This window comes from Salvelinus namaycush, chromosome 8, assembly GCF_016432855.1.
Source record: "Salvelinus namaycush isolate Seneca chromosome 8, SaNama_1.0, whole genome shotgun sequence".
NCBI lineage: Eukaryota > Metazoa > Chordata > Actinopteri > Salmoniformes > Salmonidae > Salvelinus > Salvelinus namaycush.
In genome coordinates, this window is record NC_052314.1 from 64,984,480 (window position 1) to 65,056,568 (window position 72,089).

Sequence of the window (72,089 nt, forward strand, 5' to 3'; positions counted from 1 at the left end):
ATAACCAGCCAGGACATGTTACTGTATAACCAGCCAGGATATGTTACTGTTTAACCAGCCAGTACATGTTACTGTATAACCAGCCAGGACATGTTGCTGTATAACCAGCCAGGACATGTTACTGTATAACCAGCCAGGACATGTTACCGTATAACCAGCCAGGACATGTTACCGTATACCAGTCAGGACATGTTACCGTATAACCAGCCAGGACTTGTTACTGTATAACCAGCCAGGACATGTTACTGTATAACCAGCCAGGACATGTTACTGTATAACCAGCCAGGACATGTTACTGTATAACCAGCCAGGACATGTTACTGTATAACCAGCCATGACATGTTACTGTATAACCAGCCAGGACATGTTACTGTATAACCAGCCAGAACATGTTACTGTATAACCAGCCAGGACATGTTACTGTATAACCAGCCAGGACATGTCACTGTATAACCAGCCAGGACATGTTACTGTTTAACCAGCCAGGACATGTTACTGTATAACCAGCCAGGACATGTTACTGTATAACCAGCCAGGACATGTTACTGTATAACCAGACAGGACACGTTTCTGTATAACCAGCCAGGACATGTTACTGTATAACCAGCCAGGACATGTTTCTTTATAACCAGCTAGGACATGTTACTGTATAACCAGCCAGGACATGTTACTGTATAACCAGACAGGACATGTTTCTGTATAACCAGCCAGGACATGTTACTGTATAACCAGCCAGGACATGTTACTCTATAACCAGACAGGACATGTTTCTGTATAACCAGCTAGGACATGTTACTGTATAACCAGCCAGGACATGTTACTGTATAGCCAGCCAGGACATGTTACTGTATAACCAGCCAGGACATTTACATTTTACATTTAAGTCATTTAGCAGACGCTCTTATCCAGAGCGACTTACAAATTACATGTTACTGTAACCAGCCAGGACATGTTACTGTATAACCAGCCAGGACATGTTACCGTATAACCAGCCAGGACATGTTACCGTATAACCAGTCAGGACATGTTACCGTATAACCAGCCAGGACTTGTTACTGTATAACCAGCCAGGACATGTTACCGTATAACCAGCCAGGACATGTTACCGTATAACCAGTCAGGACATGTTACCGTATAACAAGCCAGGACATGTTACTGTATAACCAGCCATGACATGTTACTGTATAACCAGCCAGGACATGTTACTGTATAACCAGCCAGGACATGTTACTGTATAACCAGCCAGGACATGTTACTGTATAACCAGCTAGGACATGTTACTGTATAACCAGCCAGGACATATTACTGTATAACCAGCCAGGACATGTTACTGTATATCCAGTCAGGACATGTTACTGTATAACCAGCCAGGACATGTTACTGTATAACCAGCCAGGATATGTTACTGTTTAACCAGCCAGGACATGTTACTGTATAACCAGCCAGGACATTTTACTGTATAACCAGCCAGGATATGTTACTGTATAACCAGCCAGGACATGTTACTGTATAACCAGCCAGGACATGTTACTGTATAACCAGTCAGGACATGTTACCGTATAACCAGCCAGGACTTGTTACTGTATAACCAGCCAGGACATGTTACTGTATAACCAGCCAGGATATGTTGCTGTATAACCAGCCATGACATGTTACTGTATAACCAGCCAGGACATGTTACTGTATAACCAGCCAGGACATGTTACTGTATAACCAGCCAGGACATGTTACTGTATAACCAGCCAGGACATGTTACTGTATAACCAGCCAGGACATGTTACTGTATAACCAGCCAGGACATGTTACTGTATAACCAGCCAGGACATGTTACTGTATAACCAGCCAGGACATGTTACTGTATAACCAGCCAGGATATGTTGCTGTATAACCAGCCATGACATGTTACTGTATAACCAGCCAGGACATGTTACTGTATAACCAGCCAGGACATGTTACTGTATAACCAGCCAGGACATGTTACTGTATAACCAGCCAGGACATGTTACTGTATAACCAGCCAGGACATGTTACTGTTTAACCAGCCAGGACATGTTACTGAATAACCAGCCAGGACATGTTACTGTATGTTACGCACGCCTCTGAGAAGAGGGAAAGCAACTCCCTGCTACAACTCAACTCTCTGTGAAGTGCAAGAGGTATGGACTGTAGGTGCGAGAAAGGACGACAAAGGCAGAATTTACCGTTTACTAGGATTTATTTCCTACACGGTAATATGGGGAAAAGGGGCTGGACAAAACCAAAGCAAAGAAAGTAAATATCAAAGTTCCCCCTCTCCTATCTAACTTGCCTACCCACTTACTTACCTAACTTAGCACCACCTGGTGCCCTAACCAAAATACAGGGGGTGGTCCGCACAGGTCTTACCTAGTGTGCCTAGACAGTAAATATACTACGGGTATATGTATGCCCTTGGGCCTCTTGCCTAAGCACTCCCAAAGTGCCTTCCCCTTCCCCCCTGGGAACAAATGAAACAGAATAATTATTAACAATTTCACAAACACTCACAAACACAGGACATAGCAAAGCTGCTACCAACAACAACTAATATAGTACATACCAACACTTTCTGATACACAACCAACACTATACAAAATATTCAATTCTATCTCTGATCTCTTCTCCTTCTCTCTCTAATGATCTCTCCAAAACATTCAATCTCCCTCTAATCTTTCTCCAAAATATTCAATTCTATCTCTGATCTCCAAATCTCTACTCTCTTCTTCCTGAGCAGAACACTGGCTTTTATCTTCAGGTGGCAATGGTGATTAGAGTCAGCTGCTTCTTGACGAGGGGGCGGGGTCAGCTCCAATCATCAATTAGCCTGGGGTCGACCAATCAGCTGGTTGGGGAGTACTTCAGGAAGCCATCTCCTGAAACACACACACTCAAATACAAAACAGAACACAGAAACTGGGGAACGTAACACTGTATAACCAGCCAGGACATGTTACTGTATAACCAGCCAGGTCATGTTACTGTATAACCAGCCAGATCATGTTACTGTATAACCAGCCAGGTCATGTTACTGTATAACCAGCCAGGACATGTTACTGTAAAACCAGCCAGGACATGTTACTGTAAAACCAGCCAGGACATGTTACTGTATAACCAGCCAGAACATGTAACTGTATAACCAGCCAGGACATGTTACTGTATAACCAGCCAGGATATGTTACTGTTTAACCAGCCAGTACATGTTACTGTATAACCAGCCAGGACATGTTACTGTATAACCAGCCAGGACATGTTACTGTATAACCAGCCAGGACATGTTACCGTATAACCAGCCAGGACATGTTACCGTATACCAGTCAGGACATGTTACCGTATAACCAGCCAGGACTTGTTACTGTATAACCAGCCAGGACATGTTACTGTATAACCAGCCAGGACATGTTACTGTATAACCAGCCAGGACATGTTACTGTATAACCAGCCAGGACATGTTACTGTATAACCAGCCATGACATGTTACTGTATAACCAGCCAGGACATGTTACTGTATAACCAGCCAGAACATGTTACTGTATAACCAGCCAGGACATGTTACTGTATAACCAGCCAGGACATGTCACTGTATAACCAGCCAGGACATGTTACTGTTTAACCAGCCAGGACATGTTACTGTATAACCAGCCAGGACATGTTACTGTATAACCAGCCAGGACATGTTACTGTATAACCAGACAGGACACGTTTCTGTATAACCAGCCAGGACATGTTACTGTATAACCAGCCAGGACATGTTTCTTTATAACCAGCTAGGACATGTTACTGTATAACCAGCCAGGACATGTTACTGTATAACCAGACAGGACATGTTTCTGTATAACCAGCCAGGACATGTTACTGTATAACCAGCCAGGACATGTTACTCTATAACCAGACAGGACATGTTTCTGTATAACCAGCTAGGACATGTTACTGTATAACCAGCCAGGACATGTTACTGTATAGCCAGCCAGGACATGTTACTGTATAACCAGCCAGGACATTTACATTTTACATTTAAGTCATTTAGCAGACGCTCTTATCCAGAGCGACTTACAAATTACATGTTACTGTAACCAGCCAGGACATGTTACTGTATAACCAGCCAGGACATGTTACCGTATAACCAGCCAGGACATGTTACCGTATAACCAGTCAGGACATGTTACCGTATAACCAGCCAGGACTTGTTACTGTATAACCAGCCAGGACATGTTACCGTATAACCAGCCAGGACATGTTACCGTATAACCAGTCAGGACATGTTACCGTATAACAAGCCAGGACATGTTACTGTATAACCAGCCATGACATGTTACTGTATAACCAGCCAGGACATGTTACTGTATAACCAGCCAGGACATGTTACTGTATAACCAGCCAGGACATGTTACTGTATAACCAGCTAGGACATGTTACTGTATAACCAGCCAGGACATATTACTGTATAACCAGCCAGGACATGTTACTGTATATCCAGTCAGGACATGTTACTGTATAACCAGCCAGGACATGTTACTGTATAACCAGCCAGGATATGTTACTGTTTAACCAGCCAGGACATGTTACTGTATAACCAGCCAGGACATTTTACTGTATAACCAGCCAGGATATGTTACTGTATAACCAGCCAGGACATGTTACTGTATAACCAGCCAGGACATGTTACTGTATAACCAGTCAGGACATGTTACCGTATAACCAGCCAGGACTTGTTACTGTATAACCAGCCAGGACATGTTACTGTATAACCAGCCAGGATATGTTGCTGTATAACCAGCCATGACATGTTACTGTATAACCAGCCAGGACATGTTACTGTATAACCAGCCAGGACATGTTACTGTATAACCAGCCAGGACATGTTACTGTATAACCAGCCAGGACATGTTACTGTATAACCAGCCAGGACATGTTACTGTATAACCAGCCAGGACATGTTACTGTATAACCAGCCAGGACATGTTACTGTATAACCAGCCAGGACATGTTACTGTATAACCAGCCAGGATATGTTGCTGTATAACCAGCCATGACATGTTACTGTATAACCAGCCAGGACATGTTACTGTATAACCAGCCAGGACATGTTACTGTATAACCAGCCAGGACATGTTACTGTATAACCAGCCAGGACATGTTACTGTATAACCAGCCAGGACATGTTACTGTTTAACCAGCCAGGACATGTTACTGAATAACCAGCCAGGACATGTTACTGTATGTTACGCACGCCTCTGAGAAGAGGGAAAGCAACTCCCTGCTACAACTCAACTCTCTGTGAAGTGCAAGAGGTATGGACTGTAGGTGCGAGAAAGGACGACAAAGGCAGAATTTACCGTTTACTAGGATTTATTTCCTACACGGTAATATGGGGAAAAGGGGCTGGACAAAACCAAAGCAAAGAAAGTAAATATCAAAGTTCCCCCTCTCCTATCTAACTTGCCTACCCACTTACTTACCTAACTTAGCACCACCTGGTGCCCTAACCAAAATACAGGGGGTGGTCCGCACAGGTCTTACCTAGTGTGCCTAGACAGTAAATATACTACGGGTATATGTATGCCCTTGGGCCTCTTGCCTAAGCACTCCCAAAGTGCCTTCCCCTTCCCCCCTGGGAACAAATGAAACAGAATAATTATTAACAATTTCACAAACACTCACAAACACAGGACATAGCAAAGCTGCTACCAACAACAACTAATATAGTACATACCAACACTTTCTGATACACAACCAACACTATACAAAATATTCAATTCTATCTCTGATCTCTTCTCCTTCTCTCTCTAATGATCTCTCCAAAACATTCAATCTCCCTCTAATCTTTCTCCAAAATATTCAATTCTATCTCTGATCTCCAAATCTCTACTCTCTTCTTCCTGAGCAGAACACTGGCTTTTATCTTCAGGTGGCAATGGTGATTAGAGTCAGCTGCTTCTTGACGAGGGGGCGGGGTCAGCTCCAATCATCAATTAGCCTGGGGTCGACCAATCAGCTGGTTGGGGAGTACTTCAGGAAGCCATCTCCTGAAACACACACACTCAAATACAAAACAGAACACAGAAACTGGGGAACGTAACACTGTATAATCAGCCAGGACATGTTACTGTATAACCAGCCAGGACATGTTACTGTATAACCAGCCAGGACATGTTACTGTATAACCAGCCATGACATGTTACTGTATAACCAGCCATGACATGTTACTGTATAACCAGCCAGGACATGTTACTGTATAACCAGCCAGGACATGTTACTGTATAACCAGACAGGACATGTTACTGTATAACCAGCCAGGACATGTAACTGTATAACTAGCCAGGACATGTTACTGTATAACCAGCCAGGACATGTAACTGTATAACCAGCCAGGACATGTTACTGTATAACCAGCCAGGACATGTTACTGTATAACCAGCCAGGACATGTAACTTTATAACCAGCCAGGACATGTTACTGTATAACCAGCCAGGACATGTTACTGTATAACCAGCCAGGACATGTTACTGTATAACCAGCTTGGACATGTTACTGTATAACCAGCCAGGACATGTTACTGTATAACCAGCCAGGACATGTTACTGTATAACCAGCCAGGACATGTAACTGTATAACCAGCCAGGACATGTTACTGTATAACCAGCCAGGACATGTTACTGTATATCCAGTCAGGACATGTTACTGTATAACCAGCCAGGACATGTTACTGTATAACCAGCCAGGACATGTTACTGTATAACCAGCCAGGACATGTTGCTGTTTAACCAGCCAGGACATGTAACTGTATAACCAGCCAGGACATGTTACTGTATAACCAGCCAGGACATGTTACTGTATAACCAGCCAGGACATGTTGCTGTTTAACCAGCCATGACATGTTTCTGTTCCACAAATCTCCATCTACAACATGGTCAAATGCAATCAGCTTCGGACTCAGACACTCTGTACTGGGGGCCCTTCCCTGGGTGCACAATGAGTTTTTACCCCTAGCACTACACAAGGGATTCTAATCATCAAAGCTTGATGATGAATTGGTTATTTGAATCAGCTGTGTAGTGTAGGTTAAAAACCAAAACGTTCAACAAGGGGGGCCCCAGGACTGAGTTTGGGAAACCCTGCTTTAAGACACTGTAGCTATAGTCAACAAACATTGTTAAAAATGTTGGAGGGCATCTATACAAAGCCAGATATGACCATTAAGGTTTGACAGAGGTGAGATGGAAGAGAGGATTGTGGATATCTACATCAGTGCAGAGATCCTGAGAGGCGTTGAGATCAGCACCACGACACATCTGCAGAATGGCCAGCTACATGACAGTTACAACACCCTTACTGAAGAGAGAGGCTAGCTACAGACAAGCTAAGACAACCTGATTGAAGAGAGAGGCTAGCTACAGACCAGTTACAACAACCTGACTGAAGAGAGAGACCAGCTACAGACAAGCTAAGACAACCTGATTGAAGAGAGAGACCAGCTACAGACCAGTTATAACAACCTGACTGAAGAGAGAGGCTAGCTACAGACCAGTTACAACAAGTAGACTAAAGACAGACAACATCTACAGACCAGTTACAACAATCTGACTGAATAGAGAAACCAGCTTCAGACCAGTTACAATACCCTGACTAAAGAGAGAGACCAGCTACAGACCCGTTACAACAACCTGACTAAAGAGAGAGACCAGCTACAGACCAGTTACAACAACCTGACTGAAGAGAGAGACCAGCTACAGGCAAGCTACAACAGCTTAACAAAAGAGAGAGACCAGTTACAGACCAGTTACAACAACCTGACTAAAGAGAGAGACCAGCTACAGACCCGTTACAACAACCTGACTAAAGAGAGAGACCAGTTACAGACCAGATACAACAACCTGACTGAAGAGAGAGACCAGCTACAGGCAAGATACAAAAACCTGACTAAAGAGAGAGACCAGTTACAGACCAGTTACAACAACCTGACTGAAGAGAGAGACCAGCTACAGGCAAGCTACAACAGCTTAACAAAAGAGAGAGACCAGTTACAGACCAGTTACAACAACCTGACTAAAGAGAGAGACCAGCTACAGACCCGTTACAACAACCTGACTAAAGAGAGAGACCAGTTACAGACCAGATACAACAACCTGACTGAAGAGAGAGACCAGCTACAGGCAAGATACAAAAACCTGACTAAAGAGAGAGACCAGTTACAGACCAGATACAACAACCTGACTGAAGAGAGAGACCAGCTACAGGCAAGATACAACAACTTGACTAAAGAGAGAGACCAGCTACAAAGGGAGAGTGATGATTTTGAAGGCTGGTACTACATCTCGACCAAGACAAAAAACTGGAGGGACAGAAGAAAGGACTGAATGAACAGAGGAACAGCATTGAAGCCTCATTTATCAAGACTACTTAACCCATCATAGTCTAAGCCCTGTTTCATCTGGGGGGGAGGGGGGCTGAGATCTAAAACAGCAACATTTTCTCTCAGCCTCATGGCAAAATGTGGAGATTAGCTACAAACTGAGCAACTCCACTGCCACGACAGCAAACGACACACAACTTTTTTTTGTATGAACATATTCATGTAATCACTACTTATCAGCATCCTGTGTGTCTAGATTTAAAGAAGTATAAAATGTCCCAACCTCAAACACCATGTTACTATTTCATCATCTTCCTCTTTTGACATTTTCCTTTAAATCTGGGGATGACATCTTAAACAGTTAGTCTCAGACAGAGCAGAGACAGAGACAGACCCAGAAACAGACAGAGTGGCAACGATAGGACCAGAACCTGAGTATGGACAGAAAACACAGTAAGTTGTTGGAGATGTCTGAAGCCATCTATGCTGAACCAGATATGATTAAGAAGGTCAAGTTTAACAGAGGTGAGATGAAGGAGAGGATTGTGGATATCTACGTCAGTGCAGACACCCTGAGAGACGGTGAGACCAGCACCAAGAGAGAAGAGACAGCAGACACTGCTCCTAATAATGGACCAGGAGACCAGCACTCAGGTAACACACACACACGCACTCACTCACACACGCAAATAAATGACACACACAATATATTAAACAGGTGAGATTACCCTGTAGTACGATACCTTTATTTGTCCCAATCTTGGATGATACAGTAAAACATATTACCAAAGATCTTTTATCATTTGTGATTCAGTACATGTTCAGTGGTGGAAGAGACCCTCTGGAGTTGCTGCAGTGTGTCTGGGGCTGCTGTGTGTTCTCCTACTGGCTGGGATCATAGGCCTGTCTGTACAATGTAAGTCTATAGTATATCTACACTAAACAACAATATAAATGCAACATGCAAACATTTCTAAGATTTTATAAGTTACAGTTCATATCAGTCAATTGAATTAAATTAATTAGGCCCTAATCTATGGATGTCACATGACTGGCAGAGGTTCAGCCATGGGTGGGCCTTGGAGGGCATAGGTCCACCCACTTGGCAGCCAGATTCCAACCACTGGGGAACCAGGCTCAGCCAATCAGAATGAGTTTTTCCCCACAAAAGGGCTTTATAACAGACAGAAATACTCCTCAACACCCTCCCTCAGACGATCCAACAGGTGAAGAAGCCAGATGTGGAGGTCATGGGCTTGCGTGGCTACATGTGGTCTCCGGTTGTTAGGCCAGTTGGACGTACTGCCAAATTCTCTAAAACGACATTGGTAGAGAAATGAACATTAATTTATCTGGCAACAGCTCTGGTGGACATTCCTGCAATCAGCCTACCAGTTGCACGTTCCCTCAAGACTTGAGACATCTGTGGCAAATCTACACATTTTATAGTGGCCTTTTATTGTCCACAGCAGAAGGTGCACCTGTGTAATGATCATGCTGTTTAATCAGCTTCATGATATGCCACACCTGTCAGATGGATGGACTATCTTGGCAAAGGATAAATGCTGACGAACAGGGATGTAAACACATTTGAGAGAAATAAGCTTCTTGTGCGTATGAAACATTTCTGGGATCTTTCAATTCATCTCATGAAACATGGGACCAACAGTTTACATGTTACATTTATATTTCTGTTCACTGTTTAAATAGTTCTTATAATTCAGATTTAGTAGTTCTGATGTGATCTATTTTAGTAAGCAACTTCTTCTTTATTGTTGTTGCAGACAGCAACGTCTCAAAGAAATCATCTGCAGAGAGAGACCAGCTACAGAACAGTTACAACAACCTGACTAAAGGGAGAGACCAGCTACAGACTGAGAGAGATTTTCTTAGCGGGTGGCTTACCAATTGCAGTGAGTAAACCTACAGTAATACATTATCATTAACAACACACACCTGATTATGTGTATGTATTCTGTCATTAAGTGTCCAGCATCATACATTGAAGGAAATACATGTTTTCAACTTGTAAAACAAACTTGTCCTGAAGGCTGGCAGAAGTTTGAATCCAGTTGGTACTTCCTGTCTACTGAGACTAAAACCTGGAATGAGAGCAGAGAGGACTGTCTGAAGAGAGGAGCAGACCTGGTGATCATAAACAGCAGAGAGGAACAGGTGAGAGAGAGAAAGAGAGAGATGGGTAGATATGATCAAACATATGAATATATTTTTATCTTTCTCAACAACAGACATTTCTCGTCAACCTCAAGAAGAGTGTCTGGATTGGTCTGACTGACTCTGTTAAGGAAGGGACCTGGAAATGGGTGGACGGCACCCCACTGACCACAGGGTGAGAGATGATAACTAATCTGTCAATAAGGCTCCATTCAACCTTTTTCTATACAGGTTACTGTCATTGATGATAGCAGTCAAACCAGTAAACTATAAGATGAAAAATGTCTACATATTATTTAGTATTATGATGTTGTAACTGTGATGTCTTATTGTTGTTAACCCTGTAGGTACTGGTATTAACCATGATATCTGACTGTTTTTAACCCTGTAGGTACTGGTATTAACCATGATATCTGACTGTTGTTAACCCTGTAGGTACTGGTATTAACCATGATATCTGACTGTTGTTAACCCTGTAGGTACTGGTATTAACCATGACATCTGACTGTTGTTAACCCTGTAGGTACTGGTATTAACCATGATATCTGACTGTTTTTAACCCTGTAGGTACTGGTATTAACCATGATATCTGACTGTTGTTAACCCTTAGGTACTGGTATTAACCATGAATCTGACTGTTGTTAACCCTGTAGGTACTGGTATTAACCATGACATCTGACTGTTGTTAACCCTGTAGGTACTGGTATTAACCATGATATCTGACTGTTGTTAACCCTGTAGGTACTGGTATTAACCATGATATCTGACTGTTGTTAACCCTGTAGGTACTGGTATTAACCATGATATCTGACTGTTGTTAACCCTGTAGGTACTGGTATTAACCATGATATCTGACTGTTGTTAACCCTGTAGGTACTGGTATTAACCATGATATCTGACTGTTTTTAACCCTGTAGGTATTGGTATTAACCATGATATCTGACTGTTGTTAACCCTGTAGGTACTGGTATTAACCATGATATCTGACTGTTTTTAACCCTGTAGGTACTGGTATTAACCATGATATCTGACTGTTTTTAACCCTGTAGGTACTGGTATTAACCATGATATCTGACTGTTGTTAACCCTGTAGGTACTGGTATTAACCATGATATCTGACTGTTTTTAACCCTGTAGGTACTGGTATTAACCATGATATCTGACTGTTGTTAACCCTGTAGGTACTGGTATTAACCATGATATCTGACTGTTTTTAACCCTGTAGGTACTGGTTTTAACCATGATATCTACCTGTTGTTAACACTGTAGGTACTGGTATTAACCATGATATCTGACTGTTTTAACCCTGTAGGTACTGGTATTAACCATGATATCTGACTTTTTTTAACCCTGTATATTCTGGTATTAACCATGATATCTGACTGTTTTTAACCCTGTAGGTACTGGTATTAACCATGATATCTGACTGTTGTTAACCCTGTAGGTACTGGTATGATCCACAGCCTGATAATGGTGGTGTCAAACCAGTAAATGGTGAGGAGGACTGTGTTGAGATACGCACAGATCAGAGTCTTCTGAAGGCATGGAATGACTTGTCATGTGCGGAGAATCTTCACTGGATTTGTGAGAAAGTGCTTTAACATCACCATGACAACATACTGTAACACATACAGCAGCCTACAGTGCACAGAACTCACTCTCTCTCCCTCTCTCTCTCTCCCTCTCAAACCCACACACACAAGCACACTCATGTTTATTTGTTTGTATTAGTATATTAATAAAAGTCCAACTTATTTCCTGATTGTTGCTTCCTGTGTCCCAGTAGTTATGTTTCACAAATTATCAGACACAACATCAAGTTAGCACAGTAGACTCAACAGAATAAATGTAATTTTGCTGTTATAATACCAAACCACACACTCACACTCGTTTCCATGTTTGTATGAGCATATTAATACAATTCCTACTTATTTCCTGATTGTAACTTCCTGTCTACCAATAGGCTAGTTATGTTCCACAAAACATGGAGGAAGTGCGATGATACGAAACCGAGGTAATGGCGCTGAGTACAAACCTTTGTCTGCTGCATACAAGCCAAGTCAATTTAAAAACAACTCTATTTACTCTCTTGAGGATTATTCTGCTAGCTCTGTTTAGAAACTCAAGGTGGAGTCGGTCGCCAGTAATGTTTGCTCTGAAATGAAGCCTAGCCAGGATGAAATGCCTGCAGCGGCAGCTATAGTAGAGACTTCCAGCCTTGGCCCTGATCATACCAGAGATGATTTTGGACGGGTAGGGGTGAGATTTTGGGAAAAAGTGGATCCCTACTCTTTGGCCGACCCATATGTTGTGTCAAGCTGGGCTTAGAACAAATTTGTCACATGTTCGAGAAGTGTAATTATTTAGATTGTGTGCATCCAGAGGCAGAGGGTGCTCCACATCACACATCTCAGGGCTCGACCTGTGGTGTGCTTTGCTCTGCGGAGCAGGGTGCCTCTCAAAGGAGTGATCAGTGGAGTGGCGTTGAGTGTAGATCTGAAAAACAATATTTCTGGTGTTTTTTACGTCCTCGGTTGGTGAGAAGTAGACCCGGTGACTGAGACTGAGAATACCCAGTATGTCTTGTTGAGCTTGAATAGAGAGTTCTTACCTGTCAGGTTAGGTTATGTCAGCTATTTTGGGGTTTTGCAGAAGGTTTCCTATGCTGCGGCAGTGAGGAAAGTAGATGATAGCCTAAGGGTGAGTGATTCGACTGGGAACCCCCACTGAGTAGGACTGAAGACAGAGATCCAGAGAAGATATGTTTTAGATTTCTTGCATTTATTGTCATGTTCATTAATTGTACAGCGCTGATGGAGCGGAAATCCCAGAAGATACTGTGTGGTAGCGGCAGCAGTGTGAGGGATTTTAGTGCAGAAGATCTACAGGGGATTTTGAGAGAAGGGGTTCCATCCTCCCAGGTCGACGGCCTGATGTAGCATATGATTGGGCCAAAGTAGAGGGATGGTGTGGTGGGTGTGTTGGGGATAGTGTTGTATACAGGTGTAGGATCTGATAGGGCCAAGTAGAAGGATGGGGCGATGGGTGTGTTGGGGATAGTGCTGTGTACAGGTGTAGGATCTGATAGGGCCAAGTAGTGGGATGGGGCGGTGGGTGTGTTGGGGATAGTACTGTACACAGGTGTAGGATCTGATAGGGCCAAGTAGAGGGATGGGGTGGTGGGTGTGTTGTGGATAGTGCTGTACACAGGTGTAGGATCTTAATTTGATCCCCCTTTTTCACAATAACTTTTCTGCAATGCATTTAGCATGTAGTTTAGTATTGGTAGTCTAGTATTGGCATGTACTCTAATACTATTCTAATACTTCTATGTATTTCAATCCAGGTCGGACTCATATCCTACTTTCTCTTCTGCACTGCAGGTGAAGCAGGAAGAGATACATTTTCCTTGATGGGCCTTGAAGGAATGAAAGTGTTTTGGCGCCACCTGCTGACATTTTAAAGTAATGATCCCTCTGCAAAGAGGTGATTTTATGAAGAAACAGGTTCTCTCTCTGTCGCCCTCTACAGCCAGTCTGTGTCATGGTAACGCTGCACCCTGTACCACTAAGGTGACTCTTTTGTCAGAGGAAAAATCACTGTTACTCTCAGCAGAACCCCTGTCACCGGTTGTCCTTTATTCCTCATGTTTCTCTCTTTCTTTCTCTCTCTTACTGTCTCTCCTTCCATCCATCCTGACCAGCAAAAACTCCAGGCCCCCATTATTATAATGACAGCACAGAGTTCTTCTGGTCAGGTGGTCAGCAAGTTGAACTCCTGGTCCACTGCTGCAAATACTTTTTTCTCCCAAACAGACAGACATTGATGTATCTATTTTTATTATACTATATGACCAATTATAACGCGTAACACTACAGACCCCGGTGTTGTAACACTACAGACCCTGGTGTTGTAACACTACAGACCCTGGTGTTGTAACACTACAGACCCTGGTGTTGTAACACTAACAGACCCTGGTGTTGTAACACTAACAGACCCTGGTGTTGTAACACTAACAGACCCCTTTTGATGTAACACTAACAGACCCCGGTGTTGTAACACTACAGACCCCGGTGTTGTAACACTAACAGACCCCGGTGTTGTAACACTAACAGACCCTGGTGTTGTAACACTACAGACCCTGGTGTTGTAACACTACAGACCCTGGTGTTGTAACACTACAGACCCCGGTGTTATAACACTACAGACCCTGGTGTTGTAACACTAACAGACCCTGGTGTTGTAACACTAACAGACCCTGGTGTTGTAACACTAACAGACCCTGGTGTTGTAACACTACAGACCCTGGTGTTGTAACACTACAGACCCCGGTGTTGTAACACTACTGACCCTGGTGTTGTAACACTACAGACCCTAGTGTTGTACCACTACAGACCCCGGTGTTGTAACACTACAGACCCCGGTGTTGTAACACTACCGACCCTGGTGTTGTAACACTACAGACCCTGGTGTTGTAACACTACAGACCCCGGTGTTGTAACACTAACAGACCTCGGTGTTGTAACACTAACAGACCCCGGTGTTGTAGCACTACAGACCCTGGTGTTGTAACACTACACACCCCGGTGTTGTAACACTACAGACCCCGGTGTTGTAACACTAACAGACCTCGGTGTTGTAACATTAACAGACCCCGGTGTTGTAACACTACAGACCCTGGTGTTGTAACACTACACACCCCGGTGTTGTAACACTACACACCCCGGTGTTGTAACACTACAGACCCTGGTGTTGTAACACTACAGACCCCGGTGTTGTAACACTAACAGACCTCGGTGTTGTAACATTAACAGACCCCGGTGTTGTAACACTACTGACCCCGGTGTTGTAACACTACAGACCCCGGTGTTGTAACACTAACAGACCTCGGTGTTGTAACATTAACAGACCCCGGTGTTGTAACACTACAGACCCTGGTGTTGTAACACTACACACCCCGGTGTTGTAACATTAACAGACCCCGGTGTTGTAACACTACAACCCCAGTGTTGTAACACTAACAGACCCTGGTGTTGTAACACTACAGACCCTGGTGTTGTAACACTACAGACCCCGGTGTTGTAACACTAACAGACCCTGGTGTTGTAACACTACAGACCCTGGTGTTGTAACACTACAGACCCCGGTGTTGTAACACTAACAGACCCCGGTGTTGTAACACTAACAGACCCCGGTGTTGTAACACTAACAGACCCCGGTGTTATAACACTACAGAACCCGGTGTTGTAACACTACACACCCCGGTGTTGTAACACTAACAGACCCTGGTGTTGTAACACTACAGACCCCGGTGTTGTAACACTACAGACCCTGGTGTTGTAACACTACAGACCCCAGTGTTGTAACACTACAGACCCTGGTGTTGTAACACTAACAGACCCTGGTGTTGTAACACTACAGACCCCGGTGTTGTAACACTACAGACCCTGGTGTTGTAACACTACAGACCCTGGTGTTGTAACACTACAGACCCTGGTGTTGTAACACGACAGACCCTGGTGTTGTAACACTAACAGACCCTGGTGTTGTAACACTACAGACCCTGGTGTTTTAACACTAACAGACCCTGGTGTTGTAACACTACAGACCCTGGTGTTGTAACACTAACAGACCCTGGTGTTTTAACACTACAGACCCTGGTGTTGTAACACTACAGACCCTGGTGTTGTAACACTACACACTCTGGTGTTGTAACACTACAGACCCTGGTGTTTTAACACTACAGACTCTGGTGTTGTAACACTACAGACCCCGGTGTTGTAACACTACAGACTCTGGTGTTGTAACACTACAGACCCTGGTGTTGTAACACTAACAGACCCTGGTGTTGTAACACTACAGACTCTGGTGTTGTAACACTACAGACCCTGGTGTTTTAACACCACAGACCCTGGTTTATCAATCTGAGCTATTGGAAACTCCGTCTGTCCCTCTCTAGTGTCTTGCTAAGTTTTCCTGACCTGTCCGCTTCCTGTGTGGGTTGGAATGCAGATCCGTTTCCTGAGAAAGAAAGAAAGAAAGAAAGAAAGAAAGAAAGAAAGAAAGAAAGAAAGAAAGAAAGAAAGAAAGAAAGAAAGAAAGAAAGAAAGAAAGAAAGAAAGAAAGAAAGAAGGTAAACCAGGACCAGGAGACCTCAAGGCTTGAGAAACATTTATCTGAGTTCATCTTATCCACTTTCCCCCTCTTGCCATGAACTAGGGCACAATCAGACACTTATACCTGTTGAACATGCTTCAGTGAAGGGCTAGAATTCCTCTCATAGTCTCACAGCCCAAAGTATTTAGATGTATGTTCTATCGTTGGAAAGCTGAACAGGCACAATTCAAGAGTGGAACTATTCATACCATTCTATACAATCTAGCTCTGTGTCTAAAGTGAGGTGAGTGGGGGCACCTGTTTTATTATTGACAGAAGTGGGGGCACATGTAGACTGCTGTCCAGTGGAGGCTGCTGAGGGGAGGGTGGCTCATAATAATGTTTGGAATGGTATTCATATCAACCATTTAGAAACCACGTCGTTGATGTGTTTGATACCATTCCATTGACTCCATTCCAGCCATTATTATCATCCGTCCTCCCCTCAGCAGCCTTCCAGCCTCCACTGCTGCACACACACACAATATTGTACAGTCACACTCACACAAACACACACACACATACACTCTCCCCTTCATGCATCCTACTGCTGTAGAGGTATGTGTGGAATACCCTCAAAAACATCTGACAAGCGAAGATGAGTGCATCATCGTCCCATCCAACGTGTATACCATCAGCCAGCTGCCTCCGTCACAAGCAACATGCAGCCTGCAGCCCCTCCCCTCTCCCCCTGACTCTCTGTCTCCAGTATGTCCTGCTGATGCTGCTGTGGCAACCGTATCCAAGGAAAACAGTCATTTCCTGGCCGTCTGCTGGAGGCGACCAATGCCAGCACAGACGGTGTCCAGCTTCAGTGTTGTTTCATCAGGGAGCTCTCGTCATCACCAAGTCCCAGACTCTGGCCCCAGACACTCCAGCCAATAAACTACAGGAGGAGACAACAGGGCGTGTTCACTAGGAACCAAACAGAGCCAAACAATACGAAACAGAACCAACGGGGAGGGACCCAGATAAATTAGTCCAATAGAAAATCTTGTTTTCGTTGCAAAACTTTTTCCGTTTGGAATAAACTATTTCCGTTGCAAAACGTTTTGGACTAATGTTTACGGATTCTTACGGATTCGTCGACATCCATTGCGACATGCTGCTACAAAACGTACTGAATGGGATGCTTCAGCAGAAAGCCCTGAAAGTACTGTAAGCCAAGAAGGGCTTCCAGGACAGCTTTTATCAAAGTGACTTCCAGGACAGTGAATGCATAGACCTTTAACCCTGTCAGTCCCAGAATCTGTGTACAACCCTCATGTTTAGTGTTTCACCATTTCATTTTCAGAGGAGACACTTTTATTCAAAGCATCTTACCTGACAGTGAATGCATAGACTTTTAAGTGCATTTCATCCCTGCGGGAGTCGAACCCACAGCCCTGCAGATGTTGAGCAACACAGGACATAATACTGTAATGTGTAACAGACCATGTAACCCACAACCCCTCAAAGCACCCTTTCAGCCCTTCACTGTACATTTTCTCTTTCGGACGGGCCTCTATAAAACCGAGTTTGTCTCCTGCATGTGTAACTCTGCTTTTGGTTCTGAGACTGAGACAGGGTGTTCTTTGTGAATCAGTTGACCTTTGAAAACAAACAGTCAGTCCGTCTCCAGAGATGGAGTCCAGGGTTGGATGCCAATGAAGTCAAATATTGCCAATAACTGTGTGTGTTTGTCTGTGTGTGTGTGTGTGTGTGTGTGTGTGTGTGTGTGTGTGTGTGTGTGTGTGTGTGTGTGTGTGTGTGTGTGTGTGTGTGTGTGTGTGTGTGTGTGTGTGTGTGTGTGTGTGTGTGTGTGTGTGTGTGTGTGTGTGTGTGTGTGTGTAGACTGCTCTACAGTTCATATTCACATGTGTATCAATGTATGTTTGTGTAACAGAGTTTGTCCCTGCATGGCTGATTTAGGATGCAATCTGACGTTCACGACCACACTAATGTATCCACTGAGCAACGTCATAACCACTAGCCTATAAACCCTGCTTAAGTTGGTCTAAGGGCAACAAGCTGTCTGTACATGTGTACAGTGTGTGCGTGTGCGTTCGCATGTGTGTGTGTGTGTGCATGCGTGCATGTGCGTGCTTGTGTGCGCTTGTTGTGTGTGTGTGTGTGTGTGTGTGTGTGTGTGTGTGTGTGTGTGTGTGTGTGTGTGTGTGTGTGTGTGTGTGTGTGTGTGTGTGTGTGTGTCTGTGAGTGAGTCAGTGTGTGCAGTGTATGTCTGCACGCCACTCTCTTGCCCAGGTGCTTGTGTCTGCATGCTTCTGTGAGAGCCAGTTAACACAAATAGAGGCCAGCTGTTGCCACAAAGCTTTGTCCAAACCCATGTAGAAGACGTGCCTTGGATGTATGTTCAGCTCTCAGAACAGGACATTAACTGCATTGTGCTTAAAGAAGTGTTAAATGCTATGTCATACAATGTTGGTTAGTGTGTAAGTACAATAATAACACATTCGGATGATAAAATCCATTTTATTCATGTCCAGCCGAACTTGTTTACGCACACGCACACACACACACACACACACACACACACACACACACACACACACACACACACACACACACACACACACACACACACACACACACACACACACACACACACACACACACACACACACACACACACCAAAGTCCTCTCTCCAGGCCCATGCACACAAAAACAGACATCCCAGAGAGAAGATAGCATGGATTATTTCAGCCTGGAAATTATTATGCTCTGTATCACTAGTAACTCGGACTTCCTGTTTCCCACGGTTGCCGGGGGTCTGACTATCAGCCGTAACCGACGGTCAAGACCCCCTTGCATTGACTTACTCCCACACAAGCATAGATACAGTCAGTCACATTAAATACAGTACAATGCTTTTCTTGCTGTGTCACTCAAAGACACACACTTGCATGAACAGTTTCAGACATCTATGAGCTATGTGTATTATGGGAGATGCCATAGGTATTCATAGTGTGTGTTTTAAGATTTGTTGGAAAAAGTGAATGAAATGACCATGGTTTGGTTTGTTTATGTATTTTTTTTAATCTACCCTTTAATCTGAGTGTACTTACACAAGTGTAGAAAATGGCTGTTTGAGGTTGGCCTACAAAGACCACAGCGAAATGTTCTCAAAGCATTCTTTGTAAAAGTGAGAACTCGATTGGCCTAGTTTTGGTAGGGATGTGGATTTTCTTTATTTGTTATTTTTTTGAATCACCCACATTTTCCTACGAGCGCTAGGCTAACTCTGCTTATCCTTCAGTGCTCACGATTTAGACTGGAATTTTTCCAATAATAAACTATATCAGCAAAGAATTTGAGACTGTTTCCTTTGGGCCCTCTGTGCGCCACTTAAGAAGCGGAGGGGAGACGAGTGGGGGAATATAGGAGGCATCATGAATGGGGCTTTCTTCACCCTTTCCACCCCTCCCATGTGACCTGCCCCTCCCATGTGACCTAGCGAGAGGTCACATGACTGATGATCTCAGAATGTGTCCCTCCTCATCTTTCAGGAATAAATGGGGAAAAGTTGGTCCGTAGGTAGTGACTCATCTATGATAAACACACACTCTCACACACTGTAACAAATTACACACGCACACAGTCAGACATCCAAATATGCACTCAGTCATTTCCGATGATCCTCAGATCCACTGCAACATTGCGCTGGCCTCTCCACTTCACTAACCAGCCATAACTACACGCTAGTTACCGTCACCACGCTAGTTACGTCACCACGCTAGTTACCATCACCACACTAATTACCGTCACCACGCTAGTTACCATCACCATGCTAGTTACCATCACCACGCTAGTTACGTCACCACGCTAGTTACCATCACCACGCTAGTTACGTCACCACGCTAGTTACGTCACCACAATAGTTACCATCACCACGCTAGTTACCATCACCACGCTAGTTACCGTCACCACGCTAGTTACCCTCACCACGCTAGTTACCGTCACCACGCTAGTTACGTCACTACGCTAGTTACCGTCACCACGCTAGTTACCGTCACCACGCTAGTTACCGTCACCACGCTAGTTACATCACTACGCTAGTTACTGTCACCACGCTAGTTACCGTCACCACACTAGTTACGGTCACCACGCTAGGTACCGTCACCACGCTAGGTACGTCACCACGCTAGTTACCGTCATTACTCTAGTTGCCGTCACCACGCTAGTTACATCACCACGCTAGTTACCGTCACCAGGTTAGTTACGTCACCAAGCTAGTTACCGTCACCAGGTTAGTTACGTCACCAAGCTAGTTACCGTCACCACGCTAGTTACTGTCACCACGCTAGTAACCATCACCACTCTAGTTACCATCACCACGCTAGTTACGTCACCACGCTAGTTACCATCACCACGCTAGTTACGTCACCACACTAGTTACGTCACCACAATAGTTACCATCACCACGCTAGTTACCATCACCACGCTAGTTACCGTCACCACGCTAGTTACCCTCACCACGCTAGTTACCGTCACCACGCTAGTTACGTCACTACGCTAGTTACCGTCACCACGCTAGTTACCGTCACCACGCTAGTTACCATCACCACGCTAGTTACGTCACTACGCTAGTTACTGTCACCACGCTAGTTACCGTCACCACACTAGTTACCGTCACCACGCTAGGTTTCGTCACCACGCTAGGTACGTCACCACGCTAGTTACCGTCATTACTCTAGTTGCCGTCACCACGCTAGTTACATCACCACGCTAGTTACCGTCACCAAGTTAGTTACGTCACCAAGCTAGTTACCGTCACCACGCTAGTTACTGTCACCACGCTAGTAACCATCACCACTCTAGTTCCGTCACCACGCTAGTAACCGTCACCCCACTAGTTACCGTCACCACTCTAGTTACCGTCACCACGCTAGTAACCGTCACCACGCTAGTTACCTTAACCACGCTAGTAACCGTCACCACGCTAGTTACCGTCACCACGCTAGTTACCGTCACCACACTAGTTACCGTTAACACGCTAGTTACCGTCATCACGCTAGCTCTGTGATTAGTGCTAGTTACCGTCATCACGCTAGCTCTGTGATTAGTGCTAGTTACCGTCATCACGCTAGCTCTGTGATTAGTGCTAGTTACCGTCATCATGCTAGCTCTGTGATTAGTGCTAGTTACCGTCATCATGCTAGTTCTGTGATTAATGCTAGTTACCGTCATCACGCTAGTTCTGTGATTAGTGCCTGTTCCTGTGACCAGTGCACCAAGCACATGCTGTGATGACAAAGTTAACCTTGTATCCCCGACCATCTGTGTGTCTGTCATCACTATCTGGCCAAGTTGCAAAGTCAGAATCCCTGCCTAAAATCTGATTTTAAACCTTAACCCTAATCTTAACCACACTGCTAACTTTATGCCTAACCCTAAACTTAAATTAAGATAAAAAAGTATACATGTATGTTTATATAAATGTAAATTTTTACTTTGCAGCTTAGCCATGTAGTGGGAACCCTATGTGTCCCCTGAGACCCAAAATGGCGGGTCAGAAATAGGACAGCTTGAGTTTCCCACAGAGAGTTCTAAAAAACAGAGTCAAGTTCTCCCCCAGGCCCCAGAGCCTCCCCTCCTCCCATCTGGATGACCCAGAAGAGGAAGAGGGGGCACAAGGGTGGAAAATCGTTTTTTGTTGTTGTTGGTGGGGGTTTGTCCATTTTTCCCTTGTTCCATTATCTGTTTTTGCTATAGCAACTGCTACCCTCAGGTCCAAACTTCTAAAACCCAACAGAAAACAATCATAGATGTTATCATCAAGAACCAAGGGGCTGTGAATGGAAATGGTGGAATTGGAATGACAGGTAAGTTAGCCAGGTGAGACTGTAAGAGTCACATTTCCTATGGTCGGTCTTTTCATTCTGATGGTTTGAAGCACACAGACCATATCTCCTGGTTGTAAGTCAGGCTAGATTGGGCCTGTGAGACCCTTACAGAGGGTGGGGGGAGACCATGCCTGAGTGTGGAGTCCTGCAGTGCCTTTTACAACCCCTCAGTGCTTTACAGGACGACAGTCTACAGAGCTCTCCCAGAGTTACAACAACTAAACGGAGGGTTTCCTACGTTTTTTGGTTTGGTAAGAGATGCCGTTTTGATTTCGCTTGAGATATTCTCACCATGAAGCTGTGAAATCAGAGCCTATGCATTTCAAGTGTCGGTAGCGTTCCCAACAAATGACATGTCTATATTAGGGAATGAATGGTCGGCACTCAAAAATGCGGTAAGATGTTTTGCTTTGAAGACTTCCTAAAAACACAGTGATTCTGAAGTCAAACTACCACTTTGTCCAGATGTGTCCTGTAAAGAAAAGGCACACAGCTCGTAGGCAGCGAAGTTAGCAGTTCTCGCACAAAGTGGCATATTCTCTAGGAATGTCTGAAAACAAGTCATGCTTTAATGTCTTTTTTTGGGCAGGTCGAGATGTTTGTGCAATGATGCTTGTACAGTTACAGGGTGACATATGAAAAAAGAAAACCTCTCTGAAAGCCCTGCCAAAACATTACTGCAATCTCACTTGGCCCAAGGCCTGAGTTTTCACAGTGGTCTGTCTGTTACTAATCAAAACCAACTGGAGGGAGTCTTTCCCAGCTTAAGGAGATAGAGTGTAAGGAAAAGAGAGAGAGAGAGAGAGAGAGAGAGAGAGAGGAGAGTGTGACTTGAGAAAGGGAGGGTGATTTGAGAGGAAGTTGTCTTAACTCTGTGAAGGAGGAGTAAGAAAGTAGGATAAACAGCTGAGACGATCTGGTTGGCGTGGAGAGCCTTGGAGGAGCTGTGAGAGAACCAGAGAGAAAGACAGTGATTAGGATGTGACTGAAATTCCCTGTCAATCCAGCCAGGAGGCGGAGAAGAGAAGAGGTGGGATTGGACGGAGGGAGAGGAGGAGAGTGAGAGAACCCCCTCCCCCCACTCCACCATTCCACCCCACCCATACTCCAGTCGTTCAGCGTCAGTGAAACCCCTAATGTGATCAAGATGGAAGCTCAAGCTATCTTTGGACTTTATACCGCGCACCAGATTTTCGGCTGGCTCCGGGGGCTCCCTGCTCTCTGCTCCCAAAAAGGGTAACGTCAGCGATGGATTTGATTTGAATCCGCAAACCCTGAGAGCATTCCTCGGGACCTGGAACTAGGACCGACATCTCAGGAAAAGGGGGATTCGTTCCTTGAGAAAGGCTTGTAGGATTGGATTTGTCTCTCCCCTGACTTGGATGGATGGCTAACTCTTCAACCCCATAGTGTTCATCCTGTGTTATCTTCTGTTATTCAGTCTTATGTTGCTACTGTGTGGGACTGTGACTGTACCCCTCTGTACTCTGGTGGAGTATTGACAGTGAAGTAACTCATCCAGGCATGTTGTGTGAAGTGGCACATGGATTACGCTAATTGAGTACATTTCACTTCTGTGTGAGAAGTTGTAAGAAGTACACAGTGCCCTCCCTAACTCAAGGGCCAGTTGACGTCAGAGGAGGAAGTCCCCCCGGGTCACCCTCCATCCAACAACAGTCCTGAGGATGCTTAAGGTATAGACTGACTAGAGTCTAGAGTCTGACTAGAATCTTGTTTTGAGACCTCCTCTGGCAGCTTTCCCCCTAATAGTAGCAGACACACACACACACACCTTTTCTACCGGTAATAGAATGCTCACAGCTCAAACGTCACTCCAAGTTCAAGGCAGTCAAAATGGTCAAAATGAACAGTCCCTGAAAAGAGATGATGATTAACATGGTAATCTGATGCTCCAGTTGTTGAGGCCAGAGGACAGATCTAGGAAGAGTTTCCCATTCAGTGCAGATGGTGGATGAGCGATATGATCTCCTAGCAACAGCCTTCACAGCCGTTCCATTACATCTGTCAGTGGGGGTCTTCAGAGAACCATTCAACGGCCGGCTGGCAATAATATACACAGATATTGGGTTGATTACAAATTTCACCCTATTCCCTATATAGTGCACTACCAGATCCCTATGGGCCCTGGTCAGAAGTAGTGCACTACCAGATCCCTATGGGCCCTGGTCAGAAGTAGTGCACTACCAGATCCCTATGGGCCCTGGCCAGAAGTAGTGCACTACCAGATCCCTATGGGCCCTGGTCAGAAGTAGTGCACTACCAGATCCCTATGGGCCCTGGTCAGAAGTAGTGCACTACATAGGAAATCGGATGTCAAACCGAAGTCTTTCAAAACCTTGTTGTCTCCAATATAAAGCAAAGACCATATTGTGACGTGATTTATGGAATATATGCTTCTTTAATTTTTTTAATGGGCAACTTCCTCAGCTTTTGATAGATTGACACAATGTTTTAAAGAATCCTCCATTGTAATCCTTCCTTCTTATCACTTCTGTCGTAATGGTGCCAATTACCTTTTTTCTTTAACAGAAATGGTTGCTTATGTTACTGTGCTGCTCTGTTTAAGCCATAGTGGAGGCTGTCTGTCTGTTTGTGTGCATGTCCCTGTCTGTTTCTCTCTCTCTCTCTGCCTGTCTGCCTTTCTGCCTGTCTCCTCCATCACTGAGGTACGACATAGGCCAACAACATTGTCCCATCAAAGTAAACAATTATTTAAGATTAGGGTTAAGGTTAAGATTTCAATAAAGTGGTTGAGTCGCTTGGCATTTTTCGAACCAAAAACAAAAACTGTGTTACGGATTTATTATTATGCTTATTATGTAGGCCCTTCAGGCAGCCTCTTCCCCTCTGACATTCCCAGACAGTGAATGTGATTTATTATAATGCGTATTATGTAGGCCCTTCAGGCAGCCTCTTCCCCTCTGACATTCCCAGACAGTGAATGTGATTTATTATAATGCGTATTATGTAGGCCCTTCAGGCAGCCTCTTCCCCTCTGACATTCCCAGACAGTGAATGTGATTTATTATAATGCGTATTATGTAGGCCCTTCAGGCAGCCTCTTCCCCTCTGACATTCCCAGACAGTGAATGTGATTTATTATAATGCGTATTATGTAGGCCCTTCAGGCAGCCTCTTCCCCTCTGACATTCCCAGACAGTGAATGTGATTTATTATAATGCGTATTATGTAGGCCCTTCAGGCAGCCTCTTCCCCTCTGACATTCCCAGACAGTGAATGTGATTTATTATAATGCGTATTATGTATGCCCTTCAGGCAGCCTCTTCCCCTCTGACATTCCCAGACAGTGAATGTGATTTATTAAAATGCGTATTATGTAGGCCCTTCAGGCAGCCTCTTCCCCTCGGACATTCCCAGACAGTGAATGTGATTTATTATAATGCGTATTATGTATGCCCTTCAGGCAGCCTCTTCCCCTCTGACATTCCCAGACAGTGAATGTGATTTATTATAATGCGTATTATGTATGCCCTTCAGGCAGCCTCTTCCCCTCGGACATTCCCAGACAGTGAATGTGATTTATTATAATGCGTATTATGTATGCCCTTCAGGCAGCCTCTTCCCCTCGGACATTCCCAGACAGTGAATGTGATTTATTATAATGCGTATTATGTAGGCCCTTCAGGCAGCCTCTTCCCCTCGGACATTCCCAGACAGTGAATGTGGCTATCCAGAGGCTCGCAGAAGGAGACACACAAACACACACAGACACATTCACAAGCTGGATGGTGAGACACACTAATAGTTCTGTTATGAATGGGTTAGAGTCATGTGACGCACAGTGGTTTCTTGACGACCTCGTCCCTGATGTGGACAAATTGCCCCGGGGTGTTGTTGGTCCTCTTCTTTTGTCATACTCATTAAATCCTTGACTAGACTTCATGGTGGAAATCTTCTGCCAAAATGTATTTAGCCATAGGTGAAAGGGGTATGTATGGAGGCTTCCCAGCTCTTTAATGTGTACACATGTAGGATCTTAATCTGATCACCCTGTTCCAGGAGAACTGTCCTGCATAGCAGGAAATGTAAAACCTGTAGTGTATTTGAAGTTTTAAAAGGCTTCTGAAGTTTGTAATTTCCACTTTGAAATTTCGGACTTGATTTTCCCTTATGAAAAATGTATCAACCCCTTCCAAAAATATCAATGAATTATAAACCACATAATAGTTCACATTTCCTGTTGTTGCAGGATTATTTTCCTGATGTAACAAACTGTCTCAAATGAATATCCTACATCTGTACAGTACTTGATAGGGACTGTCTCAGTGTAATGTGTGTCCAATGTTTACAGTTTGAACTCGGGTTCACTGTCTTGTCTGGGAATGTTGAAATTAGGATGAGAACCAACTCTCTTCTCTTAACCAGTCGCATGTAAAAAAAACATTATGGAAAAAGTCTCAGCACACTTCCAGCCAGATGCAAATGTCTTTTAATAATAGTGAGAAAATAAAAGCAAACCACTGTCTGAGAACTTGGTTTACCAGAAGTGGAAAGATGCTCTATACTGTCTCATAGTAGCCATTGCAGTTAACTATTCTGTTTTGTAATGTTAAAATCCTGTAAGGTTCAGGATTGTTCCATGTAGGCTTGACATGGGGTTCATAACTATAGCAGTAACCTGGGTTCATGTCAGCTTGGGTTCACAACTATAGCAATGACCAGGGTCCATGTCAGCATACACAGACAACTCAGTTTATAATATCGCAAAGAACACAAACAGAACATGATTGCAGTACTCTTATTAACCCCTCCTCCCTAAAGTTTGCTAACCCCATAACCTGAGTAACTCATAACCTGAGTAACTCATAACCTGAGTAACTCATAACCTGAGTAACCCATAACCTGAGTAACCCATAACCTGAGTAACCCATAACCTGAGTATCCCATAACCTGAGTAACTCATAACCTGAGTAACTGATAACCTGAGTAACTCATGACCTAAGTAACTCAACCTGAGTAACTCATAACCTGAGTAACTCATAACCTGAGTAACCTATAACCTGAGTAACCCATATCCAGAGTAACCCATAACCTGAGTAACCCATAACCTGAGTAACTCATAACCTGAGTAACCTATAACCAGAGTTACGGATAACCTGAGTAACTGATTCCCACCCCTCTCTTTCACTCTTACAGGAAGCTCAATAGAACTGCACTCTCTGGTCCGCCATTTTGGTTCTACGTCTTTAAAGGGCTCTATGGTTAGCAGTGGGAGTCCGCCCACCATGCTTGTCGTCATACGGAAAAGAAGTTGGGAGGATCACGTGACTCACCGCTCCGGGTTACAGTACAGCTACGACGACCTGGACCTGGTCTGTTGCCATGGTGTCAGCGGCGACGGGCCTCGGCTGGCATCGGAGGGGTCCAAGCAGGGGCGCAGGGAACGATGTGCCTCCATGCCGGAGTGCTGTCACCGGCCACGCCCCGATGGCCTCAACAATGGGTCGGGTCACAAATTGGAGTTTGTGACCTCGGTCAACGTGGAGGACAATGGCGATCACTCTGAGCCGGGGCACGTGATGTCAGCAGGCGACTTTGATTCAACTGTTGTCCCTGTGTTCCAGGCTGAGCTGGTAGACGGCTCTGATGTGGCTGTTGATGATGATGACCTCACCAGGAGGCTGACAGAGTCTGAACCTGGAGGAATGCCGGACGCTGGTGTGGACTCAGTTGGCATCCAATCTCACTGTGACCTGGGCAATGGGATTCTTCAGCCAAAGCCAAACATCATCTGCACTGCAGACAGCGGTCATGAGGATGAGGATGACATTGAGGATGGCACCGATGATAACGAGCATCCCAACGTTGTTGACGACCGCGTTGCAATCATTGTTCAATCTGTCTCTGTTGACGAAGGACAAAGGGTCTCTATCTGTCCGGACAATGGATTTTCACTGGCCTTTTCTGTTGGTGAGAAAACTGGCAGGCATTCAGAACTCCTGGAGACAATGGCCGACCATACAGACGGTCAGGTTGGACTTCCAGAACCCTTAGTGGACACACAGACCCAGTCTCCTCATACTGAAGTTGAACCACGAGAGGACCTCTCCACCTTGGATGAAAGCAACATTACTGACCCGGGTAAAAGAACAGGAGTAATACAGCCAGCGGCCATTTTGGATTCCTCAAACAAACCAGAGTACAATAGTGATGTAATATCAGATGTTAACGTGGAGATCTTGGAGGCTTCTGTTGCAGACGTTATGGAGGGGGAAGCTATGGGGGTAGACGTTGAGAGTAAAGCCTTAGAATGGAAGGCGGAGGATAGTGTTGAAGGTGCTGACGGATTGAATGTTCAGAGGAAAATGTATGAAAGTGGTGATAAATTTACGAAGAATACGAGTGGCGGCTTGGGGTCCAAAGACTCAACGTGTTCTGAAGAACTAACCTCGGCTGTAACAGCCCAAGGACAGCACAGCGATGGTGGCTCAAAGCTGAACACCATCCATGAGATGAACCAATCTGAAGCAGAGGATGACTCAGTCCTACTGGGGAGACAGGGGGCTTCGGACATGGGTATATCCACCTCTCCAGCAGCCCGGCTGCCCAATATGGACACTCTCAGTCAACCAACGTGTCCTGAGGCAAATGAGCCCTTGCTGGAGAGATGCCATGGAAACCAAGCCCCTGTTAAACAATTAGGTGAGTCACCTGTTTTAGAGGCAGCCGACGGTCCGAAAGAACAGGACAGGCCCGGTGATACACAAGCTGTAATACACGGTGATACACAAGCTGTAACGGAGGTGATTGAGGAAGTAACGCATCCAGGCAACCACGGCAACACTCACCTTGGCGACAAGGCTTCAGACGTGAAGCGAGAGGCCAGATGCGGGGATGACAAGGGGGAGGACCATGTGGTGAAACTTCGCACTAGAAAGGTAAGCTATAAATTCAGTTCTCCGTTGCATGGGGGTCAGGCTTTGCTGGTGTGTGTGTGTGTGTGTGTGTGTGTGTGTGTGTGTGTGTGTGTGTGTGTGTGTGTGTGTGTGTGTGTGTGTGTGTGTGTGTGTGTGTGTGTGTGTGTGTGTGTGTGTGTGTGTGTGTGTGTGTGGGTGTGTGTGTGTGTGTGGGTGGGTGGGTGGGTGGTGGAGGCGGGCGTCTGTGCGAGTGTGTCTGGAAGTGTCCGTGTGTACACACACTATGTTCCGTACTTTGCTGTTGTTTATGAGTGTGTGCTGAGTAGTACTGTAATCCCTTTCTTACTGTCAGTTATTGGGCGGTGGTGAACGTTAAGTCCAGCACACAAATCATTATGTCTCGCGCTGTGCCTGGCGTGCCTCTCGGAAAACAATGACTTCACTTTCACATGCTTACCCATCTGTGACTACATTTGGGGATCTGTAAAATGTTCGACACTTTCCCAATGTTCTGCTGCAAAACAAGTTCCTATAAGGGCATGGAAGTTGTGTGTGAGAGCATTGGAAACACATAGCCAGAGACGGAGTGGCCAAAGGGCAATTCTGGCAAATGCCAGATGGGCTGGTCCATCTTAAGCTCAGTGGATCTAAACATTTTTGGGCTAATATTTGGAAAGAAATGGTCTAGTGTGGTGACCTCAATGTCCGGGCCGATATCTGGTCCCAGTCCACCCCTGCACACAGCGCTGGGTGGCAGTAGCTACAGCAGCCAGAACAGCCTTAGCTTAGCATCCCTGAGGTGAAAGACTCAAACCGCGCTGAGCCAAATACCTCACACACTGTTTATACACCATTAACCTTAGTGCCTACTAGCCTGTCAAATACCTTGCACTGTTACACCATTATCCACGGTACTAGCTCGCCCTGTCAAATGCCAAATACCTTGCACTGTTTATACACCTTTAGCCAAAGTGCTAGCCTGTCTGGAACCACCTAAGGCTGTTAGTACATAGTTAGCGGTAGTGCCAGCCTGATGGCAACAACCAAATATCAAATACCTGAGACTGTTTATCTACTATTAGCTGTAGTGCTAGCCCTTAGCGAACAACCACAACAGAACCTTATTTACAGAGTCGTTAGGCCTATTTACGAGTCTGCTTGTTTTTAAGTAGGCACATTGGAGAGGGACTCCGCCCAAGCACAGCACTCATGCCACGTACTAGGCTCCTTCCAGACCATACTGTGTGCTATTCGCTGTTGTGGTTGTCACTCGCCTTGCCACAACGTCAAGCCATTTCACCGTACAGATGGTGAAACACCTACGTAGTTAGCGGTCTGAGATGTGACATTTTCTAAACGGATGTAGTCCCTGATGGCCTCTAAAGAGAGAGAGGTTGATTGCCTTGTTGAATGAGTAATGGGTGTAGTCTTTAACTTTTCTCATCTAAACGATGATGCCCCATGCGTTGACACCGATGATGTCCTCCAGTGCAATCTGTAGACGGATAGTCAAAAGGCTGTGAAATTGCATAATGCCTCGAGGCTTGATGTGGCGTTGCTTCAACATAAATATCACGTTTGCGTAGCATTTGTCAGAGCCAAAAAGCATCCCAAAGCCTGTGAGATCACTGTCCTCAGAAAACATAGAAAACCCAGGAAGCTTTACTGTGGACATCTCCAGTTTCAATCTCCGACTGAAAATAATTCCACTGTGATTTAAAGGTGGGGAGTTTGCAAAGACAATCTATTTGTCATATGGGAAAGAGTTGTCTGACATTACCACAGCGTTTGAGTACTTTTGCGCTGCGTCCGGCCGATTTACTTATTAACAAATATGCACTGGAGTAGGTCAGTTAGAGAAGCTACAAGTCTGACTCAGGGTTTCCTCTCTCTCTCTCTCTCTCTCTCTCTCTCTCTCTCTCTCTCTCTCTCTCTCTCTCTCTCTCTCTCTCTCTCTCTCTCTCTCTCTCTCTCTCTCTCTCTCTCTCTCTCTCTCTCTCTCTCTCTCTCTCTCTCTCTCTCTCTCTCTCTCTCTCTCTCTCTCTCTCTCTCTCTCTCTCTCTCTCTCTCTCTCTCTCTCTCTCTCTCTCTCTCTCTCCGTCATCCTTCTCCAAGGCAATTGAGGCATATAACGGATCCAATATATCAGTGCCCTATACACCCCCAGCGTGTGAAGGAGAGATGGCTCAGATATGGATCATTGTACAGAGCCGCTTATTTGCTTCATCAACACAGCAACAACACAGAACCAGATATTGTCTCAAATATGGTTACTTTTAGACTTCTACATTTGGAGGACATAGGAGAGAGGGGGGAGGGGACTGAGAGACTGAGAGAGAGAGAGAGAGAGAGAAATAACAAGAGAGAGAGAGAGAGAGAGAGAGAGAGAGAGAGAGAGAGAGAGAGAGAGAGAAGAAAACAGAGGGGAAAGAGAAAATAAAAAGGTAAAGATGCCACACTTCTTAAAGCAGAACGACCAGGGAAAAGCAAGAGGTTTTAGGGAGTTCATACAGTATGGTGTTGTCTCCCATCTCAACAACAGGAAGTGTCTAACTGTGTAAGAGAGAGAAACCCCCGAAGACAACACTGTGAGGAAAACCAAAACCACTGGAATTGCCCCTTCAAATAACACATGTTGTTTTTTTACCCCATCATTGTTGCTGTTGTTGTTGTTGACTTCTGACCCAGCCGTCTATGTTCATTCAACAAACCTCCACAAAGAAACGCATTGTCACATTGGATTGCAGCGAGACGTCGGTGACGCACACAGCGAGCCCTTACATAGAGGAAAAAGTTAAGCATCATCATCATGCCATGAACATTTACATTACATAGGCTACATAGATAAGGTCTGTGTATCCAGTGAACATTTTGCAATAAGACAGAAGGACGCCCATCTCCTCACAAACACTTACATGCATGCACACACACACACACACACACACACACACACACACACACACACACACACACACACACACACACACACACACACACACACACACACACACACACACACACACACACACACACACACACACACACACACACACACACACACATCTCATAAAATGGTTCCAGAGGTCTGTTTGTGCAAATTGTAACAGGGTTTCTTTGGAACTAATGATCCAGCCCTTATGATGTCATCCCAGCTCTTTCTGTAGATGGTCACAGGAAGCAGAAAGCCCCACCCAGAGAGGAGAAAGAGGAGAGATGGATGGAGGGAGGGAGAGAAGAGGGATGGAGGGAGAGAAAAGGAGGAGAGGAAGGATGGAGGACAGGGGAGGGGAGAGGGATACAGTTGAGGAGGGATACAGAGAGAGAGAGAGAGAGACAGAGAGAGAGAGAGAGAGAGAGAGAGAGAGAGAGAGAGAGAGAGAGAGAGAGAGAGAGAGAGAGAGAGAGAGAGAGAGAGCGAGGGAGAGAGGAAGAGAGGGAGAGAGGGAGAGAGAGGCAGGAGAAAACAAGGAGAAGGAGAAAAATCTAAAGAAGGGAAGAGAGAAAGATGCCACACGTCTTAATGCAGACAGACCACCTGAGGTCCATATAAGACCTGCTATGACAGACAGACCACCTGAGGTCAGTGTAAGACCTGCTATGACAGACAGACCACCTGAGGTCAGTGTATGACCTGCTATGACAGACAGACCACCTGATAGGTCAGTATAAGACCTGCTATGACAGACAGACCACCGGATAGGTCAGTGTAAGACCTGCTGTGACAGACAGACCACCTGATAGGTCAGTATAAGACCTGCTATGACAGACAGGCCACCTGAGGTCAGTGTAAGACCTGCTATGACAGACAGACCACCTGATAGGTCAGTATAAGACCTGCTATGACAGACAGGTCACCTGAGGTCAGTATAAGACCTGCTATGACAGACAGACCACCTGAGGTCAGTGTAAGACCTGCTATGACAGACAGACCACCTGAGGTCAGTGTAAGACCTGCTATGACAGACAGACAACCTGATAGGTCAGTGTAAGACCTGCTATGACAGACAGACCACCTGACGTCAGTGTAAGACCTGCTATGACAGACAGGCCACCTGAGGTCAGTATAAGACCTGCTGTGACAGACAGGCCACCTGATAGGTCAGTGTAAGACCTGCTATGACAGACAGACCACCTGATAGGTCAGTGTAAGACCTGCTATGACAGACAGACCACCTGATAGGTCAGTATAAGACCTGCTATGACAGACAGACCACCTGAGGTCAGTATAAGACCTGCTATGACAGACAGGCCACCTGAGGTCAGTGTAAGACCTGCTATGACAGACAGACCACCTGATAGGTCAGTATAAGACCTGCTATGACAGACAGACCACCTGATAGGTCAGTGTAAGACCTGCTATGACAGACAGACCACCTGATAGGTCAGTATAAGACCTGCTATGACAGACAGGCCACCTGAGGTCAGTGTAAGACCTGCTATGACAGACAGACCACCTGATAGGTCAGTATAAGACCTGCTATGACAGACAGGTCACCTGAGGTCAGTGTAAGACCTGCTATGACAGACAGACCACCTGAGGTCAGTGTACAACCTGCTATGACATACAGACCACCTGATAGGTCAGTATAAGACCTGCTATGACAGACAGACCACCTGATAGGTCAGTGTAAGACCTGCTATGACAGACAGACCACCTGTTAGGTCAGTGTAAGACCTGCTATGACAGACAGACCACCTGATAGGTCAGTGTAAGACCTGCTATGACAGACAGACCACCTGAGGTCAGTGTAAGACCTGCTATGACATACAGACCACCTGATAGGTCAGTATAAGACCTGCTATGACAGACAGGCCACCTGATAGGTCAGTATAAGACCTGCTATGACAGACAGACCACCTGATACGTCAGTATAAGACCTGCTATGACAGACAGACCACCTGATAGGTCAGTGTAAGACCTGCTATGACAGACAGACCACCTGATAGGTCAGTATAAGACCTGCTATGACAGACAGGCCACCTGATAGGTCAGTATAAGACCTGCTATGACAGACAGGCCACCTGATAGGTCAGTGTAAGACCTGCTATGACAGACAGACCACCTGAGGTCAGTATAAGACCTGCAGGTTAACAGAGGAGAACAAAATAAGTGAGTGAAGAAGAAAGTGAAAGAGTGGTGGCAAGGAGAAGGGAGGAAAGACAACAGGAAGAGAGGGTAATAAAAAATTGATATAAAAATATATAATTGGAGAGGGGGGGGCTTTTTGGTGGAAAATGTAAGAAGAAAAAGGAGGGAATGGTGGAGGAGAACCAAAGAGAGAGAGAGAGAGAGAGAGACAAGGAGAGGGCAGGAGAGGTTGCCCAATTCATTTGAGTGCATCTGAGGATCCCATCCCAGGATTCTATCAAAGTCTTTCTGTGGTCTACAGGATATTGAATCAAAGCCTTAGTTGATATATATCTCTGGCATGCACTACATCAGACCTTTCTTGTCTCATTCACCAGGCCCCAATTCAATCAAACACACATAGGAGAACTGCTCAACGTAATGCTTTCAGAGGACTAAGAGAAAAAACGTAACTAAACAGTGAAGTCCCTGTCTGTGTTATGTATTAAATATTAGAGTTGACGTGAGGCAATAAATATACCTGCTCCCTTCCCTTAAAAAGAGAGCAAGAGAGGACATGACTAAAGATGAACAGGCTTATTAAATGATAGTCAGTTAGCTGCATCTAACCACAAAGTGGAAGGACCAACAGAAGAAAGAAAGAATCGAGGCCTAGAGTATCCTTTAGCGGTTTATGCCCAGTAAAGACACAGTATAAATCTAGCATAATCACTGATGTTCTCCTTGAATCAAAAATAGTCAAATATAGAGCGGCAAGATGCCGGTTAAAAGAGTTGGGCCAGTAACAGAAAGATTGCTGGTTCAAATCCCTGAGCCGACTTGGTGAACAATCTGTCGATGTGCTCTTGAGCAAGGCACTTAAGCCTAATTTATCCTGTAAGTCGCTCTGTATAATAGCGTCTGCTAAATTATTAAAATGTAAATCAATGTTACCAGAAATTTTAAGTACAAATAATCTTTCCCTCCCTCTCTTCCTCTCTCTCTCTCTGTCTCTCTCCCTCCCTCCTTCCCTCCCTCCCTCCCTCCCTACCTCCCTCCCTCCCTCCCGTCCTCGCTACCTCCCACCTGTAGAGTTCTAGAGAGGAGCAGGAGCGTTCTCGTCTGGACTCCATGGTGTTACTGCTGATGAAGCTAGACCAACTGGACCAGGAGATCGACACGGCCCTCAGCGCCTCCTCCTCCTCCTCCACCTCCTCCATGGCCATCACCCCCACGCTCAGAAGACACCACCTACGGGTCAGTACCAGTACACAGAGACAACTTTTACCATTTACAATATTGTCTCTAATTCTAGACATTCAGTTACATAGCATTGTTTAAATATTCCCCATGTAATGTTAATGGGGAGCTAACATGGCCGCCATATAATGTTGAAGTGTCATGAAAATGCATCATAATGCAGAAACCTCAATGTCCCAACTCTCTAAATACATGGCTCTGTCAGTAACTAGCTAGACATTACAGGAGACAGTCAGTACCTAGCTAGCTTCAGGAGAACCTAATGCTAACATGGCTAGCTTCAAGAGAACCTAATACTAGTCTAGCTAGCTTCAGTACCTAATACTAACCTGGCTGGCTTCAGAAGAACCTAATACTAACCTGGCTAGCTTCAGAAGAACCTAATACTAACCTGGCTAGCTTCAGGACCTAATACTAACCTGGCTGGCTTCAGAAGAACCTAATACTAACCTGGCTAGCTTCAGAAGAACCTAATACTAACCTGGCTTGCTTTAGGAGAACCTAATACTAACCTGGCTAGCTTCAGGAGAACCTAATACTAACCTGGCTAGCTTTAGGAGAACCTAATACTAACCTGGCTAGCTTCAGGAGAACCTAATACTAACCTAGCTGGCTTCAGAAGAACCTAATACTAACCTGGCTAGCTTCAGGAGAACCTAATACTAACCTGGCTAGCTTCAGGAGAACCTAATACTAACCTGGCTAGCTTCAGGAGAACCTAATACTAACCTGGCTAGCTTCAGGAGAACCTAATACTAACCTGGCTAGCTTCAGGAGAACCTAATACTAACCTGGCTAGCTTCAGGAGAACCTAATACTAACCTGGCTAGCTTCAGGAGAACCTAATACTAACCTGGCTAGCTTCAGGAGAACCTAATACTAACCTGGCTAGCTTCAGGAGAACCTAATACTAACCTGGCTAGCTTCAAGAGAACCTAATACTAACCTGGCTAGCTTCAGGAGAACCTAATACTAACCTGGCTAGCTTCAGGAGAACCTAATACTAACCTGGCTAGCTTCAGGAGAACCTAATACTAACCTGGCAAGCTTCAGGAGAACCTAATACTAACCTGGCTAGCTTCAGGAGAACCTAATACTAACCTGGCTAGCTTTAGGATAACCTAATACTAACCTGGCTAGCTTCAGGATAATAAGTAATAGAAATAGCCATAAACTATTGCTCTAAAGTGTATCTCGAAACCAATCAATGTCCTTCCTCAGTTGCAGGAAGTGGATTTAGACTCAGTAAAGGCCGTTGGGACAGTGTCAAGCACTTCTCAGTCTGTGAATACTCCACAACAGCATCAAGTATCCACTACTCTGACCTCCGCTAGGCCGACTGCTGCTCCCGGGACCAAACCCAAGACTGGGGTAAATCAGTCAATCATTGTGACGCTTACGCCTTAACCCAGGCATCTGTCTCTTAATGGATCTCTGGTTTTGTCTAGCCTGAAATCTGTCTCTTAATGGATCTCTGGTTCATTCTAACCTGAAATCTGTCTCTTAATGAATCTCTGGTTCCACCTGTCTCTAATCTCTGGTTTTGTTCAGCCTGAAATCTGTCTCTTAATGGGTCGGCCGGCTGGTCGCTCAACTGAGCAGCTATAGCAGAAGGTACGGGGCATTTAACACCAGGCCAACTGTGTGATTAGGTTTAGACCCCATCGGAGAAGGGAGAGAAGGCTTATTGCCTTTCTTTACACACCTCAAGTCCCTCCAATCCCTCTGTCTGTGTCTGTTTACTATACAGTCCCTTGAGGAGTGTTTGCAGTGCACTTAGTGAGCTGGCAAGGCACAAGTCACGCACTAAAACCCAGAGAGGTTCTCACAGACGGATGGAGGGATGGACAGACAGCGAACACACACACAATCACACACAGAGTGACTCTGACTGGTAGGAATGTGGCCCAGTCATTCCGAGGGCCTGGTTCCTTGGCAGACTGCTAAAGCCCTTAATTAGCAGGTTCCTGGGTCTTGAGCCGCCTCGCCCCAACAAAAGGGTCAGGGGGGGGGGGGGGCTAGGGTCGTGACAGGACAGACCAAGTGGGGCGAAGGGGGCCGAGGGAGGGGGTGGGACTTTGTTCAAGAGAGATTTACATCTTGACCTCTTCAGTCGCTCACTTAATGGCTTTTCTGTCTGACTGTGTTGTCTTTGTGTTTTTGGGACAAGCACACAATGAACACACAGGTGGGTTGACCATTTCTTGGACAAATCTTCTGAGACTGAATCACTTTATCCAGTGTTTGTTTTTGGCTGTTGTCTTGTGATTGAGGGGACGCTGAATTAGACACTGCTATTCTATTGACAAATTGCCACATAGAAAGACATACAACATTATGAGTTGTTAAAAAGAGATGATATCAAAGGTTATGCTCTTATCTGTTGTTTACAAAAGCACCGGAAGTTCTTTGGGGTTCCAGGGTTCACTTCCGCTCCTCTTCAAAAAACTGTTAAAAAGTTTATTTCAAAGGTTATGGTCTTTTAACAAGTAATTCAACACTTGAGAATGGAAGAAGGTTGTTATACAGAATCTATCGCTTAATCTCGTGAGTTATTTGTTATTTATCAGCAGAGAACTGTGCTATCCAGACAAAATACTAGATAGGTGATTGGCTTTGTATCTTTAAACAGGATAAACAGATTTCTGTGTTATCTGGTGTCATTCCTCTTCCATATATAAAAAAACAAACGTCCTCTCAAGTTCAGTAAATATTTGGATGAATATAACAAGATTCAATAATTGAGACATAAACTGAACAAGTTCCACAGACATGTGACTAACAGATATGGAATAATGTCTCCCTGAACAAAGGGGGGGTCACAATCAAAAGTAACAGTCAGTATCTGGTGTGGCCACCAGCTGCATTAAGTACTCCAGTACATATTCTCGTGGACTGCACCAGATTTGCCAGTTCTTAATGTGAGATGTTAACCCACTCTTCCACCAAGGCACCTGCAAGTTCCCATACATTTCTGGGGGGAATGGACCTAGCCCTCACCCTCCGATCCAACAGGTACCAGACGTGCTTAATGGGATTGAGATCCGGGCTCTTCGCTGGCCATGGCAGAACACTGACAATCCTGTCTTGCAGGAAATCACGCACAGAACAAGCAGTATGGCTGGTGGCATTGTCATGCTGGAGGGTCATGTCAGGATGAGCCTGCAGGAAGGGTACCACATGAGGGAGGAGGATGTCTTCCCTGTAACACACAGCATTGAGTTTGCCTGCAATGAAAACAAGCTCAGTCCGATGATGCTGTGACACACCGCCCCAGACCATGATGGACCCTCCACCTCCAATTCGATCCCGCTCCAGAGTACAGGCTTCGGTGTAACGCTCATTCCTTCGACGATAAACCCGAATCCGACCATCACCCCTGGTGAGACAAAACCGCGACTCGTCAGTGAAGAGTACTTTTTGCCAATCCCGTCTGGTCCAGCGACGGTGGGTTTGTGCCCATAGGCAACATTGTTGCCAGTGATGTCTGGTGAAGACCTGCCTTACAACAGGCCTACAAGCCCTCAGTCCAGCCTCTCACAGCCTATTGTGGACAGTCTGAGCACTGATGGAGGGATTGTGCATTCCTGGTGTAACTCAAGCAGTTGTTGTTGCCATCCTGCACCTGTCCCGCAGGTGTGATGTTCAGATGTACCGATCCTGTACAGGTGTTGTTACATGTGGTCTGCCACTGCGAGGATGCTCAGCTGTCCATCCTGTCTCCCTGTAGCGCTGTCTTAGGCGTCTCACAGTACGGACATTGCAATTTATTGCCCTGGCCACATCTGCAGTCCTCATGCCTCCTTGCAGCAAGCCTAAGGCACGTTCACGCAGATGAGCAGGGACCCTGGGCATTTTTCTTTTGGTGTTTTTCAGAGTCAGTAGAAAGGCCTCTTTAGTGTCCTAAGTTTTCATAACTGTGACCTTAATTGCCTACCGTCTGTAAGCTGTTAGTGACGTTCCACAGGTGGATGTTCATTAATTGTTTATGGTTCATTGAACAAGCATGGGAAACAGTATTCAAACCCTTTACAATGAAGATCTGTGAAGTTATTTGGATTGTTACGAATTATCTTTGTAAGACAGGGTCCTGAAAAAGGGACGTTTCTTTTTTCTCCTGGTTAATGTGTTATATATGTCAAAACCTGAAGAAGAGTTTCAGATACAAAAGGTTGCTTTTTATTTTATTATTTTTTACATGCATTTCACATTCATCCTCTATCATGCAGTGACGGTTTACAGACTAAAGGTTGAGATGAGAAGTTTATAGTGTTACTTTTAGACATATGTCTTAGTGTTCTTTAGTGATGTTGTAACTGCAGACCTGTTCCAGGCCTTATAGACAGACTTCCACGAGCTGAAGAGACAAGCTGAAGAGACGAACTGAAAAGACGAGCTGAAGAGACGAGCTGAAGAGATGAGCTAAAGAGACAAACTAAAGAGACGAGCTGAAGAGACGAGCTGAAGAGACGAGCTGAAGAGACGAGCTGAAGAGACGAGCTGAAGAGACGAGCTGAAGAGACGAGCTGAAGAGACGAGCTGAAGAGACGAGCTGAAGAGACGAGCTGAAGAGACGAATTGAAGAGACGAGCTAAAGTGACAAGCTAAAGAGACGAACTCAAGAGACAAACTAAATAGATGTGCTAAAGTAAACAGAGATCTCACTGTGCCTAATAGACGTTGGAGAAGGACTTAGTCAGAGGAAACAGAGAGCATCTGTGTGTGTGTGTGTTTGCGTGCGTGCGTGCATGCATCTGACTGACTGACTGACTGACTGACTGACTGACTGACTGTGTGTGTGTGTGTGTGTGTGTGTGTGTGTGTGTGTGTGTGTGTGCGTGCGTGCGTGCGTGCGTGCGTGCGTGCGTGCGTGCGTGCGTGCAGGTGTGCGTGCGTGCAGGTGTGCGTGCGTGCGTGCGTGCGTGCGTGCGTGCGTGCGTGCGTGCGTGCGTGCGTGCGTGCGTGAAGGTGTGCGTGTGTGTGAGATTCTGGGCACCTCTACAGTGGAGATCCCATAGAGTCAGAGAGTGATGGATTGAAGTGAAGAGGTGATGACTGTCTGAAGAGGTTGTGAGTGGTTAAGAGGATAGGGGTCTATTCAGGAACTGGAGTGGTGAGATGCCCACTCAATCAACTCTGATAGGACAAGGAGACGCTGGACAGACAGCTGGCCCTTTGAATGAAGGAAAGGTATAGGTCGTCACAAGATGGCAAAGCTGCAAAGTCAAAATGGTGAAGGAGCACTGAGTTCCCCTGATTTCCATCACCCCCCTCTCTTGATATTGGGAGTCTCCAGATGCAATGGCATATGGGTAGGGTGTCATTAGCGGAACATTCCACCCCGATCGATTCCGGGGGGATGACTGACTGAGACATTTGATTAGTCCGTTGTGGGAGGTATTCCTGTGGGAAAGGCCTGATGGGATTCCCACAGTTTGAGAATTCCCAAAACGGAAATGGATGCCCCTTCTCCCTGGTTCCCACAGAGGCTGTGTATGTGTGATGATCCCCCTCTAATAAAAGAAAATAACCTCACCCCTCCTCCAGATCCTCCCCCTCCATCTTACCTTCCTACTGTACTTACTGGAGGAGAAATGGATAGTCAGGAGGGCAATCCTCTCTTAATAATTTAACAACGGGGAGAGGGAGAGCAAAAATAGAAAGAAAGAAAGAAAGAAAGAAAGAAAGAAAGAAAGAAAGAAAGAAAGAAAGAAAGAAAGAAAGAAAGAAAGAAAGAAAGAAAGAAAGAAAGAAAGAAAGAAAGAAAGAAAGAAAGAAAGAGTATGGGGCCTGGTCCAAAGTACAGGGAATTTAAATTTGTATTTTATTTCACCTTTATTCAACTAGGCAGGTCAGTTAAGAACAAATTCTTATTTACAATGACGGCCTGCCGGGGAACAGTGGGTTAAAAGGATCTCTACAGATCGGTGTCCCACCCTCGGGACGGTTGAGCTAATGTGCGCTAATGTGATTAGCATGACGTTGTAAGTAACAAGAACCAGGACATAGACATATCTGATATGGGCAGAAAGCTTACATTCTTGTTAATCTAACTGCACTGTCCAATTTACAGTAGCTATTACAGTGAAATAATATCATGCTATTGTTTGAGGAGAGTGCACAGTTATGAACTTGAGAAGTAATTAATAAACCAATTTGGCACATTTGGGCACTCTTGATACAACATTTTGAACAGAAATGCAATGGTTATTTTGAAAAAAAATGGGGCGGATTAACTGCTTTGTTCAAGAGCAGAACAACAGATTTTTACCTGGTCATCTCAGGGATTAAATCCATCAACCTTTAGGTTACTGACCCAACATTCTAACCACTAGGCTACCTGCCGCCCTAAGGGTGCCATTTGGTACGCCCTTAGAGGGAGAGCGATAGAGAGATAGAGAGGGGGTGCATGAGAGTGATAGAGACAGACTGACTCATTTATCAAGTGGCAGGCCTAATCACTCATTCCTGTCTCGTCATATCCACACAAACGGCAGGAACGTGAGCGACCCCTCGTAACGAAGATGTCCCGCCACTCGAGGGGTGTAGGCCCAAGGAATTCTAATGGAAAATAGGTCACCATCTAGGTCTGAGATGGGACGAGAAGAAAGGGAGAAATGTGCAGAGAAAGGGAAAAGAGAGATCAAAGGTCTGGCTAACGTAATTAAATAACAACAGAGGAGGAGATCCTGCTACTGATCCTGGTCAGGCTAGTGTTGGATTCACAAGTGAGCCCTCAGCACGTGGCTAACGTCTGCACTGAAGTGGGTTATGAACTAGGACTGCTAACACACTGGATAGCTAAACTTAGTTTTTAGCATATTACCACAGTGGCTAAGTAAATAAAACATATATTTATTAGCATGCTAACACACTGAATAGCTAAACAAAGTTGCTAGCATGCTAAGGCTCAAGCAGGCTAATCAAAATATCTATCTATTTGCATGCTCACATGACTTGCTAACCAAAGCATCGATATCAATGGACACGAGTTGCTCACAGTCGCGTTCAGTAGACCTAGGGTGTGCACTGCAGACATTCATCTCCAACACGTAGGCTTAGCATGCTAGCTAAACAAAGTTGCTAGCATGCTAAGGCTCAAGCAGGCTAATCAAAATATCTATCTATTTGCATGCTCACATGCCAGCTAAGTTAAACGAAACAGCTATTTATTAGCATGCTAACGCGCTGACTTGCTAACCAAAGCATCGATATCAATGGACACGAGTTGCTCACAGTCGCGTTCAGTAGGCCTAGGGTGTGCACTGCAGACATTCATCTCCAACACGTAGGCTTCCAAAAGTTATAGCATGTCTGTTCGTTGTATTTCATATCTAACATGTCTGCTTCCAAAAGTTATAGCATGTCTGTTCATTGTATTTCATATCGAACATGTCTGCTTCCAAAAGTTATAACATGTCTGTTCATTGTATTTCATGTCTGCAAAGTTCAGTACCAAACTGAACACAACCCACAATTCACGCTAATTTAATTAGAGCATCCGATTGGATTATAGACAGGAAATGAATGAGGGGAGGTCTATAATGGACAGTTTATGAGCAGTATTTTCAACATGTAGACAGATATTCCATTGATGCAGCATTTGTTTCTAGGACATGACAATGGAGCAAATGACTACTCTCATAGCAGGCTGAAGTCCACAACAGCGAGATTCCCTCCTTATCTTGTTGATGGCGGTGGTCTGCACTGTGTGTGTGTGTGTGTGTGTGTGTCTGTGTGTGTGTGTGTGTGTGTGTGTGTGTGTGTGTGTGTGTGTGTGTGTGTGTGTGTGTGTGTGTGTCTTACCAGGTAAATACAAGGGAGATCGGTCACTGTGCTAAATGCCCCCTCTCTCACACACGAACACGCACGCACACACACACACACACACACACACACTGTCTATACTGTTATACCTTCCCAGTCTGTCTCCATGGTTTGACTTTTGGGTGGAGATAAGACTAAACTCCATCTTTAAAAACAAACATTTTTGATAAACGAAAATGCATTCTAAGTAAGCAGTGCTAACCTTCACCACTCCACAGCCTTCATCAAGCATGCCACCATTGTGTTCTCTCATGACAACTGGTGTTTATGTAACAGTGATAAAGTCCTAGAATCCTGACATTCGGCTTCGGCGTGTTGTTTTGAATGGACACTGACTAAGGTACAGTATTTGTCACAATGTACAAATTGTAGTGGCATTCCCTCTTGGTGTCCAGTGACAGTGCCATAGCGAGTGGCTATTCTTGGCTACGCTGTATTGCCGTTGGCGTTCTGTGTGCGGTGTATTCTGACCTAGCAGGTGGTTTTCATTCTTGTGTGTTGTTGTGGGGCTGTAGTTGTGGTGGTGACTGGTGCACCATAGCAGGTGTCTTTCTCTCGGCAGTAAAGTTTGTTATTGTTTGGTCTCATGCTCGTGGTTGCCGTGGCAGGTTGCTGACTTTGCGTTGTAGCGGGAGCTATTTAAATGGAGGTGTTAAGTTGTAGCGGATAGGCAATGGGATTAAGGTAAATTAAGTTAAATTGGGATGTGATTGTTTGTCATCATGAGGTATGTGGGGGGCTCTGTGGTGATTTTCCTTATGTCTTATTTGTTAAATTGTCTTATATTTTAGTCATGTAACGTGAAATTGTCCATTTTCTAAGATCATATATGATTTGATATAAAATATGGCTGATGCGGTGTGTCATAGTGGCTTCCCAGTCTTTTGTTGTGTGGTGCGTTTTAACATGGTGCTATTCTTAGGGGGTTTGTGACAGCAGTAGAGGATGTCACATGTCAGGGCAGGGTCCCCTTAAATGGTACAGTCGGAAACAACATATCAATCACTCTCTGGGAGAAGAGTTCCCCAACAGCACAGGGCCGCCAAAAAACAGACCTTCTGTTACACAACAGATAGGCTATGTCCCAAACGGCTCCCTTTGTCCTACTGTATATAGTGCACTACTTTTGACCAGAGCCCTATGGTGCAGCATGCATAGACATCCCTCAACCGTCTGTTAAATGTAGCACCCCAGATTCTAACATAGATGTACGTGTTATGTATACTAACTCTGACCTATACAAACTCTGACTTATAGTAACTCTGACCTATACATTGGGGGATGGTGGCTTGGGGGGGACTGTGGGGAGTGGAGGGAGAGGTTTTTTCAGGGGGGGGGGGGGGTTGTAGGGGGGTCTCAGATGGTTGAGGGGCAGCTCTTGGGAACTGTGGGGGGGATCTCGGATGGTTGAGGGGCAGCTCTTGGGAACTGTGGGGGGATCTCGGATGGTTGAGGGGCAGCTCTTGGGAACTGTGGAGGGATCTCGGATGGTTGAGGGGCAGCTCTTGGGAACTGTGGGGGGATCTCGGATGGTTGAGGGGCAGCTCTTGGGAACTGTGGAGGGATCTCGGATGGTTGAGGGGCAGCTTTTGGGAACTGTGGGGGGATCTCGGATGGTTGAGGGGCAGCTCTTGGGAACTGTGGGGGGATCTCGGATGGTTGAGGGGCAGCTCTTGGGAACTGTGGGGGGATCTCGGATGGTTGAGGGGCAGCTCTTGGGAACTGTGGAGGGATCTCGGATGGTTGAGGGGCAGCTCTTGGGAACTGTGGAGGGATCTCGGATGGTTGAGGGGCAGCTCTTGGGAACTGTGGGGGGATCTCGGATGGTTGAGGGGCAGCTCTTGGGAACTGTGGAGGGATCTCGGATGGTTGAGGGGCAGCTCTTGGGAACTGTGGAGGGATCTCGGATGGTTGAGGGGCAGCTCTTGGGAACTGTGGAGGGATCTCGGATGGTTGAGGGGCAGCTCTTGGGAACTGTGGAGGGATCTCGGATGGTTGAGGGGCAGCTCTTGGGAACTGTGGAGGGATCTCGGATGGTTGAGGGGCAGCTCTTGGGAACTGTGGAGGGATCTCGGATGGTTGAGGGGCAGCTCTTGGGAACTGTGGGGGGATCTCGGATGGTTGAGGGGCAGCTCTTGGGAACTGTGGGGGGGATCTTGGATGGTTGGTGGCCTGGCGGTTGGGAGTTTGGGCAGATAGGGGCGCTTGAGCCTGGTTGCTCCTGTGGGTCTCTCTGGATGGGAGTGTCTGCTAGATGACTGAATGTAATGTAAATGTTGAGCGGCTTCACTGCAGGTATATTGTATGTTTTAATATTAAATACAAATAAATAAAGAATCAGACCTATACAAACTCTGGCAGCTCCATCGCGCCGCAACATTCCATAACCATCCCATAACCATCCAACCTCTTGGCATTTGTTCTGTCTTCCATCTCCCTGGCAACCATGCTCAAAACAAACCATCTGTCATATCTCGCCGCTGTTCGGTCGCTGTTTGACAGTGCGTGATGTAATGCTGTAATTAGGTGTTGGAATTCCAAGTGTCCCAGTGGTCTTGTACCTGTTAGTTCCAAAGGGTTTGGCAAGAAAAAAGTGAATTTAGATGCTTGTAGATGGACACAAGAGGAACTACTTTTTGATTTATCGCCTGTTGGGTTAGTTATGCATGTGTTTATTTATCTTGTGTGGATGTGGACAATAGCTGTGCTGAGGCGTCTGTGATAAGGCCACAGGCTGTAGCTGTCGCTTGTCCTTCCTCTCTCTCTCTGTCTTGTCCTGTTTGGCCACCAACACACAGTCCCCAAACATCCTTTATCCACAACCAGAAACCACACCTTGGCTTTCCAATGGGCCAATATAGAGCTGGATCTCAGTCTCTCTCTCTCTCTCTCTCTCTCTCTCACACACATTCTCTCTTATACCATGTTTTTCTCCATCTCTGACAATATTACTCTCTCTGTCTTTCTCTCACTCTATTTCCCTCCCTTTCCCTCACATCCATTCTTCTACATGCTAATAATATCTATAACTTAGCATACGGGCCTACAATGGCTTACCTTCACATTCCTCTGTTGCTCTACAGACAAAAGTTGAATTAAAGTCCGTCAACAGCATGGTGGGAAACCAGCAGTATTTCAATGTCACATGGGGGTGGCTCTGTGGGTATACTGTCCGGTCATGGCCGAGTTAGTCGGCTTTCTGCTGTGTTGTTGTCCCTGACCCTGACTGAGGCCAATCTGCGCTGAACACACAGCTGCAGGAGCACAAACAGAGGCCTGAACACACAGCTGCAGGAGCACAAACAGAGGCCTGCCTCAGCCTCTCTCAGCCTCTCAGACCCTCAGCCCCTCTCAGCCTCTCAGCCCCTCTCAGCCTCTCAGCCCATCAGCCTCTCAGCCCCTCAGCCCCTCAGCCTCTCAGCCCCTCAGCCCTTCTCAGTCTCTCAGTCCCTCTCAGCTGCTCAGTCTCCCAGCCACGGTCAAACAGGAGAGGGAAAGAAATGAGGAGAGAAAAAAAGATTGTTTTTGGAACAGGATGTGGAAAAAAGGAACTTCTTCTTGACCTCTGTACGGAAATCTCTTATTTCCTGCCGATTCAAGGTTCCGTGGATTGCATTAGGTATTCCAAAAACTGGGCAGAACACAGAGGGGTTTTTCTCAGTCGGTGGGAGACAGGCCTTTTAATTAACAAGACATGGAAGAAGAAGAAATAAATAATACTGAAATGTGAAATTGTTTTGTAAAACGTTGCCACGTTAATCCTAACTGATGCAGAATGATCTGTCTCGTTGTAAACTTCAAGGAAATTATTCAGTCCACCTACTGGACTGCGTGTCCCTACATCTTCTAACTTTGAGCCACCAGAAAGACAGAAATACAATGGCAAGTTGAAGACCCCCAATCCGCTGGGCCCATAATGCCATCCTGTTCAGTGACGTAGTGGTAAAACATAATTGGTGGGTAAACGTTAATCGCCTTTCTTGGTAAAGTACCGCTCGATATACTGGTGGGTAAATGCTTGCAGAAAATAAAAAAGGTGAGTAATGGGCATTTACGTGCATTCACCATCCACCATACCACTGGTCCTGTAGTGTTATGACTGGATCTGTAGTGTTATGACTTGATCTGTAATGTTATGACTGGATCTGTAGTGTTATGACTGGATCTGTAGTGTTATGACTGGATCTGTAGTGTTATGACTGGATCTGTTGTGTTATGACTGGATCTGTAGTGTTATGACTGGATCTGTAGTGTTATGACTGGATATGTAGTGTTATGACTGGATCTGTAATGTTATGACTGGATCTGTAATGTTATGACTGGATCTGTAGTGTTATGACTGGATCTGTAGTGTTATGACTGGATATGTAGTGTTATGACTGGATATGTAGTGTTATGACTGGATCTGTAGTGTTATGACTGGATATGTAGTGTTATGACTGGATCTGTAGTGTTATGACTGGATATGTAGTGTTATGACTGGATATGTAGTGTTATGACTGGATATGTAGTGTTATGACTGGATATGTAGTGTTATGACTGGATATGTAGTGTTATGACTGGATCTGTAGTGTTATGACTGGATATGTAGTGTTATGACTGGATCTGTAGTGTTATGACTGGATATGTAGTGTTATGACTAGATCTTATATAACTAACATTCACCACCATTTAATCCAAGTTGTGCATAGTATCTTACATACCATCTCTGGTTCCATATCAGCTCTGTCTGATGTTTATACTAACAGTAATATCATGATGTCTTGCATATTAGTTGCTGAGGGAGAGATTTATAGTGTTAATAGTGCTTGTGAGTGTGTGTGTGTGTGCATGTTTGTGCATGAGATATTATTAATTTTATAATTATTATTGTTATTATTATTACTGTTATTAATGTTGTTATTTTTATCACTGTTATTATTTTGTTTTGTTATTATTATTATTATTATTGCTGGTTAGTACATCAAAAGGATGCACACACACACACACACACACACACAAACACACACATAGTTGTGTGATGAAGTTATAGATGTTAAATCTTCTATATGACAGGTAAACTGAGGCATCTAGAAACCCCCTCCAGCCCGAATGAACGTCTGTAAATCATGCAACAAACAAACACACTTGAAGCGGAGCAGAGCACCGACACACAACAGGCACGCATCGTAAACCAGGTGTGATGCAGCCAGCGGCACTTACAGCAGGCCTGCGGTGTGTGTGTGTGTGTGTGTGTGTGTGTGTGTGTGTGTGTGTGTGTGTGTGTGTGTGTGTGTGTGTGTGTGTGTGTGTGTGTGTGTGTGTGTGTGTGTGTGTGTGTGTGTGTGTGTGTGTGTGTGCGTGTGTGAATGACATCATCTCACCCACATCTCATCACAGCCACTACTTAGACACAACGGTAAAACCGTGAGTCTTGACTTAGAACGTGGGCTGTATTAACAGATATCATGATGAAGGTGTTTGTGTTTGGTTAGGGCTCATGTCTGGCATTAGAAGATAGGGTGTGTTAAATTAAATGTCTGAAGGTGTTGGGTATCTGGTGCCATTGTGTGTGTGTGTGTGTGTGTGTGTGTGTGTGTGTGTGTGTGTGTGTGTGTGTGTGTGTGTGTGTGTGTGTGTGTGTGTGTGTGTGTGTGTGTGTGTGTGTGTGTGTGTGTGTGTGCCCACAAGCACGTGTCTGTGCATGTGTGTGTATGCGTGTTTGTGTGTTTGCCCACACATGTGCATGCCCTTGTCCATGCGTATTTGAGTCTATGTGAGGAAAAAGAGTGAGCGAGAGAGTGAGAGCGAGAGAGAAAGCGAGAGAGAGAGAGAGAGAGAGAGAGAGAGAGAGAGAGAGAGAGAGAGAGAGAGAGAGAGAGAGAGAGAGAGAGAGAGAGAGAGAGAGAGAGAGAGAGAGAGAGAGAGAGTCTACCAGCAGTCCCTCAGTAGGTCATTAAACAGGAGGTCTACCATGGCCTCTGTCCTCCATATGAGACAATTCAACCCTGCTGTGGGACTCAGCCCACTCTGTTGTTGTCCCCCAAAGCACCGTTGGCTAATCCAGGAGCTAGCATTGTTACTGGAGTCAGGCTCACGCTAATCCAGGAGCTAGCATTGTTACTGGAGTCAGGCTCACGCTAATCCAGGAGCTAGCATTGTTACTGGAGTCAGGCTCACGCTAATCCAGGAGCTAGCATTGTTACTGGAGTCAGGCTCACGCTAATCCAGGAGCTAGCATTGTTACTGGAGTCAGGCTCACGCTAATCCAGGAGCTAGCATTGTTACTGGAGTCAGGCTCACGCTAATCCAGGAGCTAGCATTGTTACTGGAGTCAGGCTCACGCTAATCCAGGAGCTAGCATTGTTACTGGAGTCAGGCTCACGCTAATCCAGGAGCTAGCATTGTTACTGGAGTCAGGCTCACACTAATCCAGGAGCTAGCATTTTTACTGGAGTCAGGCTCACGCTAATCCAGGAGCTAGCATTGTTACTGGAGTCAGGCTCACGCTAATCCAGGAGCTAGCATTGTTACTGGAGTCAGGCTCACGCTAATCCAGGAGCTCATGAGACTGATCTCCATTTTCTCTGCTTGGTAAGACACAGAGACAAGAGACTGATCTCCATTTTCTCTGCTTGGTAAGACACAGAGACAAGAGACAAATGACATGTCATCAACAACGAGGCAAAAAGAAGAGGTGTTAGTCAGGAGGAGGACAGCAATGACCTCAGTGTGATAGGAGGACCAGACCAGACAAGGCCAGTCTGTGGTAGTGGGAGGAGGACGAGGTAGGAGTTGGTTTGTCTCTCGTCTGTTGATGGATTCCACTGGCCTGCCAGCCGTTTACACTCAGAGGGCCTAACACTAAATCACAGCAGACACTGGATGAAACCAGAAGCCTGCTGCTTTGGCTTGGTGCTCTAAACAAACACACTGTGTGTGGGGTGTGGGTCTGTGTGTGCGGGGTGGGTCTGTGTGTGAGTGTGAGTGTGTGTGTGTGCGTGAGGGGGGAGGGTGTGTGTGGGGGGGGGGGTGCGTGTCTGTGTCACTCTCTCTTTCTCTCCTCTCCCTTTTTCCATCAACATCACTCCTGTACAGACCCTATCTCATGTCCAGCAGGTTGAACAAGAGGGCAAGTACGCGGCTGGCAGCCTGTGTGGGAATGATCAGCAGGCAGCTGCTGAAGCTGTCTGCTTCCTTAAGCCACTCAGTAAACCGTGCCCATTTCCCAACGTCGATTCGTGTAAAACACTTCCTAGGACCCATCTGTATATGTCACATTATGAACATGTGATGTACTTCAGGCGTTGGTGCTTTGACGTGCACAGAATAAGAACAGGAATGTGAATATGATGTCTTGAATCTAATGTTATAACGCACTCTTCATTACCACCTGTGTTATGTGGTTTAACTTACGCAAAACTGAACTGTGTGGTTAAATATCATTTCAGAAACATCCAAACGTAATCTGAAACACATGACAGATGTAGAGGGAGAGGCTAAACGGACACTGCTGACCTGTTACTAACCAAAGCAGGTCAGGAGTGTCCGTACAGCCTTTTCCAGGTATAGGCCTCATTTCTTTACCAGGAAGTAGTCCCTCACTACCAGGAAAGATGACATCACGTCCTGTTGACACACTTCAAATGTAATGTGACACATCTGGAAATTGTTAAAAGGTGGAATGGGGTATAGGGAGAGGGGAGAAGGTGTAAGGGCGAGGGAGGGCGGGGGACGGGGGGGCTTGTCTCTGAGAAGTGGGGTGCAGTGAAAAGAGAGAGAACGTTTTTGAGGGCATGTGCGCGCAGGGCTTAGAGTGTGGAGAATGAATTCCATTATAAGTGCAGGGCTGACAGGTCTGTCACACTCACAGACCAGAGATAAGATAAAACCAAGGCCCTCTGTACACGCACACGCATACAAACACACACGCATACAAACACACACGCATACAAACACACACGCATACAAACACACACGCATACAAACACACACGCATACAAACACACACTCATACAAACACACACGCATACAAACACACACGCATACAAACGCACATGCATACAAACACACACTCATACAAACACACACGCATACAAACACACACGCATACAAACACACACGCATACAAACACACACGCATACAAACACACACTCATACAAACACACACGCATACAAACACACACTCATACAAACACACACGCATACAAACACACACGCATACAAACACACACTCATACAAACACACACTCATACAAACACACACTCATACAAACACACACGCATACAAACACACACGCATACAAACACACACTCATACAAACACACACGCATACAAACACACACGCATACAAACACACACGCATACAAACACACACGCATACAAACACACACTCATACAAACACACACTCATACAAACACACACGCATACAAACACACACGCATACAAACACACACTCATACAAACACACACGCATACAAACACACACTCATACAAACACACACTCATACAAACACACACACACACAGAAACACTCTGCTTGACTCTCTCTCTCTTTTTCCCCCCTTCCCACCCCTCTCTCCCTCTCTCCTCTTCTCCTTCTCACACACAGTGTCCTCCTCCTTCCATGCCTCTCCGTCCAGTTTACCTGACCATAGCATAGCCATGCCACTGGCACTGGCACCAATTAAACCAGCTGGTGTGGGGAGAGAGAATGGATTAGCTTGGCTTGAGCCTGTCTAATCCCTGGGTCTGCTGAGACCATGGGTGGTCAGAGTCAGAGGGCCCAGTCCGCAGCTGGAGATAGTTTTTTGGGAGAGGGGAGGGTGGTGGTCTGGAGGTCTGGCATGGCGGACTCGATTTACGTCATGCAAGACTAGAGCCACATGCCAAAGCGCTGCATTGCATAGTGTTGTTTACCCCCTGTGTCATACACACCCTGCAGAACGTACACACACGTGCACATGGACACATGCACAGACACAAATACACACACTCTCACACTCTCACATCCACACACCTCTCTCTCGCTCTCCCTCTCTCTCTCCTTCCCCCCCTTTCTTTCTTTCTTTCTTTCTTTGTCTCTCTCTCTTTCCTTCCTTCCCTCCCTCCCTCCTATCTCTCTCTCGCTCTCTCTCTCTCTCTCTCCTTCCCTTCCTCCCTCTCTCTCTCTCTTTCTCTTTTTCTCTCTCCTTACCCCCCCCCCTCTCTCTCTCTCTCCCTCCCTCCCTCCCTCCACCAGTAAATTAGCTGTAGTAAATGAGGCAGTGGAGGCCTGTGTTTTAAAACACACCAGAAGAGATTCTACCATTGTCCCGATGGCATAGCAATGAGATTAACCTAAACTGTGCACACACCAGGAAGTCGACAAATGTGAGTAGATAAAAATAACCAATAATAAAGCCAATTGTTAAAGTGGCCATGACGAGGTTCACAGGAGTTATCTGGCAGGCTACACACACACACACACACAGATTACACACACACATTACGCACACACACACATTACACACACACACACACACACACACACACACATTACACACACACACATAGATTACACACACACAGATTACACACACACACACACACACAGATTACACACACACACACACACACACACACACACATAGAGATTACACACACACACACACATACAGATTACACACACACACACAGAGATTACACACACACACACACACACAGATTACACACACACACACGCTCCCTCACACAGAGAGGAATGTGATGAACAGATTGTTGTGGCAGGGAGAGAAGAAGTCCTCTGATCTGAGCAGCTGAAGTAGACATATGAATCTACTTCTGATACCAAGCCAAGGTCCTGGCTGGTTGTTGTGTTTGTGGTGATGATTTAATGATTGAACTGCCGATGAGGGAGGTACAGGGCTGTAGGTTCTCACTAAAGGGGGACTTCAGTAATGGTATCTCCCCAGTGTTGTTGGAAGGTTAATTAAAGGGCAATAATTTGTTGAGGGAATTCCTCTCTATGTCCACATGTGAAATGTGACCTGTGTGTGTAATAAAGCCCTCTGTTGTTTTCTCTGAATCCCCACTGCCCACACACGCACATATACACACGCACACGCACACGCACACGCACGTACACACAGACACACACACTGTGGCCCAGCCAGCCCAGCCAGCCCAGCCAGCGCAGCCAGCCCAGCCAGCCCAGCCAGCCCAGCCAGCCCAGCCAGCGGTGAATGTGATTGAGGTTGTGTGGGATTTAGATAAGACCTAGAAGAGGTATTCATGGCTGGAGCTCAGACACTGGGCTGTGGAAGAGACTGAGGCTTGAGTCCCAAATGGCTCTACTGCTCTACTTTTGACCAGGGCCCAACTCTGGTCAAACTACTCAAATCTAGTGCACTATATAGAGAGTAGGCTGCCATTTGGGACACAACCAGAGACAGACAGATTGGGACCAAGACAACAGTTTTATCCAGCCATCAACCCAGCTGATCAACAACAACAAACAGAGAGGATGAGACGAGGCTTTGTGTTGGCTGTACATCCGTGGCTGTGTCTGAAATGGCATCCTATATGGGGCACTACTTCTGACCAGGGCCCATAGGAGGGCACTATATAGGGAGCCAAATCCTATTTTGGACTAAGCCGTCTCCCACAGAATTTGATGTGTAGATACTGGAGTTTTCACTGTGACCCGACCAACTGGATAGTGTTGGAATAGGAATTGGACTGGAAGTGTTGTTAAGGAGTTTTACGCCTGCTTTATAAACAGGGAGGCAGGTAGCCTAGCGGTTAGAGCGTTGGGCCAGTAACCGAAAGGTGGCTGATTTGTATACCCGAGCCAACAAGGTGAAAAATCTGCCGATGTGCCCTTGAGCAAGGCACTTAACCCTAATTGCTGCAGGTGTGCCGTACTACCATGGCTGATCGTGTAAAACAACACATTTCACTGCACCTATCTGGTGTATGTGACAATAATAAATACATGAATGGGGGCCTCCCGGGTGGCGCAGTGGTGTAGGGCACTGCATCGCAGTGCTAACTGCGCCACCAGAGTCTCTGGGTTCGCGCCCAGGCTCTGTCGCAGCCGGCCGCGACCGGGAGGTCCGTGGGGCGACGCACAATTGGCATAGCGTCGTCCGGGTTAGGGAGGGTTTGGCCGGTAGGGATATCCTTGTCTCATCGCGCTCCAGCGACTCCTGTGGCGGGCCGGGCGCAGTGCGCGCTAACCAAGGGGGCCAGGTACGCGGTGTTTCCTCCGACACATTGGTGCGGCTGGCTTCCGGGTTGGAGGCGCGCTGTGTTAAGAAGCAGTGCGTCTTGGTTGGGTTGTGCTTCGGAGGACGCATGGCTTTCGACCTTCGTCTCTCCCGAGCCCGTACGGGAGTTGTAGCGATGAGACAAGATAGTAATTACTAGCGATTGGATACCACGAAAATTGGGGAGAAAATGGGATAAAAATAAAAAAATAAAATAAATAAAAATAAATAAATAAATACATGAATGAATATGGCCTTACTGACACACTGGAACATGACTATAAAGCAGTGCTGTAGTCGAAGACTCGGGTTCCACCAGTCGTGACTTTTGCATAATTTAACATACCAGTTAAAACCGCAAATGTTAGAAAGCTGTATTATCTAGTTTGACTTACAAATATGCAACAATGTCATCAAATTCAGCTTCAAAAACGGTTGGACTGCAGCTTTTATCAGTACCGAAGGACTTGTGACTTGACTCGAGTACAAACGACTCGGACTCAAACACTAGGGACTTAGGACTTGACTCATGACTCGAGTATAATCAAATCAAATGTTATTGGTCACATATACATGGTTAGCAGATGTTAATGCGAGTGTAGCGAAATGTTTGTGCTTCTAGTTCCGACTATGCAGTAATATCTAACAGTAATCTGACAAATTCACAACAACTACCTTATACTCACAAATACACATAAATGTAAAGGGATGAATAAAATATGTACATATGAATATATGGATGAGCGAAGGCGTGCGGCATAGACAAGATGCAGTAGATGGTATAGAATACAGTATATACATATGAGATGAGTAATGTAGGGTATGTAAACATTATTGAAGTGGCGTTATTTAAAGTGACTAGCGATACCTTTATTAAGTCCATTTATTTAAGTGGCCAGAGATTTGAGTCTGTATGTTGGCAGCAGCCTCTCTATGTTAGTGATGACTGTTTAACAGTCTGATGGCCTTGAGATAGAAGCAGTTTTTCAGTCGGTCCCAGCTTTGATGCACCTGTACTGACCTCGCCTTCTGGGTGATAGCGGGGTGAACAGGCAGTGGCTCGGGTGGTTGTTATCCCTGATGATATTTTTGGCCTTCCTGTGACATCGGGTGGTGTAGGTGTCCTAGAGGGCAGGTAGTTTGCCCCCGGTGATGCGTTGTGCAGACCTCACTATCCTCTGGAGAGCCTTGCGGTTGAGGGCGGTGCAACTGCCGTACCAGGCGGTGAAACAGCCTGACAGGATACTCTCGATTGTGCATCAGTAAAAGTTTGTGAGTGTTTCAGATGATAAGCCACATTTCTTCAGCCTCCTGAGGTTGAAGAGGCGCTGTTGCGCCTTCTTCACCACGCTGTCTGTGTGGGTGGACCATTTCTGTGTATAAACGACTCGGACTCAAATACTAGGGACTTAGGACTCGACTTGGAATCAAGTTTAGTTACTTGATTACATCAGGTCTACATCACTGCTAAATAAGTTAAATGTTCACCTAAGAACACACACGCACACACTCTTACACAAACATATGCATGGTGTGAAGCTTTGGCCCCAGATCTATTCCAGGGACCCGTCTTGGATTAAAACAGGCTCAGAGATCAAAGGTCAGTCGGGACCCGAGGTCAGATGTCAGAGAACAAGGGACCCCTGCATTCCACACACACACACACACACACACACACACACACACACACACACACACACACACACACACACACACACACACACACACACACACACACACACACACACACACACACACACACACACACACACACACAACCCTCTCTCCCTCTCCCCTTCTCTAAGGAAAACATAGTCCGAAAATTCTTTATCTGTTGCTGTGGCCTTGGATTGAGGCGTTTGCACATCAGAAAACGACATGTTTGCCCCATGCCTTCCGCATGGCGTAAAGTAACTCCCTCTAGGCCTAGAAGAACACACATTTACTGGGTCAAAGGTCAGACTTGGAAGTGAAAAGTAAAGTTATGTATGTTGTATTTCTGATGTATGTTTTCAACGCTCTGGAATGGATGATCATTTGTTTGAATCACATTCTCTAGCCAGCTGCACTCTGGAACAGGCAAGCACACACACACACACACACACACACACACACACACACACACAGATACACACACACTGAAGAATGAACGGTGGTACTAAATCATATTAGACAGCTGTAAAACATGGTAAAACATATTTGAGAATTTGCTTGAATTAAATTCCATTCCTATGAGAGAGCACTTAAAGTGTCAGAGATTTACACCCTTTATGGAAGGGGGATTTACCTGCAGTACGAATCAGGCCTGTTGGCCTCATGTTTCCTACTTGACTTACCTGCAGTAGGAATCAGGCCTGTTGGCCTCATGTTTCCTACTTGACTTACCTGCGGTAGGAATCAGGCCTGTTGGCCTCATGTTTCCTACTTGACTTACCTGCAGTAGGAATCAGGCCTGTTGGCCTCATGTTTCCTACTTGATTTACCTGCGGTAGGAATCAGGCCTGTTGGCCTCATGTTTCCTACTTGACATACCTGCAGTAGGAATCAGGCCTGTTGGCCTCATGTTTCCTACTTGACATACCTGCAGTACGAATCAGGCCTGTTGGCCTCATGTTTCCTACTTGACTTACCTGCAGTAGGAATCAGGCCTGTTGGCCTCATGTTTCCTACTTGACTTACCTGCGGTAGGAATCAGGCCTGTTGGCCGCATTTCTAGAAATCCAGTGTGGAGGATTCCCAGGAATCAGGAGTGAATAAGCAGGACATTTTGCAGATCTAGTAAAGCCGTATGGTATGACAGTAGGTCCATAGATGCTTCTAACAAATGTAACCAGTACAGATGCAGGATCTTAATTTGAGCCAGTTTGCTACAGCAGGAAAATAATCTTGTAGCAACAGGTAACGTGAATTATTATGTGGATTATAATTAATGTACATTTTTACAGAGGGTTGATTACATTTTTCGGAAGGGAAAATAAAGTGTGAATTTTCAAAGGGGATATTACAAACTTCAGACGCCTTTTTAAACCACAAATACACTTCAAATTGTACATTTCCTGCATTGCAGGATCAAATTTAGATCCCACACCTATATGTAAAGTTTTACCAATGTTTCAGTACCAATGTTGCAGTTTTAAGTCAAGTCTTAAAACCAATCCTGACTCTTCCTCTGTGTTGGTCTCTTCTACAGAGCCTGTCTGCCATGCCTAAGACAACCCATCAAAACGGTAAGGCATCATGCTTTCTGTTTTCTCATATAATGTTGGTTTTCTGCTTTCTCCTTTGATTTCCTGTGGATTGGCTGTTGCTGTTGAGTTAAGGTGTGTGTGTGTGTGTGTGTGTGTGTGTGTGTGTGTGTGTGTGTGTGTGTGTGTGTGTGTGTGTGTGTGTGTGTGTGTGTGTGTGTGTGTGTGTGTGTGTGTGTCCGCCAATGACACCAGACAGGCAATGATGCATGGGGGGCTGGGAGCCATACACAAGGTCAGAGGATGACATTTATTCATCTAATATATTTCTCCTGTGTTCAGCTCAGAGCTAGGGGAGGGAGGGAGGCTCAGGGCAGGAGAGATAGAAGGAGAGACAGCAGGAGTGGAGGGGGAGGCTCTGGCATATCCCAGGGTGTCACAGAGAGACACATGATGTGTATTCAGATAACAACATTTATCAGACCCATATGTTGGCCAACCCATCACCCTAACCCCAATCCATCACCCTAACCCCAATCCATCACCCTAACCCCAACCAATCACCCTGACCCCAACTTATCACCCTAACCCCAACCCATAACCCTAAACTCAAACCATCACCCTAACCCCAACCCATCACCCTAACCCCAAACCATCATCCTAACCCCAACCCGTCACCCTAACCCCAAACCATCACCCTAACCCCAACCCATCACCCTAACCCCAACCCCAACCCCAACCCCAACCCCAACCCCAACCCCAACCCATCACACTAACCCCAACACATCACCCTAACTCCAATCCATCACCCTAACCCCAACCCATCACCCTAACCCCAACCCATCACCCTAACCCCAACCCATCACCCTAACCCCAACCCATCACCCTAACCCCAACCCATCACCCTAACCCCAACACATCACCCTAACCCCAAACCATCACCCTAACCCCAACCAATCACCCTGACCCCAACTTATCACCCTAACCCCAACCCATCACCTTAACCCCGACCCATCACCCTAACCCCAACACATCACCCTAACCCCAACCCATCACCCTAACCCCAACCCATCACCCTAACCCCAACCCATCACCCTAACCCCAACCCATCACCCTAACCCCAACCCATCACCGGGAGGATGGAGATAGAAACCAGACCCACCGGCTTGTCAGATAGATCCCCAAACCTCCCCAGACCTCACTCCAACCCCCTACACTCACACACACACACACACACACACACACACACACACACACACACACACACACACACACACACACACACACACACACACACACACACACACACACACACACACACACACACACACACACACACATGCATGCGTACACACAGACGCACACCTCCCACCCCCCCAGCAATGGCATTTCCTGTTGTAAATCCTGCCTCCAGACCTGGGGGGACAACATGTAGACATTGTGGCTCGGGTATTTTCCTTTAGTTCAGTTAGTTAGCCATTAGCAACAACCTGGCTGGCTATCAAAAAAAGGTCCCGTCAGTAAGCACATCCCTGTTAGTTTACACCTGTTGTTTACGAAGCATGTGACAAATAACACTTGGTTTGATTTGACTTGTTAGGATCCCCATTAGCCGACGCCAATGACGACAGCTAGTCTTACTGGGGTCCGACACATAACGAAAAAGACATTACAGACAGAAAACTTGTGTGTGTGCATCTGTCAATTACACATACATGTCAGTACATACACACAACAAGTGTGTCACATGGGGGAGTAGCGTTGTGCTGTGAGGTGTTGCTTTATTTGTTGTTTTTAAACCAGGTTTGCTCATTCACATGCGCTATATGAGATGGGAGTTCCATTCTTTTGATTTGATTTGAATTTGTTTTGATACAGCTTTTGTCGAAATTTAGCCAAATTTTTGGGGTCATTTTTAGCTAACCCTAACCCTAATCCCTTTCATAACCTTAGCCTCATTTGCCTAAACTGCTACGTTAATTCTCCTAACCTGCTATGTTAATTCTCCTAAACCTAAACCCTTCTAGACAAAACCCTGTCTCTGGGGGGGGGGGGGGGGGGGGGGGGTTGAGAGCCATTTTGGCTCTGACCAGTCTCCAGTCTCCTTGTAGTCTGCCGGTATTACACAGTGTCACCAGGAAACAGCCGGACTGGATAGAGGCACTGTCAAAGAAGCAGCGGGGGCGCTGCGTTCATTAAATACCCCCCCCCCACCAAGTCTTCTGTGCACCAGAAAACAATACCAGGGAGAGGGGATGGAGGGAGGAGAGATGGGAGAGGAGTGAGTGTGTGTGTGTGTGTGTGTGTGTGTGTGTGTGTGTGTGTGTGTGTGTGTGTGTGTGTGTGTGTGTGTGTGTGTGTGTGTGTGTGTGTGTGTGTGTGTGTGTGTGACGTACATGCGTGCGTGTCCTTCCATATTTTGGTCAGACATCTCTCTTTTCAATTACGCAACTTTTCACAATGACCTTCTCACAGACTATCAATCTAAGCTGACGATTGGCCTCAGAATCACATGTAGTAGCTTAAGGACTACAGTAACTAACTACATAGCCACTTTAAAGTCTGTTTTTGTCATTTTGGGGGCTCTGTTAAAATCAGTTCCACTTCCTGCAGCTGTGTTACCTAACAACATGGACATGGGTATCATGAGTTGGGGAGGGGAGGGATTTTACTGGCGCACAGAGACCAGTGTTCATTGTCACATCAAAGCCCCATTTATATAATATCTCTTGGAACCATGTGACATCACACTCACGGTGTGTTAGTGCCTTGGGGGTGACAACATGAAAGACTGGGCCATTCATTGGTTCATTTTACCGTCACCACGGAAACAGAAGCATTCCCTCCGACAACTGGAGGGATTTTTTTAATTTAACGAGGCAAGTCAGTTAAGAACAAATTCTTATTTTCAATGACGGCCTAGGAACAGTGGGTTAATTGCCTTGTTCAGGGGCAGAACGACAGATTTTACCTTGTCAGCTCGTGGATTCAATCTTGCAACCTTTCGGTTACTAGTCCAACACTCTAACCACTAGGCTACCTGCCGCCCCAGGGATGCTCCGAACTGCACGCTTCTGAGCCCTAGAAATGATGTAACAAAACGTTTAGGATGAATAGCCTACAATATGCTATAGAAAACAGATGGGCGCTGTGTAATTTGACATGGGTTTATCTGGGATTGATGATATGGTTACATATCCCCACTTTAGGCAATATGTTATGCTGACCTGAGTCTGTAAGTAGACACAGGGACTTAATGCATTGATTCCTGGGATAGCTGCTCCAAATCCACTATCTCCACTATCTCCACTAGTCCCTGTCTCCTGCTCCTCGGTGTAAATACCTCCAGGTTTCCTGTAGTCCCTGTTTGTCTCCTGTTCCTCAATATAAATACCTCCAGGCTTCCTGTAGTCCCTGTCTGTCTCCTGTTCTTCACTGTAAATACTTCCAGGCTTCCTGTAGTCCCTGTCTGTCTCCTGTTCTTCACTGTAAATACTTCCAGGCTTCCTGTAGTCCCTGTCTGTCTCCTGTTCTTCACTGTAAATACTTCCAGGCTTCCTGTAGTCCCTGTCTGTCTCCTGTTCTTCACTGTAAATACTTCCAGGCTTCCTGTAGTCCCTGTCTGTCTCCTGTTCTTCACTGTAAATACTCCCAGGCTTCCTGTAGTCCCTGACTGTCTCCTGTTCGTCAGTGTAAATACCTCCAGGCTTCCTGTAGTCCTTGTCTAGCTCCTGTTTCTCAGTGTAAATACTCCCAGGCTTTCTGTAGTCCCTGTCTATCTCCTGCTCCTCAGTGTAAATGCACCCAGGCTTCCTGTAGTCCCTGTCTGTCTCCTGTTCTTCAGTGTAAATACCTCCAGGCTTCATGTAGTCCCTGTCTATCTCCTGCTCCTCAGTGTAAATGCACCCAGGCTTCCTGTAGTCCCTGTCTGTCTCCTGCTCTTCAGTGTAAATGCACCCAGGCTTCATGTAGTCCCTGTCTGTCTCCTGTTCTTCAGTGTAAATACCTCCAGGCTTCATGTAGTCCATGTCTGTCTCCTGTTCTTCAGTGTAAATACCTCCAGGCTTCATGTAGTCCCTGTCTGTCTCCTGCTGCTCAGTGTAAATGCACCCAGGCTTCCTGTAGTCCCTGTCTGTCTCCTGCTGCTCAGTGTAAATACCTCCAGGCTTCCTGTAGTCCCTGTCTGTCTCCTGCTGCTCAGTGTAAATACCTCCAGGCTTCCTGTAGTCCCTGTCTGTCTCCTGCTGCTCAGTGTAAATACCTCCAGGCTTCCTGTAGTCCCTGTCTGTCTCCTGCTGCTCAGTGTAAATGCACCCAGGCTTCCTGTAGTTCCTGTCTATCTCCTGCTCTTCAGTGTAAATACCTCCAGGCTTCCTGTAGCCTACCTAGTTGTCTCCCTCCTGAAATCCTACTGAAGAGGGAGGAAGAATGCAGCAGACCAACATGCTCAGAGGAGGTTTTTGCAGATGGCGAGACCACAAATCAGACGTGGTGGACTGCATCCGAAGTGGCAGGTGGCACCATGGAATTACATAAACAACAGCATGTGATGCTTATTCCTTTACTGGACTACTTTTAAATGAGGGAATACGGTGCTATTTCAGATGCATTCATCACGGACCTCGAAAACAGCCCCGAAGACTCATTTACTCATTTACCCAGCATCCTTTTCTTCAGGAAGTTGATTGTCTCAGGCAGGAAGCTCGCTGTGCTGCCATAGAAATCTATATTTTTTTTAAGAATGAGAGAAAGATTTTGAGAATCGAGGAACGAAAGAGGAAGGATTAGGACAGCGGCCGCCCACTGAGAATATGTGGAGGGGATTGTTACGATACGGTCAATTACCGTCACCTCGTTCCTCCCTCTGTTCTCTCATACAAGAGTCATTGTATGAACACAGTACCAACGATGATGGTTTTCCTTCCCCCATTCCCTCTATCCCTCCCTTCTTCCCCCAATCCCCATAAGTCTTTGATCTGTGATCAGCCTCTCCACTGAGCATTCCTCCCCTATCTTCCCCTCCTCTCTTGGCCTGTAGGCCAAACAATGGAGCCTTTGGTTCTTACCCTCCCTCTCCCCTCACCTGCACCTGATAAGGCAGCCCCTGGCTGGGCTGGGGAATCTAGAGTGGGTGTCTGGGGGTGGAGAGAGTGGAGAGGAGGCCTGGGGGGAGATGAAAGTGAAGACTGTCAGTGGGGCGCTTCACTGTGTCAGCACCCTGAACTGACAAACATGCAGAGAGCCTCCATGTAATCAGTGCCTTGGGAGATTCTCTCTCTCTCTCTCCCTCTCTCTCTCTCTCTCTCTCCCTCTCTCTCTCTTTCTCTCTCTCTCTCGCTCTTTCTCTCTCACTCTCTCTCTCTCGCTCTCTCTCTCTTTCTCTCTCGCTCTCTCTCTCTCGCTCTCTCTCTCTTTCTCTCTCGCTCTTTTTCTCTCGCTCTCTCTCTCTCTCTTCCTCTCTCTCCCTCTCTCTCTCTTTCTCTCTCTCTCTCTCGCTCTCTCTCTCTTTCTCTCTCACTCTCGCTCTCTCGCTCTCTCTCTCTTTCTTTCTCTCTCGCTCTCTCTCTCTCGCTCTCTCTCTCTTTCTCTCTCGCTCTCTTTCTCTCGCTCTCTCTCTCTCTCTTCCTCTCTCTCTCACTCACTCTCTATATAATTCTCTCTCTTTCTCTCGCTCTCTCGCTCTTGCTCTCTCTCTTTCTCTTTCTCTCTTTCTCTCTCTCTCAATTTCAATTTTCAACTTAAGGGGCTTTATTGGCATGGGAAGCATATGTTAACATTGCGAAAGCAAGTGAAATAGATAATAAACAAAAGTGAAATGAACAATAAAAAATGTACAGTAAACATTACAGTAAACTTACACAGTTCCAAAAGAATAGACATTGCAAATGTCATGTTATGTGCAAATAGTTGAAGAACAAAAGGCAAAATAAATACACATAAATATGGGTTGTATTTACAATGGTGTTTGTTCTTCACTGGTTGCCCTTTTCTTGTGACAACAGGTCACACATCTTGCTGCTGTGATGGCACACTGTGGTATTTCACCCAATAGATATGGGAGTTTATCAACATTGGGTTTGTTTTCAAATTCTTTGTGGGTCTCTAATATGGTCATACATGTAGCAGGAGGTTAGGAAGTGCACCTCAGTTTCCACCTCATTTTGTGGGCAGTGTGCACATAGCCTGCCTTCTCTTGAGAGCCAGGTCTGCCTATGGCGGCCTTTCTCAATAGCAAGGCTATGCTCACTGAGTCTGTGCATAGTCAATGCTTGTCTCTCTCTCTCTTTCTTTTCTCCTCCTCCTCCTTTACTCACCAAAGAGATGCCTCTGTTGTGGTTTCCATGAAGTCACAATGATTGGGCCCATTAAAACACATCCTTTCCCTCTGTCAGAGGACGCAACTACAGATGTAGGATCCTAATTTAGACTTGTTTACTACAGCAGGAAAATAATCCTGCAGCAACAGGACATGTGGATTATTATGTGGATTATAATTAATGGACATTTTATGTTAGAGGTTGGTAAAAAAAAGTCTGACATTTTAAGCCTTTTTAAACCTCTAAAACACTCCAAGTTTGCATTTCCTGCTGCGCAAGAAAATTCTCAGCAACAAAGAAAGTGATGAAATGAAGATCCTTCTGTAGCTCCAACTTTACCACTTACCCTAGAGAAACACTAAGGCAGTTTTTTTTTAAATTGAGTCACGTGGATATTGTTTTATTCATAGTCTTGCCCTATTCCTGTCTCGGATCCATCGTTCCAAAAATGGAGGCATGTCGTTTTTCCTTGATTGCGGCAAGAGGAGGGTGGAGGAGGGAGGCTCCGTGTCGGGAACGCTGTTGCTCCGATCTAGAAATAGCGCCAGTGGTAATATATAAACACAATGATGGGCATCCCACCAGCAGGATGGAGAGAGCATGACCTTTCACCCAGACTCAGGATTTAGTAGCCCTGCAGAGCCAGAAAAGTAGCCGGTCTTAAAACAAGATGGCGGAGGAGGAGCAAGGAAGTGGTTTACATGTGTGTGTGTGTCTCTGTCTGTCTGTCTGTCTGTCTGTCTGTCTGTCTGTCTGTCTGTCTGTCTGTCTGTCTGTCTGTCTGTCTGTCTGTCTGTCTGTCTGTCTGTCTGTCTGTCTGTCTGTCTGTCTGTCTGTCTGTCTGTCTGTGTGTGCATAAGTGCGTGCGTGTGTGTGTGTGTGTGTGTGTGAAACTAACTACTATGCATTTTGAAGAGACAGACATTCTTCAGGGCTTGACTTTGCTGGAGTCTTGTGGTTTCCTTCCTGTGTTTGACCCACCCTGCCTGGTCTGTACTCCCTGTCTGTGTCTGTCTATCTGTCTGTCTGTCTGTCTCTCCCTCTGTTTATTTTTACTCTCCCTCCTTCCCTTTTTGGAATATGGAGGTTTATTTGACTTGCAACTGTGGCATTTTACCCTCTGATTCACCGAATTGCAACGTCCACAGAACTGACCCTGGGGAAACCCCATATTTAGTCAAAATGCAACCTAATGTGTTGAGAAGGCCTGTCTGGCTGTGTGTTTGAATCAGGCCGTCTGGCAACTGTTGCTCACTGTTCATCTAAAACAATAGGGCTCGCTGTGTTTGAAAATGACTCAAGACACTGTCATATCACCTTTACATCCTAGACGTTAACTAGAGTTAGTGCCTTTAGGAGGAAAAGGAGGTACTTAATGGAACAAGGATATTGGTTCTGTTGAACTATCTAGCATTTGTTGTATGTGGGGTCTGTAGTGATGCATATGTTTGATACAAAAACACTAGTCAACTAAATGTAAACTTAGTAGGTCTGATCTCATCAGTCAGATGGTCAAAATAACTCAAATTCAAATTAGAAAGAAATCTTATCTGGAGGGATATCAAATTCAAATCCATTATCCAGGTAAACAACTATCCAAAACACATGCCATTTCAGCCCGGATTCATTCTTCAGAGAAACGCTTTTCATCTCAGAAAACTTGTGACACCAAACCAAATCAAAGACTCTTCTCAGCTCGAAACAATCCCCCACCCCTTTCTGCCGTAGGGACGAATTTCCCTGCCAATTTTCACAGAAAATGCAACTAAGTCACGGGGCTAATAGGTTAACTTTCACAAAGAAGGACTCTCTTTCCTGACTTGCAACCCATGCTACTCTTCCTCTGTCCTCGCCCTGAGGCGCAACATTGTCTTAGAGGACATCTCCCACCTATTAGGAGGTCCTTTCAGAGACTTAATGAAGGAGCCCGAGGTCTCGTCTACAAGGCTGTTGACGAGACATCCACACACATCCGCCCGTACAGTAAAGAGGAGTTGCAGTGTTTCAGCAAGGTCCGCATTCCTGTCCAAGCACTTCCCTCTCCCCACCCTCCTCCTCCTCGTCCCTCCCCTCCGACACTCTTTCACCCAGGCATCCTGTTAAGAGTCTCTGTACTGTATATTACTCTGTTTAACGCTTTTGCACATCCACCTCAGTGTTAAGATGACAGAGACCAGGGCAACTCCCAACTCCCTTTCTCTGGTGTAGGAGGAAAATAGTTTGGTGTTACTATGTGAACCAGCACATTCTCAGTCAGTTCTAGGTTAGTATGGGTTTTCTTCCTCGTACGCGGAGCTGTAATGTCTGCTTCTTGAGTATGCCTGTGTCATTTTCTAGTGTGAGACACAAGATGCTTCTGGAAGTGATTGTGCCTGGCTGTCATGTACTGTAGCATTCATCTGCCTTGACATTTACATCAGATCTATCTGCCAGGTAGGTTGGAGAAATGGCTGCTCATTAGACAGTTAAACTCAGTTGTGTCTCCAGCTTTGGATAGGCTTTGTTGACTTGTAAAACGATAGACATCACCGGAATTTCTTGTGTCTATTCTACAGTCCAACCCACCGACAGACACACAGACACATTTTGGTTCCCTTGGGGTTGAGGGCAGGTCCCGTGGGTATCTTTCTCCATAGTGGGAGCACTGGTGTCACTCCGGACAGGAAACCACCACACACAAAAGGGCCATTTACAACAGGAAGTGAGCTCCACTGAGCTCCACTCACTCACACAGTTACAAAAATACAAGCCTCCCGAGTCCCCTCTACTCATGATAGTGAAGGCCCCAGTCCCCTCTACTCATGATAGTAAAGGCCCCAGTCCCCTCTACTCATGATAGTAAAGGCCCCAGTCCCCTCTACTCATGATAGTAAAGGCCCCAGTCCCCAGTCTCCACTACTCATGATAGTAAAGGCCCCAGGCCCCTCTACTCATGATAGTAAAGGCCTCATTCCCCTCTACTCATGATAGTAAAGGCCTCATTCCCCTCTACTCATGATAGTAAAGGCCCCAGTCCCCTCTACTCATGATAGTAAAGGCCCCAGTCCCCTTTACCCATGATAGTAAAGGCCTCAGTCCCCTCTACTCATGATAGTAAAGGCCAAAGTCCCCTCTACTCATGATAGTAAAGGCCTCATTCCCCTCTACTCATGATAGTAAAGGCCCCAGTCCCCTCTACTCATGATAGTAAAGGCACCAGTCCCCTCTACTCGTGATAGTAAAGGCCCCAGTCCCCTCTACTCATGATAGTAAAGGCCCCAGTCCCCTCTACTCATGATAGTAAAGACCTCAGTCCCCTCTACTCATGATAGTAAAGGCCTCATTCCCCTCTACTCATGATAGTAAAGGCCCCAGTCCCCTCTACTCATTATAGTAAAGGCCCCAGTCCCCTCTACTCATGATAGTAAAGGCCCCAGTCCCCTCTACTCATGATAGTAAAGGCCCCAGTCCCCTCTACTCATGATAGTAAAGGCCCCAGTCCCCTCTACTCATGATAGTAAAGGCCCCAGTCCCCTCTACTCATGATAGTAAAGGCCTCAGTCCCCTCTACTCATGATAGTAAAGGCCTCATTCCCCTCTACTCATGATAGTAAAGGCCCCAGTCCCCTCTACTCATGATAGTAAAGGCCCCAGTCCCCTCTACTCATGATAGTAAAGGCCCCAGTCCCCTCTACTCATGATAGTAAAGGCCTCATTCCCCTCTACTCATGATAGTAAAGGCCCCAGTCCCCTCTGCTCATGATAGTAAAGGCCCCATTCCCCTAACTCAAGATAGTAAAGGCCCCAGGCCCCTCTACTCATGATAGTAAAGGCCTCATTCCCCTCTACTCATGATAGTAAAGGCCCCAGTCCCCTCTACTCATGATAGTAAAGGCCCCAGTCCCCTTTACCCATGATAGTAAAGGCCTCAGTCCCCTCTACTCATGATAGTAAAGGCCCCAGTCCCCTCTACTCATGATAGTAATGGCCCCAGTCCCCTCTACTCATGATAGTAAAGGCCCCAGTCCCCTCTACTCATGATAGTAAAGGCCCCAGTCCCCTCTACTCGTGATAGTAAAGGCCCCAGTCCCCTCTACTCATGATAGTAAAGGCCCCAGTCCCCTCTACTCATGATAGTAAAGACCTCAGTCCCCTCTACTCATGATAGTAAAGGCCTCATTCCCCTCTACTCATGATAGTAAAGGCCCCAGTCCCCTCTACTCATTATAGTAAAGGCCCCAGTCCCCTCTACTCATGATAATAAAGGCCCCAGTCCCCTCTACTCATGATAATAAAGGCCCCAGTCCCCTTTACTCATGATAGTAAAGGCCCCAGTCCCCTCTACTCATGATAGTAAAGGCCCCAGTCCCCTCTACTCATGATAGTAAAGGCCTCAGTCCCCTCTACTCATGATAGTAAAGGCCTCATTCCCCTCTACTCATGATAGTAAAGGCCCCAGTCCCCTCTACTCATGATAGTAAAGGCCCCAGTCCCCTCTACTCATGATAGTAAAGGCCCCAGTCCCCTCTACTCATGATAGTAAAGGCCTCATTCCCCTCTACTCATGATAGTAAAGGCCCCAGTCCCCTCTGCTCATGATAGTAAAGGCCCCATTCCCCTAACTCAAGATAGTAAAGGCCCCAGGCCCCTCTACTCATGATAGTAAAGGCCCCAGTCCCCTCTACTCATGATAGTAAAGGCCCCAGTCCCCTCTACTCATGATAGTAAAGGCCCCAGTCCCCTCTACTCATGATAGTAAAGGCCCCAGTCCCCTCTACTCATGATAGTAAAGGCCCCAGTCCCCTCTATGCATGATAGTAAAGGCCTCATTCCCCTCTACTCATGATAGTAAAGGCCTCAGTCCCCTCTACTCATGATAGTAAAGGCCTCATTCCCCTCTACTCATGATAGTAAAGGCCCCAGTCCCCTCTACTCATGATAGTAAAGGCCCCAGTCCCCTCTACTCATGATAGTAAAGGCCCCAGTCCCCTCTACTCATGATAGTAAAGGCCTCAGTCCCCTCTACTCATGATAGTAAAGGCCCCAGTCCCCTCTACTCATGATAGTAAAGGCCCCAGTCCCCTCTACTCATGATAGTAAAGGCCCCAGTCCCCTCTACTCATGATAGTAAAGGCCCCAGTCAGCTCTACTCATGATAGTAAAGGCCTCATTCCCCTCTACTCATGACAGTAAAGGCCTCATTCCCCTCTACTCATGATAGTAAAGGCCTCATTCCCCTCTACTCATGATAGTAAAGGCCCCATTCCCCAGTCCCCTCTACTCATGATAGTAAAGGCCCCAGTCAGCTCTACTCATGATAGTGAAGGCCTCATTCCCCTCTACTCATGATAGTAAAGGCCCCAGTCCCCTCTACTCATGATAGTAAAGGCCCCAGTTCCCTCTACTCATGATAGTAAAGGCCCCAGTCCCCTCTACTCATGATAGTAAAGGCCCCAGTCAGCTCTACTCATGATAGTAAAGGCCTCATTCCCCTCTACTCATGATAGTAAAGGCCTCATTCCCCTCTACTCATGATAGTAAAGGCCCCAGTCCCCTCTACTCATGATAGTAAAGGCCCCAGGCCCCTCTACTCATGATAGTAAAGGCCCCAGGCCCCTCTACTCATGATAGTAAAGGCCCCAGGCCCCTCTACTCATGATAGTAAAGGCCCCAGGCCCCTCTACTCATGATAGTAAAGGCCCCATTCCCCAGGCCCCTCTACTCGTGATAGTAAAGGCCCCAGGCCCCTCTACTCATGATAGTAAAGGCCCCAGGCCCCTCTACTCATGATAGTAAAGGCCCCATTCCCCAGGCCCCTCTACTCGTGATAGTGAAGGCCCTCTGAGATGGATCTCCTCTCCAGGACCCATAGGGCTGTTGTAGTGTACAACGTAGGGATTATGGTGCCATTGGGGAAGCAGACCTGAAGACTTACTTGACTTAAGCCATTGGCTCCTTTCAGGAGGACATTGATGAATGGCCATTTCTCAAGACTGAGCTCTGAGAAATAAGATCAAAGCCAAGGTCAACCACTGAGGCATTTACCTTCTTCACTGAAGACTGGGTTCTGAGAAATCAGGTGAACCACGAGACGTTTACCTACTTGACTGAGGATTCCTCGGATGTCTTGTCAGTATCAGATTAGTTATAGGAGCAGTCGTAAAATAAGTGAACTCTATGTGTGTGTGACTGCGTGTGCGTGTGCGTATGTGTGTGTGTGTGTTTGTTTGTGTGTGTGTGTGTGTGTGTGTGTGTGTGTGTGTGTGTGTGTGTGTAAGTCTCATGTAACTGAAAAGTGAGGGGGGACCATGAAAATGGGTCGGACGGCGGGAGCAGGAGAGTACTGTATGTCTTTGATATTAGAGCAGATAGCACATCTCTCACACATGCCTGAAGACACACACACACCTTCCCTCCAGTCTGACATCCAGGTCACCGTCTGTGTCTCCTCCCCTTATCAGAACCACACGAGAGAGAGAGAGAGAGAGAGAGAGAGAGAGAGAGAGAGAGAGAGAGAGAGAGAGAGAGAGAGAGAGAGAGAGAGAGAGAGAGAGAGAGAGAGAGAGAGAGAGAGAGAGAGAGAGAGAGAGAGAGAGAGAGAGAGAGAGAGAGAGAGAGAGAGAGAGAGAGAGAGAGAGAGAGAGAGAGAGAGAGAGAGAATAAGATAGCCACCAAGCCAGACGTTGTCACTTAGACCTGCATTACAGAGACAGATATACATACACTCACACAAGCACAGACGCGCACACACAAAGATAGGATGTTCTCTCGCCAACACAGATTACCTTTTATGTTAGTGATACAAGGGCATGTCAACACCAGAATGTCTACAGACTGTTTTCATTCATATGATCATATGATCTGGGACACAAGTTCCCCATCGTAAACCTGTAGCCTAATTATATTCAGAATCCAATGTCACACACACACACACACACGCAAGGCTCATGTATCATTTAATACACACACGCAAGGCTCATGTATAATTTAATAGTCACAGAAAATAAGAGACTTCACAATAACAAGTTGTTTTTCAACATAGCTATAAAATGGGAGACAATTTCAAAAATAGTCTAGAAAAAAATGATGTGTACATGACATTCTAACATTCTAACAAGTATTTGTTTTCCCTTTGCAATGGACGGAGCAACTAGGTTCGTAAAATATGATCCTTTTACAGGATGTTGATGTTTCTACATCAGTGCCCATATTCATAAAGCATGTCAGACTAGGAGCGCTGATCTAGGATCAGTTCCCCTCTGTCCAGATAATCTTATTCATTATTATCTAATACTGACCCTAGACCAGCACTCTTACTCTGAGACGCTTTATGAATACCCACCAGGCCCAGATCCACATTTTATGGTACCTTCAAGGCAAGCTGATTTAGGGCGTGAATAGGCTATGTTGACTGACTAAGGGACATTGGAAAACAATAGGATGCCAGCCAGTTACTTATCAGCCCAAACTTACCTCGGAGGCCATAAAAGTAAATTAGCAGAGACTGGGCTAAATGCTATCAGCAGGGCTGTGATAACCTATTTTAGCATCCATAACTTAGCATGATTGCCTTGAGTCTCAAGGGTGCAGGGGTCTGGAATGTCCCGAGGTAATCCCACGTTGACACTGTCCTCTATCTTCTTCACACAGCAGACATCCACCAAACACACAGTTTTTACAAGGGGCTTCACCAGAAAAACACAGACAGGGTAAGGAGAGAGGACTGGAGACAAGGGGACAGAGTAAGGAGAGAGGACTTGAGACATGAGGACAGAGTAAG

At 45.9% G+C, this 72,089-nt stretch overlaps 1 protein-coding gene across 1 annotated transcript; it reads left to right on the top strand.

Moving 5' to 3' along the window:
• Window positions 1–23,747: 23,747 nt before the first annotated feature.
• On the top strand, window positions 23,748–47,101 carry LOC120052246. The gene is made up of 4 exons (XM_038999066.1): window positions 23,748–24,237; window positions 27,722–29,463; window positions 35,603–35,767; window positions 46,961–47,101. Exons 2-4 carry the CDS (start codon window positions 27,784–27,786, stop codon window positions 47,099–47,101), a joined length of 1,986 nt encoding a protein of 661 aa, XP_038854994.1. The 5' UTR covers window positions 23,748–24,237; window positions 27,722–27,783.
• The last annotated feature ends 24,988 nt before the right edge of the window (window positions 47,102–72,089 follow it).

Excerpts from the sequence above, each read along its gene's own strand:
- LOC120052246 (XM_038999066.1), top strand. The coding sequence starts at position 27,784 with ATGGTTAGCAGTGGGAGTCCGCCCACCATGCTTGTCGTCATACGGAAA. Across the intron at positions 29,464-35,602 it reads TGAAACTTCGCACTAGAAAG|AGTTCTAGAGAGGAGCAGGA; the intron begins GTAAGCTATAAA and ends TCCCACCTGTAG. Across the intron at positions 35,768-46,960 it reads TCAGAAGACACCACCTACGG|CCCCTCTCAGCCTCTCAGCC; the intron begins GTCAGTACCAGT and ends TCAGCCTCTCAG.